Genomic DNA, 72,089 nt, shown 5'->3' on the forward strand with positions numbered 1-72,089 from the left:
TGGCTTAGGACCCATTTTCCTAATGTTAGGAGTTTTCGCGTTAATTTTATTATGAAGTGTTGACTTGGGAATGTTATATTTTTTTGAAGCCGAATTCAAAGATTCAATGCCGTCTTTTACATCTTGGATGGCTTTAGCAAGTACATCCTCTCCATACCGGAATCGACAGTATTTTTTGGCAGATTTCTGAGGTAGTTTTTGAACAGACTTCTCTTCACTCATCTGAAATAAGATGCAAATAAGTACTTTCATTAATATCAATTAATTTTATTAAAAACTATTAGGTCCAAATATAAAATTCCAGTTAATGAACACATCTTGTTCAGTGACTGAACTAGATTTAAGCGGCGTTCATTAACTGGCTGACTACAATTGACGTTGAAAATAATTTTATTAAAAGATAACCCTATAAGCAGAAATTCATAAGGCAAATTTTCGCTTGATTTCATAAAAAACGCAAAAACCCAGTGAATGAACAGGGCGTTCATTTACTAGATATCACCCATTCTTTGGAACCAGTTATTGAACGTGGCTTAATATTGCAAATTTACATGAAAAATCAACCTGTTTCTGCACAAATTGTTAATTTGTTCAATTTACTTTACTCACTCTAGGTTTCATTATTTCCGTCTAATTTGGTTTTAAAATATGGTTTTCTAGATAAGTATATCTAACTTACCTTAAACAAAATGGCTCCCAGCCTTTCGCCTGCTTACCCACACCACTTCTGACGAATATCCACAGAGCACAGTTGGATGTTAAAATTAATCTAATGAATGAACAAAATACCGCGCACGTGTAACTTTTGCCAAAAGCATGCGCGAACTATTTAAAAGCTACTGATTTCTTATTTTCAACGAAAAACCAGACTTTCGTTCATTTACTGGTCAGTGTTCATTCTCTAGGCTATTCACCCTATAAGATATTGCTGCTGCGCGCTGCGGATTGTGGGAATAACAGCTCCACTCTCCACCAATCAGTTGCTCCAGAAAACGAGCCTGCGCATAAGTGCACTGCGTTTTGTATCTCGAGATCTTTGCTTCAGTCTCGTATCCACGTTACCTATATAGTAGTTAATAGATATATGCCTTCCACCGATCACCCAACAAGGAATGCCCGGTGGCGCCTCCCGGTACCGACCACGCAAGTGCCGCAGGTACTTGTCACAACGTCATCCCATTGATCTTATGGAAACGGATGGCCCGAACGTCCACTGACATACTCAAAAATGAGCGATGAGGTTTCACAACCGTATCAACACACTTATTAAGCGCAGTAACATGGAACTTTGTTTATTTAAAATTATAATTGATAGTACTATGGCGGACAATAAATTTAGGCCGGCAAATTTCTGACATTTCAAAAAAGTCAATGCAAGCTACCATTTATTGTCATTATGACTGATGTGTCAGTTTCTCAAACTGAAGGTTTTCAAGCTGTTTGGCATTTCCTTCGCCCTTTTCGTAACTTACAGATCATGACGCATTACCATAACTGATTTGTAGTAGCACTTCTCTCTGGTGCACGCTTCTTTTCCCAATTTTAATTTTGATTATCGCTGTCACGATGACAAGAATGACAAAAATCGAAAATGGGGTTAGTTGAACATAATGCCAGCTTCACATTTTGATGTCAAGCTAATGACAGGCCGGCCTAAATTTATTGTCCGTCATAGTACAACTGTTATATGTTACACCCAAAATATTATCGTTCATACCTCTGGGTCCAGCTTCACTAGTAGTTGCCGGAAACGATGTATTTCCCCTCAGTTTCGATATAATTTGTTCGTGATGGTTCTTATCTAGCTGTAAATACCGTTTTAATGAATTTGTACTGGAATGGCCACTGATTTTAATCAGTTGTGTTTCACCAATGCCATGTTTCGCAAGGTGTGAAATGGCAGTTGCTCTTATTGAATGATTTGGGATCTTTGTAGTGTCTGTGCTTAAACCGATTGCTTGTGCCGCAGATCTGGTCCATTTTGAAATTAGATTTTGCCCAACAGGACTATTTTTATACCAAGTTGATGCACATTCACGCTTCCACTTCGGATTTGGCGTAAGAAAAAGTCTATTTTATTTGTCAGAAACTGGTCGATAGCTTGTCATTTTCTTGAACAACCTGGAATATTATTATTATATGTAGAAGTATGGATCAATTTTTAAATATAATGCACTTACCTAACAGGACAGATGTTTGTATTTGTTGCATTGGTGATTAAAAACTTGCTTTGACTTAATCGTTTTGAGCCTCCCTGATCCGTTTTACTGAATAAAAGATTGTACTCCAAGCGTCCCGTAAATCTACCAGAATTATCCGTTTCTTCTGTAAAGTAGTGAAGAAGACAGTAGGTAGCCTCACCTCCACGCCAACATGGTTCGTATGATGCGATATAAAAAAAAAAAATGTTATAAGCCAGAGGGTGTGTCTTCATTTCAACAATTAATATTTTTTTTATATTCAACTTCGGTGAATGCGGAACAACTTTCTTTACGTTTCTTTAAATCCGATTGCAGTTCACGACGTTTTGCGTCTCTTGCTTTTCTGGCTTTCTCAAATCTGATATCTGTAAACATGTCTATTTTTATTCCATACCTTGTAAAATATTTTTCTTGCAACTGTTTTGCAGTGCTGTTCCATAAAACTTTAACTACAGTTTCTTTATAATCTTTTCCCACATTTTTTCATATTAAATGCCCAATCAGCCATTGCGGAGGCAATTTGCTCAATAGTCGCTGAATCATTCAAAACATATCCCTTTTCTTTGCAGAAAGTGTCGAACTGGGTCCACACATAGTTTTGGAACGAACGGTGTTGCGCGGTGTTTCTGATGGATTCTTCAATTTCCTCGAGTGATTTATTTGAAAAACGTACTTCACTTGTAGGATTCATATTTTAACCACAAACGCGAGGATACCTTCTCTTGTCAAAATTGTTTGTTGATTATTAATTTTGTTCGTCTCCATCGTTACATGTTCACGAAAACTCGATAATTTGATTCACAATGTCAATTTATTTTTTTGAAGTTACTTTTTGGTTAATAATTTTATTTATGCGATTTTCTAGCTGAATCTATTTCGAGCCGTTTTGATTTCCAGAAATTATTATTTCTCCCTGTCTCGTTCTTTTAGCGTAATCACCACTCACTGGCGTTCGTGGTGATTAATACGCTAAAAGAACTCGACAGGTCGAAATAATTTCCGGAAATCAAAACGGCTCTTAATAGATTAAATCGCGCGTTCAAAAGAAATCCGGGGCTGAGTAGGCGTTGGAAAAAATAAACCGTTTAGAACAGTGTAAAGTTTGAATTTCCCGCCGTTTGACACGAATCACAATTGTTTGTGTTTAATCGGGACATTATCGAATATGTTTGTTTTCAGCAAACGGTGCTCTTAGATATTTGCTTCCAGAATGGGAATCGTTATGTTATTCTATTTTTAATGTAAAACATTGCAAAAAAAGAAAGGAGAAAGATTTTTTGCTCTAAATTTTCGGTTAGCTGTCAACATGCTTCAATTAATTTACCCTGTAAAAAAGCACAACAATCGACGGTTTCCAATGCCTTCCCAGCCCAGGATTTCATTTGAACGCGCGATATATGAAAACACAGTTGGTCTTTTTATTCTCTAAGATTTTAATATTGTCACATATAATTTCTATTAAATTTTCTTTTTCTCTTTCTATAAAATTTTTACATCGTTCCTCTTTTTATTCTCATTCTCCATCGTTTCAATTTCAAATGCCGACATGATAGATTTCACGCATTTTCAAGGCGATCTTCATTTACCAGGCCATGACACTGACCAAAGACAGTGTGCTATGGAATGGCCTACCACAGTCTGGCAACATTGCTTCACCAACATTTGGTGAAAAAATTCGAAATCCACTAAACCTGTCATTGAATTTGCATTTGTCAAATATGAGTGATCTAATTTTGCGACAGTTCAAAAATGCATTATCGCATTTTAATATACAGTTTAAATCCACATTGGGGACAGGAAAATAACGGTGCTCCTTACTGATAATATTTCAGATGTTCTGCTGTGTTCCGGGCTATTGAAACTGGTTGGGTATAAACTAACGCGAGGTGGGCATTTCCAACTTAAATATGTATAACAATTTTGTTCTCCCCATTGCCTAAATCCCACCCCATTTCTTACAACTTGCTTCCCAGTCTCATTTCAATATTACTTTTTAAAGCCAAAAGATTTTCCCCAGTGATTGTGTGGTCATTACTAATTTTGATTATTTCTTCCCAAAATGTAATTTCTTCGTAATTAGAAGTTATTGGCACCGAGTTTGGTAGAAGTCGTTTACTTTTGTCCCCATTTATATCTGTTCCCCTAAAATATTTAGCACAAGCATGGCTGCAACCGGATACGTCTTTTGACTGATATTTGACGTGAAATCAACAGCGACAAAATTGTAGGTTATGTATACAGAACAACAAATAACAAACATAATAACAAAACGAAAAATTAACTAAAGGTAATGCTCAAAGTGCCCCCCATTTTGTTCTAAACATAAATTAACTCTTCTTTTCAGGCTCTCAAACACATTCACTAGCATGCTGGGTGTAATGATTTGATTCTTGAATAATTGCTGCTTGCAGCTCTTCCGCAGTATGTAATACATTTCTAAAAACATTGTCTTTCAAGAACCCAAATAAAGAAAAGTCTAGGGGGGTGAGATCTGGTGACCTGCTTGGCCAAACACCTTCACTAATAACTCTGTCACCAAAGTTTTGATGCAAATATCTCATTGTAGCACGAGCTGTATGCGCTCTTGGCGAGTCTTGCTGGAAATATCCAATTTGCCGCTCTTGGTCTGTGAGTTGGTTCAGAAACGGCTGTACCATGTACTGGATATACAACGTGTAACAGAAATAAGTACATTAATTTTAACCGGTAACAGAACTCGTCATGATGAACAATTTTTCTATGTACCACTTTTTCGAAATCGGCATTTTTTTTAACATTTTCCCCCCATAAATTAACGAGCCGTTCAGCCGTTTACGTAAACCTTCTAAGCACAGCGACCAGGTAGCGTGGTCTCCAGTGGCGGGTAGCGAAATTCGTGAAAAATTTTAAACAATTTTAACTCATTAACAAGAACGTTTACAAAAAAAAATTATTTAGAAAAGTTGTTGTTCTTGATGAGTTTTATTACCAGTTAAAATTAATGTACTTATTTCTTGTATATACAACGTGTAACACGTTGTATATACCATTCACGATGTTTTGGCATAAGGGGAGGCTATGATTTCATTTTTTAACGTTGGATACATGTTTGATTTCTGTCATCTCTGCTGTCACTAAAATGCCTGACATGCGGACCCATCAAAATGAACGTAACATGTTGCCGAATTTACCGTAATCATAATTAAACGACTTTAAAACGTATAGATGGTGTTTGTATTAGACTGCAGAATATATTTTCAGTAAGTTACAATGAAATCAAATTCTTTTTGTGTATAAATTGAATCGTAGTGAGTACAAGATAAATATGTAGCACGGATAGTGAAGGAAGAAACAACGATCCAATTGAAATGGCACAGGGGTTTTGTAACTTATAACTTCGCGATAGAGTTGTAAATTTGAGTCTATTTTGAAATGTACTCCTGAAATTTGCCAACATTTTTGTAGATATTGTGAAGAACTTATTTCGCAAGATTGGGCAAAATTAATGGGAAATATTTTACATATTTGAAAACGTTATTCCTTTAATAATTTCATTAGGAGAATCTGACTCGGAATTTGGTTGGGATTTTGATGCAGGTAATGATGATTCAGAATTTTCTAATGAAATTATCGAAGTTAAATAGTTTATTTGCTCTTTTTTGTCATGGACGATGGGTGTGTAAATATTTTGCAGAAAGATTCGAATAAAGTAAGGCTTAATAAGTAGGTACAAGATTTTATACGATCTAGTTACAGGAATGTTTTGGTTAACGTGAAAAATTCATTGAGAAGTTACTAACTGGTTGGTTAAAACACTGGTGGGTTATCTAAGTGATGCATAAATTGACAGGAGCCACTTCGTCTTTCAGTCCCGGTCCCTACTATTCTGTAGTCTGTTCAAGTCAGTTTCCTGTTTTGTTAAATTGGATTAAAAATGTGTGAATATTGTTCTATTGCAAACTAGTAAAACTGACAACAATGCACTAGACAATGACGCAGTTTATAACCTCAAAGTTAGAAAAACATAACCTAATTCAACAGACAGCTTTACTGCCAACTTAAATGTACTTTTTCCATGGCCTCCCCTTATGCCAAAACATCGTGAATGGTATATATCTTTCCGAATTGACGGTGAAGTTAAAAAACACTGGCCCATACACCCGCTGCACAGTGTAAGATTTTGCCAATCTAGTGGGACAAAATTATAAGATCAATGGAAAACCAATAAGTGTGATCAAAATTTAATAAAAATGCTTAGAAAAACCCGATAATACTTAACAAACATTTTATTTGAGATATTACATACTGTTACCACTACTGGAATCGTCAGAGTCATCACAAAATGAATCACTGTCACTTTCGTGTAACTGTTCTTCACTTATTTGAATATTCGGTGCCTTTATGAGTTTTAAAACAGATTTCAATGACATTATCAGTGGGTCCGAACTTATTAAAAGATTATGTAAGATATCTTCATTTCTTTTGACCCTTGATATCTTTCTGGCGTGTTCCAATCGAAATTTCTTAAATTCTTTGTGTCGAGATTCCTGCGCCTCTTCAGACATCTGCCCAATTGGGAGCAAAAAATGTTCTATAACTTCTGGACCATGCATCAGTATCTTATGTAGAGTGACGGGCATTAGATACCAACTGTATAGAGCAACAAATAAATAAGCTGTTTCGTCGTAATAATCTTTAAAAGTAGGAATATTTATTTCGTATCCACATGTTAGAGTTCGCAGAATTATATAAAAACGCTCAATCAGATTTTGATCGACACCTGTTATGCTGGAAGCTACAGCAGCATCCTTAAAAAATCTTCTAGCACTATTTCCATCATTCGTGTTGCCTCCTCCTTGTTTTGGGGTGTCTAATAGCAATCCTGTTTCCGATCGAAATTTGTCAATTATACATTTCTTTCTATTTGCGACACTCTGTTTATCTTCCGGTTTTCGACATTGCCATTTCTTTACATCTAACCTGTACGCGATATGCAATATACATTCCATCAATCGTATTTGGGCATGTAGAGTAGATAAACCCCAAGAAAATGTAGCGGCATTACTTTTACGTTGACGTATTAGTTCCAAGTTGTTCATTTCCTTGGATTCGCGTTACGTTTTTCAGATAACCGTGTACGCTAACGCCGGGGTTGCTAGGCGATAGCGTAACCGATTCATTACCGCCAGTTGTTTGAAATAGGGGTTACGGTAATTGCTCCCGAATAGCGTACCGGTTATTTTAACCGAACGTAACGCGAAAACTCTATTATTCACGAGAGAGAACGAAGGGTAAAACTTAAATTTAATTTTCTGGAATGTTATCTCCAGCAATTTGTCAAATACTGACCAAAACATTCGTTAATTGGTACTTTAATTTTATAATGGGCGTTCAAATGAAATCCTGGGCTGAGTAGGCGTTGGAAAAATTAAACCGTTTAGAACAGTGCAAAGTTTGAATTTCCCGCCGTTTGACACGAATGACATTTGTTTATGTTTAATCGGGACATATAGTAAATTCAAAAAACTCCTGGACTGTCAAAATTAAATTTTAAATAAAATGCTTGTTTTGACTGTACTTGGGTATATAATTTTTTCGCTAGAGTGTACCCACGTCAAAATCTAGTTACAAAACACATTTAGGTTATGTTTTCCTTTTTAATCATTGAACTAAAAATGTTTTGAACACTTGAAACAAAATGCAGCAACTAAAAGAACCGGTGCAATTTAATCAAGTTTATAAAAAACACAAAGAAAAACAGACAAACTGAAAACAGGTAAAAACTAAACAATAACCAAAATTGAAAATCGTCTCCCATACCTGTCTGAGTCAGATTCCGCTAAGGATATATTGGGTGGAACATTTCTAATACCCATATAGTTAACCAATCAGCTTAATTAGGTTTTCATTTTCACAATGCAGATGCTGTTCCTCCACAGTTGGATTAAAATCAGAAACGTTTTTTTGTTGAAGGTATGACTTCATAATACATATAATAAAATAATTTGTTTGGCCCTCTTCTCTCGCGCCACCATAGTTCGTTTTGAATTTTCCATTTTGACCTTTTTACTTAAATACTTAAATAATTTTGCAATTTATTTGACAATGTCAATTTAAACAAATGAATAGTTTGAAAAATCAAAAAATCATAGATACCGGCCGGGCAATATCAAAATAACTAGTGATTTAACCAACCTAACAACTCCAATTTTCATTTTGACAGTCCAGATGTTTTTTGAATAGACTTTAATTGAACATGTTTATTTTCAGCAAAGGGTGCACTTAGATATTTGCTTCGAGAATAGGAATCGTTAAGTTATTCTATTTTAATGTAAAACATTGCAGAGAAAGAAAAAAAAAGAAGATTTTTTTGGTTCTAAATTTTAGGTTAGCTGTCAACATGCTCCAATTAATCTACGCTTTAAAAAAGCACAACACTTGACGGTTTCCAACGCCTTCTCAGCCCAGGATTTCATTTGAACGCGCGTTATAATAAAAACATAGCTTTCACTATATCCTATATCCTCTGAAATACATTCTAAGTTTTAAAAGCTCCTCTTCTCTCGTGGATTGGATATTTAGATGCAGCATAACATTAAATATAACGTACGATCAATTAAAAAAAAATCGAGTTACCTGGATTGTGCTATTCTGATGCTTTGATTGGTTCAAACCACCATTTTCGCCTACTCTGATTTTTTTTTTATTTGATCGCACGGTACATATTCTAGCATGCAGATTTATTTTATAGAACATAAATCTACAACAATAGATTTTAAAGCATCTGCCGAGCAGCTATTGCCTACAAAGTAAAAAGATGTGGGTTGCTTCCAACCACCATAAATGCTTATCATCAAAGTCAATCGATGCTTAGCCGCAAATTTTTTTTTGTCGTTTCCTAAATCTTCAATGCCAATGATTCTATCTCTTTTCTTATCGAAATGTAAGGAAGTTTTCAAAGACATTTCGTCAACACAAAGCGTAGTCTTTGCTTTTCTTTTACATTTTTGAATTTATATTGCAACAAATTCTAATGTTACTGTTATCAACATTATAGGTATTATTCTTTATTTTCAAGGTTTATTGTTGGTTCTTTCAAGTCTGGCATAATCAAAATTCGTTTGTAAATTCTTACCTGATTACTTAATACGGGTAAGTAAACATGGAAGGTAACCCTGCAGATACGATATCTCAGATATAAACACAGCGATCGGGAACTTCCGACCCCGTCAAATGAATGCAATGTTGCCACTTGTATTTTTAGAGCGCGTTTATTTGAAAAAAAAAACGCAATTTCGTTTCGAATATAGCGGTTAATTATTACACAGGTCTACAGTAGTTATTTTCGATATAAGTACGCTGTCAGAATATGCCTGTGGAGTAAAGTAAATTCCCAGAATCACTGTTGAAGTTTATACAGTGCATTTTTTTTAACTGTTGCCATAGGGAATTGCATGGTAAAACTTATACCCCCTGTTAACTTTTGTTCTGATGAAAATATTCAAACCATTTTTGCAAAAAAGTTGGAAGATTTTTTAGACTATCATGGTTTCACCATGCAATTCCCTATGGCAACAGTTAAAAAAAATGCACTGTATATGTTTGTTTCTCGATGTATATAAATTCATTGTTCGGTTAACTCTGTTTGTGCTATTTTGTTGTACATTTTGACTAGTGTTGTAGTTTGATGCCTTCTGCCTTTTTATCACCTATAAAACATTTTTCTGAACTTCATGTTTTTTTATCTGAAAATCAATGCAATTAATTGAAAGGTTTGATTACTTTTAGTAATCCCCAGGTATTTTTCGCATTTCTCTTACTGCCAAATAACCATTTTCTTCATTCTTCATTTATATTGAGAATTGCATGAGGTGATTTTGATGTTTTGACATTAAATTATCTGTAATCTGAATCTGTACCAGTGTACCTTGACATAACCCCACATTTTAACAGACGTGATCACAGCATCAGACAGACGTTTTTAGTTTCTCCTACCACGAATATTAATTTCCGTTATTAATATTGATAAATACATTGAGATCATTGCTTTACCACCATTATCAAGTTTTGACAATTGTGACATTTTCACATCACGTCACACCACACAAAAATTTAGTGGAAAACGTACGCAGCACACAGCTAAACAGCGCCTACTATTTTTTTCGTTGCGGTCACAATCAAATTGAATAGATAATAAAATTTATGGTTCCCCCTCCATATAAAAAATGATGAATAAGTGAATACATAGGAGTTAAATTGGTTGTAAAACAACTAAACATTTTGCTTTTGCTGGCCCACTTAGCAGGAGCACATCTTGCACGGAAAACCCATGAGATGACGTCTTATCTATTTATTAATTTTATCTTCAATGGCTGCAATTTCCCGACGAATCGCATTTTTGGGGGCGTCTAGGTTGTGAGGACGATAAATGTAGACCTGTGATTTCAGGAAACCACAAAACAAAACACGCTTTCCAGGGAATAAACTGATCGAAAAAAGTTAGGGATATTGCTAAATAATATTTAAGTTAACTTTATCAAAATGCATCAGTAAGTTTTTTTAAGAACAACTATTGAAATGTTTTTTTAATAAACGTCAAACTTTTTCTCTTCTTGGGATGCGTTATAAATTATAATATCAATAATCCTAATTTTTTTCGATCAGTTTGTTTCTCGCAAATTCCCCATGCTTGTGCAAGATGTATGGATCGTTGCTCTATTCTGCTGAAACCACAGGTCCTCCAACCCCATTGCTTCGATTTGGGGTCGCAAAAAGGGTTCTAACATTTTACAATGACGATGTGAAGCTACTGTGACTGTTACTGCTCTTTCCTCAAAAAAGTAAGGCCCCACAGTGCCTAATTATGAAATCCCACACCACACTGTTACACGTTTACAGTGTAGAGGCTTGGAGTTTTTAAGGGTTTGTCTTCGACCAATAACGTTGAGGTGGAAGTGTGCCTCGTCGCTGCTCATGACAACCGCGTGTTGAGGTATGATTTGAGGTTCGTGCACAATTGCATAAGATAATCCTTTGGCCTTAGTTCTTGCATCAACGTTATTTTTTATGGGTGAAAACTGAGATCGTGATGCAGAATTCTCTTCATGATATGATATGAAAATACCCAGCTCCTGGTTGCGGCGCTCCGTGGGGTTCTCCCGGGGCGTATATGGGGTTGTCGTCCAGGTTCGTATTTGCCAGTATCGACAGCCCGTCGTCCAGTGCCCAGACGTGAATTGGGAGCCGTTGTCTCTGATGATGACTCTAGGGTAACCCCGCCTGGTGAACACCTCTTCTTCGAGGAGGCGCACAATCTCGGACGTCATGCCCTTGGGAGATGGCGAACCCTTCCACCCACCTGCAGAATAAATCGGTAACTACAAGAATAAACCTATTCCCAGTGGGGTTTCGCGGGTATGGCCCCCTCAAGTCGCACGCTATCGCTTCGAATGGTCTCTTCGACTGTGGCGGCTTCTGGGGCGCAACTGGTTGGGAGGACCCACGCTTGTACTGTGCGTAGAGGAGACGGTGCCCTCCCACGGGAACAGACTTATGGTAGTCAGGTTGGGCAAGGGCCCAAGGTATTCATTCCTGCCCCCATCTTCTTGGTATAAGATGGCGGCCATGCCGGTGGCGGCTGGCGTCGGTTTGTAAAACATACGGGAGTTTGAGATTCGGCCGGTGGAGCATCAGCGGTTGAACGAGGACCTCCTTCACACGTATAAAGGCTTCCTCTTCCGTTGGTCCCCATCTCCATGGCTTCTTCGCGGACAGCAGGTCGGTCAATGGGTGCGCGATGTTGGTGAACCGGGGAACGTAGTCGCGCAACCAGTTGCACAGACCCAGGAAAAACCGTAAGGAACGGCGGTCTTTTGGTGTTGGGGCTCCCTGGATCTGTCTCAGATAGATGATTTCTCGCTTACCGCAGGCGGTGGATTTGGAGCCGTGCAAACACGAGCGAGAGGTGTTTAACGTGCTCCTCGTGGTTGGTAGAGTACACAATGATGTCATCCAGGTACACCATGGTGAAGTTTCGAAGGTGACCAGTGAGTACTTTCTGGCTCACGAAATGTTGGAACGTTGGCGGGGTCCCCGGTTCAGACCGAATGGCATCACCCGAAACTGGTAAAGACCCTCTTCGGGTGTTGTAAAAGCGGTCCCTTGCTCACATCGGAGAGCAGAACCTGCCAATAACCTGATTTTAGGTTTAGCGACGAGAATACCTTAGCCTGTCCCAAGTCCCTAAGCATTTCCTGGATAATCGGAAGTGGAGCGGCCTCATCCCTAGTAGCAGCGTTTAATCTGCGGTAATCAACGCAGAACCAGGGCTGGTCGCGTCTTTTAAGCGGATGTGGTGCTAGGTTGTTGTCGTTGTCGAGGTGTCTTCCATATCGAATAGGGATTCGAATTCGTCGAAGAGCTGAAGGACCTTCGGGCGTAGTTCTATAGGAAAGTTCTTCTCGAACCGTTCTCCAACGGTGATGCGGGCACAGTGATGGAGGCCAATTCCTTCCGTAGGGACTGGGATCGTTTGCTCGTAGTATTCGCCGAGCCGGTTTTGAAGTAAACCGTAGACCGATTGTCTGTACCATGCAGACCTGGGCTGCTGCATGAACTCGTAGCCCAGGACGACGGTCTCAACGAGGCGGTCCACCACGAGGAACTTAAATTGGAAGTGAACCTTACCTAAGGTACATCTTAGTTCCTGGGTACTGTTACGATATTTAACGCACGGCCGACGCTAGCATATCGTACCACGGAGGGGGGACGTGACGAGCCTGAGAGAGAGAGAGGACATTAAAACACCGCACTTTAAACCATTAACATCTCCGGAAAGGTCGCGGATCTCTAGTGCCCCAGAATACCGTGCACGACTCGTGAAACGTGAAAGCGGCACCGCCGTCGAGCGGATCAATCCTGGGGCACATAGAAAGGTAATGGCCGTCGCGCGGATCAAAACGACCACCGGAAGTGGAAAGGTAAGAAAACGCCCTTATCTCGTCGAACCAATCAACTACGCCATTTGCGGCGTACAGGACCTCACCTCATTCCGGAGGCCACATCACCTGGCGACGGTGTTGGTAATTTCGCCACCAAGCATCATTACGAGATTAAGATACAGGTAAATTCGCCACCACCGTTTAATGGCATGCTAAGCCTACCAGTAATTTCGCCACTGTACTTCCCGGAATTAATCTACATTGCACACCTACCTACCCATGAGGACGGCGCCGGCGGACGGCCGACATAAATATTTCTGTATCTGAGAGTCTGAGACAGGAAAACAAGTAAATGCATGTATATGGAAAAACAGTTTATTATTTAAGATTACAATGGAAAGATTAATTCTTTATTATTATGTCGTTTTATCATATTATTTATAAAAATTTTTCTGTTTCTGACATGCTTATTATGAATTTTTGCTACCAAATGTAGACTTTGTATTTTCACATAAGTGTCTATTTGAAATTTTTTCAGTTTTTCTAAAAACACAAATACAGTTGGGTCAGGTGTCAGGTGTCAAGTAGTTAAATCCACCCTTATTGGGTATGACCCTCAATAAAAATGTATTGAAAAATATTGGTGGTGAAATTACCGATGGAATTTTACTCAACGGGGATGCGCAAAAGATTAAGGTAATTACTGGTGGCGAGATTACCTGTCCCCCCTGGCGACAAGAAGGGAAGTCGCCCTCCTCACGAACTCATCAACACCCCTCAAGGCCACTGGCCCACAGAACCAGGCCACCAGCTCCGGCACCTACCCTCGTTCGGAACAGTTCCGGGCGAGCACAGAGCTGCTCTACCGTCCAGGTCCACCACCCAAAGGTCGTACTCGAACCGCGTTACCCTAATAAGTAGCATTCACATTAACCATTTATTTCTCTTTTGTATCAAACTGAGCATTGCTGAAAATTATATTGTTTTAATATAACGAATGTGTAATTTACATCCCATCCCCCTCGAAGTTACACAGTTATCACGTGCAAATCCGGGGCTACAACAAAAGGGTTTGTAACAGTGCCTTTGATGCGAACTTGGCCATGAGCGGTGGTGGTCTGAAGTTGGGCCGGCTGGTCCAAAAGTTTTACCTGTCCTGCCGCGGCTCCTTGACGGATCACGTTGTGCGTGGCTCCGGTATCGATCAGGGCGATGAACTCCTTTTCCTCAATGTTGGTGGAGGCGCGTGGAAGATTCGCGTCTCCATGGTTTACGGCGTTTATTGTTGTTGCGGGTTCTCCACGGGGCCCACGGTGCGACGGCTGCGTCCCGCTGCGGTCGCGGCCCCCTGGTCGTTTCCCGGATTCCTCTGGAGTTCTGGGCAGTCCGCGTGGAAATGAATCCCGGGACAGTAGTGGCACCTGGATAGCCACCTCGTGGAAGTTGTCGCAGGTGGTACCGCCTTCTTTTGTGCCAGGAGGCTCTCGATGGTGCCGGCCCCAGTGGACAGTTCCTCCAGCGTGTGGGGTGATGCAAAGGCCGAGTACATCACCAACTCGTTCCTCAGCAGAGTTCGGCAAGTATCGACGAGCTCTTTCTCCGTCATCGCTGGAAGGATTCTTGCAGCCATGAGTTTCTTTTTCTGGAGGAATGTCTCGATCGGCTCGTCCTTCGCTTGGCATGTGTCATAGAACTCGGAATGGAGGCGTATCACTTTGTCGAGGCCCCCGTACTTCTCCACCAGGCTCCGCTCCAGGTCTGGGAATGTGGGAAGGATGGCACCACCAGGGTTTGGCGGTACCGCGCAACCGGGTGGCCACTCGGACTCGCCATGTCTCTGGATCCATCGCGGCGAGGCGTTCTCGGCATTTCTCTAGGAAACGCTTCGGGTCCTCGTGTTCAAGGCTAGAGAATTTTGACAAAATTGGAAGTTCTGACGATTTTGGGGCGACCAGGCGAGACAGCACCTGGACAAGGACATCCATGTCGATGAGCGGACCTGTAGGTAACTGCGTTGGTGGTTCACCTTGGGGTTGAGCCGATATCCAGCTTAGCAAGCGTACCTGGTGACAACCATCTCTGGGTATGGCAGAGAATGGACGCTTTCTGTGCTTGAGGAGGTTTGCCGCGCACTTAGGGTAGCAGTATGGACTTTTTTTCGTCCCATTGCTCCTAATTCACCGGAACAAACGCACGATATGAAACTATTATACAGGATTATTCACGTAAGATGACGAGCCTGACCAGGTAAAAATGTGACCCAAAATAATTGTTTAGTATACTGTCCTGGTAGTAGTGTCTACTGCCTTGACGACGAGTCCGGTAGACACATGTTTATGGTCTAGTCCGTTTTACTTTACACGACGGCCAGTAGGAAATGTCAAATAATTTGTCAGATTTATTGGTTTTTATTTATATAAAAATTAAATGTACAATTACTTATATCATTGAAATGGTTTCTTAAAGGCAAGTATTACCCTTTGATCAATCCAAACAACTTTATTTCGTATTCTCCAATTGTAGAACAACCTGTACTCTGTCAAATAACTTCCCGATGATTTTTGGGGCAATAAGTTTGATCGCGCACTGGCACTATCTACCTTCTCCAAAAGGTGGTCTGGGAAGAAAACTTGACTTCTGCTTCGGTTCGGTTGTGAGAATTCATTTTATTAAAGGAAGTTAGCGCAAATGAAAGAAATCACATGAAAAACTTCGACAGACTAAATTTTGATGAATCGTTTGTTATCATAGTAACAAGGCATAGCAATCTTTTTCAAAGCCAAATTTTTTTATTTAAATTTATTTTCTTTTAAATAATTGTCTCATGCCTAGTTGCACCACACTATTTAATATTACTTAAAAGGTTATTAAGTTTTAACATTGATTAAAATTTCATTTTACGTTGCACCGCACCTTAAAAACAATTTAATTAATATTAAATTTAAATAGCCAAATTTGACTATTTAAATTAGTATTAAAATATAAGTTGACGTATATAATAAATTACGTAAATCAAATTTATTCACAATTATCGATATCGAATTTCCTCCTTAAATCTGATCATTTTCACGATATGGATAAATTTACATTCTATAGAAGATTTCGATAAACGAAACAAACATGTTTAAATTTATTTAGTTCCTCCTCTTGTTTTATAATGTTCTCGTCTTTCGACAGCCGCAATTTTTCTTGTATTTAGTTTGGACTACGTTAAGGAAAAGTCGTCGAAGAGTTTCTTGAGTCCGTAAAATACCATGGTCATTGTTCACTTTAACTACTTCTGGATTTTCGCGTTTTTTCTGGCTAGACAGCCTCAGGGCGTCCTTCTAGATCGTTTCCCACCATTCAAACCTTGTGCAAATGAATTTTCCTTACCCTTTAGTTTTTTTTTTTTGCCTTTCCCTTTTCACCGTACTGGTCTATCAGGTACCTTGCGGTCGGCTTTTTCCTCTTTTTCCTTTGTGCGGCGGGGCTCCGAGGTACTTTCCCCGGCCACCCACACCCACCCTCTCTTCTCCTTTTTTCTTTCTGGACAACACAACATGAAATACAACACAAACATCCATGGGAGGCCCATCCGGCCTGGGATTTGAACCCTGCTGACCTCGCGGTGGTGTCGGGAGAGTGTCGTTCTTCCTTCCACCACCCTACCGTCAGCCCCTACTAGACATACACACACATCCATGGCCCGGCGGAGTTTCCTTCCTTCGAAAAAATCCTCCCCCTTCGGTGGGATTCGAACCCACTAGCGCCGGGACCGCGACCTCGGAGCACTGTCTCCGACAGCCATGCGGCCACCGAGCTACCTCCTTACCCTTTAGTTATACTAAGACATTGGCGCGACCTTGACGCGACCATGGAACACAACAAGAGAAAAAAAAGGCATTTGCACAAGGTTTGAATGGTGGGAAACGATCTAGGAGGACGCCCTGAGGGTGTCTAGCCAGAAAAACACGCGAAAATTCCAGAAGTAGAAGGGAACAATTACCAATACCATTAGGGGATTCAAAACTGAATTCTTCTGTAATTCTCTTCCAACATACAATTTTGGTAATGTTCGGAAATGTTCCCTAATTTTGTGCCCACTATTCAAAAGGACTGCATTCTTGTCAATGGTTGTAAATGCAATATATGTGTAAATTTCTTGATTAATTTGACTTTTTGTTGTTGACACTGCAGGTGCTTTACTATACGATGTCCAAAACAAGTCATACGCTCATCTTCATGTTTTTTTTGTTGGAAGGGGCGATGCCAGTCTTGATAGGGGGAGATCTTCATCATCGCTGCCTAAAGCAGTAATTGTTTCAACGATTGATGATGTGCTTCGTCCAGGAATTTCTCTCTATCCTGCAAAACAGTTGCTGCGGATTTTTGTTTTAAATGCAAAATTACTCTTGTCGTTTCCATATCATCAAAAAGTGCAACTTTAAAACGGGGATACTGGTTGAACCTCAAGTCTGTTAATTTTCCATTTTCCACAATATACAAATTGATGGCTTTCTTCTGTTCTAGCAATCTTTCAAGCATGTAATATTGCGAATTCCACTGTGTGGCCACATTTTAAATCAGCTTTTTTGGAACCATTTAGAGTTCCTCCTAGATTTTCAAGAGTCTGTCAGATGCAGTTTTAGAATGGTTGAAATGCGTCACTATTCTTTTTGATTTAGAAATTACATCTATAACTGCACGTTGACTTTCGATGGCATCTTCAATCACGAGCTGTAAAGAGTATGAATACAGCTAGGCTGATAATAGATTTTAGCGCCTTCTACTCCTTTCTTCATATTAGCAGCATTGTCGGCAACTAATAGATGAGCCGGATCAAGTTTTAAGTTCCAATTTTCAAGCAAATTTTTAAGTGCTTTGGCAATATTTTCACCGCTGTGACTATCAAGGAGATGTTCACAACCCAAAACATATGAACATCTCTAACTGTCGTTCTGCAGCCAGTGGCCGGTGAATGATATGAAAGCACGGTTGTTATGTATACAAGTTCAAACGTCGGATGTAATTGATAATTTGCCCCTGTTTCCATTTCATTGAGCTTTTTTTTTCACACGCCTTTTACATTTTACATTTGCTATACAGGGTGTCTCAGCTAAGACTCTCGAGCCTAATATTTCGGTTATTTGCCAACGGATTTTTATGAAATTTAAAATACAGATATTTTAGACGGTGAAGATTCAATTAGTAATAATAATACTTATAACCTCAATTTAAAAAATGTAATTTCAACACATGTTTCCTTTATTGAAAATTAAGCGCACTTATTACTAGATTGTTGAACATTAAAAAATACGTGTCTTCACAAGCAATTAACAAAATCCCTCGTCTAGTTTATCGAAAAAAAGATTAGATTTTGTTGTTAAAAATTTGATCTAAATTTTGAGGGTATTTGAGCAGTCATTTTTTGAAATAATTGATGAAAAGTTGCCAAGCAACATTTTGTACACCCTTAAAATCTGTCAAAAGTGGGCGTGCTTTATTATAAAAGTCAAGTTTATTGCAAATACTACTACAATTTCAAGATTGTTGAAAAAGAAACAATTTTTGCCTATGGAGAGTGTCGCAAATACTTCAGTTACATAGTTTTCTCGTGGAACACTATCCAAATGTAGGCTTTACAAAATTTAAGGTTCAGAGAGTCGTCAACTTATTTGAAGACACAAGAAGCGTACGTGAACTAAATCGGGTAAGCACAAAACACGTCACTGGGAACGAACCCTGTTTTGTATCTAACACGTTTTTGAAACAATTATCATGGGATGTGAAACATTACAAGTGGGTCACTCATTTCGCCGATCAGCAGCAACGATGGTTGTGGATGCAGGCGGAGATATTTTGACACTAGAACGTGCGGGAGGATGGAAAAGTAGTGGAATTGCGGAAGGTTATGTGGATGATTCTATCAAAAAAAAAAAAATTAAAATGGCGAAAAAAATGTTTCCTGGACGAAACTCAACAGATGTGGCTTCCACTTCGACAAATGTGGCGTCTACTTCGGGAGGTTCTACAATTAATTGTCCAATGACGAGCGAATTCACTTCCGCTTCAGGAATGTTCGCCATTAGCGGAAATTCTAATTGTACATTTAATTTTAATTTGTATGAAACAAATTTCTCTACTTGTTAAATTCATAACTGGTCTGCTGTCAATTTAACACTACTAGCCAGTTAAAATGACTTTTCAACGTCAAGTGACAGTTCGAATAAATGACATTTACAATTTAATAACAAATAATACACTGACCACCAAAATTAACGCATCACTTGTATTTTTACGGTTTTTTTGAAAAGTTTTACTTTAAAGCAGAAAATTGTTATACACACTGAAAATAGAGGAAAAACACGGATCATTCTACAAGAGTAATTAAAATTTCCAGACACTGTGTACAAAAATGAGCAAAAATATCGTTTTTGCTCAATTTTTAAATTTACTCGAAAATAATTTTTTAGTAACAGTTGAAAAATTGAATCAGGATTGACATCAATCTTCATTTACTTTTAACATGGGTGATGTTAGGAACAACTTCGCATTTAAAAAGTCCGTGCAAGTGGTTTTGTTAGCTCAGAATTAAGAGAGTCGGAGGACTATAGCATATCACTTTGGTATGAACCAATCTACCGTATCTAAAGTTCCAAGAAGACATCGGGAGACTGGACGGCACACAAGGAGGCGGGGACAAGGCCGAAAACGGATCACAACACCTAACCAGGACCAATACTTAAGGTTAATAAGCATTAGAGAAGGGTTTCTCACTGCTCTCCGACTTCAAGATTGCATGTTAGAAAATATGCACTCCGCCTGGGTGAAAATACTGTTAGAAAATTACTAAAGGAGGATCAGATACATCCGAGAAGACCAGCCACTGGATCCAAGTTAACTGCAGCTCTTCGGAGGGCCCGTTTAAGCTTTGCATTAGAACATGTCAATTGGGTCGAACAAGATTGGCGCAAAGTTTTGGCCTTCGATTAATCCAGGTTCTGTCTATACAAGTCTGACGGACAGGTAATAGTGTATAGACGACCTGGTGAGTGATGTGCGCAGTGTAATTTCGTTACTAAAGAGAGTTTTGGGGGAGGGTCAATAATGGTATGGATAGGAATATCTTTAGACGTTGCTACAGAGCTTGTGGTTTTACATAGACGCAATTTAAATGCACATCGATATACCACGAACATCTTGGAACTTGTTGTTGTACTTTATGCCCCATTCGTAGGGCAAGACTTCATTTATATGCACAATAATAGACGGCCACATATTGCAAGGGTAATTTCCGACTAATTTAGGACTATTGAAATATCAGTTATGAAGTGGCCAGCACGTAACCCTGGCCTCAACTCAATCGAACACTTATGGGATAATATGGAAAAACTCTTACAGTCAGCTAACAAGAGCACTTCCGGATATTTGGTAAAATATGGGCTAAAATCATAACAGAAACCTCATTTTTAACATGCCACTACGTTATTGAGCTACAATTAATGCTAGAGGGGACAATACAAGATTTCAGGAAAATAATCTTTAAATTTCGATGGTTTTTTCGATTTTTCATTTTTACTCGTGATGTTACCTTTTCGAATTTTTGTATTTTTTTTACATTTATGTGCTCTTTTGTAAGAAAATGTGTTGAAAATATTTCCCATGGTTCAGCTGTTATTGTTGTTAACATATTTTTTTAAATATTTTAAAACTTACTTTTTAATTAAAAAAATCAATGTGAAGCGTTAATTTTGGAGTTCGGTGTAGTTATTTATGATGTAAGTGTTAAAAGTGAGATTTTATTTTGTAAATGGGGTAGATTGGGAAACGAGCGCAGCGAGTTGACGAACCCTACGAACAAAATAAAATCACTTTTAACACGTCCATCATACATCTAATTTTTATACAATTGGTTTGCATTGCATTTAAAAACGCAGTCGTATTTTTGATGTTTATTTTAATTTCTGCGGCAAAAATCAGGTAGCTAGTTTTCTATTGACATTTGTTTATTAGAAACGTCAAAAAAGTTTTCATTACGTTTTGTAAAACACTTTCAATTCCACATTATTGCATTCGTAAACATGAAATGCAAAGAAAACGACGTTAACGATGCCTATATCGACGACAGATTTCCCGCAGATATTGAAAAAGCGGCAAATAGAGCCACTTTAACATTTATAAATAAATAAAAAATAACTAGTGTTAAAAGTTTTTTTTTACTAGTGTTAAAAATACTTTTAACACGGTAAGTTATAAAGAGCAATTTTTAATCACATTAGCTTCCACTAAAAACGTCACTTTTAATGTCAGTTGTATAAAAAAGCATTAGTTACACATCATTTGGATTTTGACATGACAAAAAAGTGATGGCTAGTTTTTATCGCCGGCCATTGTACAATGTTTCTATCGAATTATGTTTTGTTTGAAATGTTGCCATTTTATATGCAATAAATCAAGGCGGTCTCTATTTTAACAGGCCAGGACACTGGATGTGTTGCCAAATTTCTTAGTTGGCCATTCCATAGCATCCTGAGTTTCAAAAATATTGGCACTTCTATAGAAAGGCGGTTCATTGAAAAATCATTTTGACAAGACAATTAATTGTGCAATTAATTTCAGTAATTGAAAAAATAAACATGCCACACAAATTTTGGGTACTCAATTGCAAGTCAAATTATGCTTCAAGCAAGTCTTCCTAAGTGAGCGTTTTCAAATTCCCATCGAAGAAGATTAGAATGCAAGAATGAATGCGGATTTTGGAACTAGAAAACTGGCGCGTGAGGTCTTTGTTGCACGTTCCATTACGTCTAAAATCCATTTTAAATTATAAACCTGTATTGGTGGTAGCGTCCATACACCCGAGTGGGTAGCTTTTGCAGTTCTTATTTATTTTTAACAATTCATACTGCACCTTTATTAGTAGGGCCCGGATTTTAGGCAATTAAAAAGTCGGAAATAGGTGCCTAAAATAGTCCCTTAAACTACTGCAAATAGTCCCTTAAAAACTGAAAATAAGCCATACTAGGTCCTTAAAGTTGTGGTTAATTAAATTAAAAAATGTGTTTTTAAAGTTTTAAGTAGGTACACACAACAAGATATTTACTAATTATTTTTTATTAATTAATATACAATACTACAAGTTTGTTAGTTATTTACATTGTTACGTATTTACATTGCATACAAGATATTGCTCTAAATTTTCTACTTTAAAACATTGTCGGTTATCCACCAAAATGGACTTATATTTTGAAAAACTTCTTTCTACCTCGCAAGAGGTAATGGGCGCAAATTTGTAATAAATTTCTTCCATTTTGGTGTCATGTTCCGGCACATCTTCACCTCTAAAAATTCTTGCCAATTCTAGAAGAAATTTGTATCCAGGATTTTTTTCAGTAACATCTTCAAGTTTTTTTAATGCTACTGCTGCTACAGGGCCTGGAGATTTTTTTAGGGAGGTAAATACGTTTTCAACAATTTTGATTGAATCGGTTAAAGGTAACCCATTTTTTTCCAATTGAGTAATACTTTCGCAGATTATTTTAAAATTACTGCGAACATAAATTAATTGGTTTTTTATTCCGGGTTTCTTCATTATAGACTGTGCTTTTTGAATAGCAACAGCAGAACTTCCATCAAAGGACATGACAACCTGTGAGTAGTTAAAAACAGTTTAACAATCAATTAATTTGCTTATCTTTTATATACTTACTTCTTTAATGGAATCAAAGTGTTCGCTGTAAAACATAGCAGCCTGAAGCCATGTTCCCCATCGTGTTAAAATTGGCTGTGGAGGCAGTGGCATTTCTTTTAGTTTTTCTTTGTACATTTCAACTCTCAAAGGTGCCTTAACGAAAATTTTTTTCACGTTCGAAATTAAATTATCCACATCTTCATATTGATAGCGAATTTTTTCAGCCACTAGATTTAAAGCATGCGCTAAGCATGTGACATGCACAATTTTTGGATAAAACACCTTAAGGTGTCTACCAGATTTTATCATATATGGTGCTCCATCCGTTACAAACAAAAGAAACTTTTCAGCAACAACTCTGGTACTCCACAAGATTTCTACGCATAGAAATTTTAAATCAAAATAAATTTAAAAAAGTGAAAAACCCTTACCTAAAGATTGATTTACGAATCTAGCTATTGTCTCATGATTTGTTCTTTCTAATTGTTTAGACGCCAAAAGATAAGATTTTCCAGGTTCATCTTCTGAAAGTTTCCCAACCAGACAATTCGCCACATATCGCCCAAGTGCATCTGTTGTTTCGTCAACTGAAACCCATATGTTAAAAGGATCCAGCTCATTCCGAATGCGGTCAATAGTCTAAAAGTGAAAATAATTTTAAATTAAATATTAAAAGATAGTATGTTCATACATCTTTGTAGCATTTTGGTAAATAATTTTTCCGTAAAGTAGACTCATCCGGAATTTTTCTACCACAATATTTTGTCAGAAAATTCTGAAACGCAGTCTCTTTAGAGGCACGCACGATTAATATACCAAAATTAAATTTTGAAGCACTAATAAATTGTTGAAAATACATAATTTGTTAGGAACGGTCACCGTCGTCAAGGAATTGATTCCACAGCATTCGATTCTTTATTGACGATGTCAAATTCTACAATAAAATTAGTCTTGATTTTTAAAAAATTTAATATTTTGGTCAACCGAAAAGTCTAATACAAATGTCGTACGGGAGGTATTTTCCGGCACTCCAACTAATTATGTCAAAATGTCCTAAAAAATTTTAGTGATGCTCGTACTATTCCGGACACGGAATCTTGGCCAACATTTTTTAGACATTTCTAAAAAAAATGATGTAAACCAGTCATTAGTGTCATTAATAAATGACAATTATTAAAAATCACTTTGAAGTTTTCCTTGTGACATCAAAAAAGCAGGGAAATGGCATTATCGAGTCAAAAGTTGGGTTATATTCAATAAAGTCCAGTTCACACATATTTGTCAGTTAAATGTCAGTCGTGGCCAAGATTCCGTGTCCGGAATAGTACATGTCGGACGTGTTTTCACAGCGCTCCCAGTATTTTGCGTTATAATCTTGAATAGTTTTATACTTTTCCCTTGAAGTTTAATATCGATCTCTTGGTGATACAACGAGGAATCCAGTGCAATTGCTGTTTTTCAGACTTTAGTATTTGTGAGTTTTCTCATTGAACTATCTATTTAGCGGTTTCCGTTCTGCGACAAACCTTATCGCTAGCGAGATAACTTTTTGTTGCGTTTCGGTATCGGTTGGCGACTAAATATTTGATTGATTTTACAACAATGATTAAAAAGTGCTGTCACTGCTTTGAAAATATCCTGGATTCAGATCAGTTTACTGGTTGTCATGGCTGTAAATTACAATTACATGTTGACTGTTTAACTTTAATTTTAACCGTTGTTTTAACGTTTAACTTTTAACCAAGTGTCTTACAGAATAGGCCTGATAGAGAAAAAAGTTTTACCATCATTGCGTTCCAATAATATTAAAAATTTTTGTAATCGCTGCAATGTGACGATCTCTGCTGTTTCTGAGGTAAAAACCATGATTAACGAATTGAAACAATCATTTGATACCCGTTTAGAAAATTTAGAGTCTCTGATAAAATCTAATGCTCTTCAGACTTTAGATCAAAAAGAAGATACAATCAATGAATCGGTTGAAAGATCGATACGCTGTTGCAATGTGGTTCTTTACAACGTCCCAGAATCTACCTCTGATGACGATTTCAATCTGGCAAACGATATTTTGGAAGTTCTGGATCCATCTCTGGCTGCTATGCCAGATGATATGTCCAGAATTGGAAACTCAAAAAGTAATAAACCGCGATTATTAAAGATTAGATTCAAGAATGCTGACATGGGCAGATTATGTTTGAGAAAAAAATCAGTGCTCTTGGGTAACAAAGTTTTTCTAAGATATATATTAGCGATGATAAAACAAAGCAGCAACAATCTTACTTGAAGCAATTACGTGATGAGTTGGCCGACCGCGTTGGAAAGGGTGAAAATAATTTAACCATAAAATACGTGAACAAGACACCAAAAATAGTAGAGAAAAAAAACGAATCACTGGCAAACCTTTTACTTGTAAAATAATGTATACTAATATCGCTTCTCTCATGGCTAAGTTTAATGATTTTTCAATAGCTAACTCTAAACCTAACATAACTGCTTTGACTGAAACATGGCTTAATTCTTATATAAGTAATAATATGATTGGATTAAACAACTACAAACTTTTTCGAAAAGATAGAATAAATCGTCTCCGGCAAATTCCTCGAATGCAGTTGCTCGAAATCAAATGCTCGAAATCAATTGCTCGAAAATGAAATTGCTCGATTGTAACTTTTCTCGAAATACAAGTTCCTCGAACTGCACTTTCTCGAAAATGTTTTGCTCGAATTTATATGGTCGAAAATGTGTAATTGGAGTGTAATTAGTAATTATTAGTAATTACGGACTAGTCGTAATAAATAATGACATTAATGCCTTCAAAATATTCGTGTAAAAAAATTTCTCGATTCTGTTATAATGCACTTACTAACCTTATATCCCAATTGCATATTGCATAAACTCATTGTTTTATAAAAAAAAAAAAACTGTTGCGGCCTTGGAGAAAATAATGGAATCTCAAATCCCTGCACCCGAAGATCTGTAACGGCCTTACCGCAATTACAAATCCCACATCATAAATAAAACCAGTCTTCAGATTTTTAATATCGTTTGATTTAATCTAATTCATATTTTTCTTCGGTAATTTCGTTTATAAATTTTAGAAATGAATTCTCTTAGTGTAAAAATCAGAAGTTAAAAATTTTGTGTAAAACAGTTTTTTTTTTAAATTTATTAAATGCAATACGGATGTGGCCTTTGTAATAACAATCACCGCATTATCTATGTATGATAATTAATTACTTTCGAGCAAAACATTTTCGAGAAACTGCCGTTCGAGGAACTTGCAATTCGAGCAATTGACTTTCGAGCAATTCGTCTTCGAGCAATTGCATTCGAGAAATTTACCTAGATTCAGAATAAATGGCAGAGGAGGAGACGTATGTATATACGTAAATGAAAATCTCATTAAAAAAATAAGTTTCAGACAACTGTTCTAGATATATCAGTTGAACCGTATGATACGCTCTGGATTAAATTTTCCAGTAATTTATTTTCTTTTGTAACAGCATGCGTTTACAGACCTCCACTTAACGCCTCTTCAAATTCAATCGAAAATGATCGTAAATTAATCAATGTTATAGAAGATCAATTTAAAAACCTCTCAAATTTAATAATTGTTGGAGATTTTAATTATCCCAATATCAAATGGAAAGCAGACTGTTACTCCTCTAGCTCTTTTTCTGATTCACTTTTTACTGATATGTTAAATGATAACAATATTTCTCAAGCTGTTTCAGACTTTACACGATTTAGACATAACCAAAAATCCCCTCTATTAGATCTTGCCTTAATATCAGATTGTAATCTTATTTCTAATCTTAGCATCTCTGATCCCATCGGTTTGTCTGATCATTGCACAATTGAAATAGATTTGCAGGTTATTCTTTACTCTAAATGTAATATTGAGTCTTTTGTTTATAAATTTACTGACTATGCATCGCTTTCTAAATGTCTGGATCGAACAGATTGGAGCATCTTATACAATTCTGCTGACGTCGAGGAACAATGAAATTTTTTTCTAAATACGGTTAACAGTTTAACCACCAAAAACACAAAAACAGTAGTAAGTAAACGTTTATTTATGAAACCTTGGATTACAAACGAGCTGCTTAACAAAGTAAATTTAAAGAAAAAACTCTGGAATAAATTTAAACAAAGTAAGAATAACAATGATTATAATATTCACCGAAAATTTTCAAACAATTTGAGCTTTGAAATAAGAAATGCAAGAAGTAAATACCAAGCTAAACTACTTAAAAAACCTCAATCATTCTACTCGTATGTTCGAAAACATACCTCCTCAAAAGTAGCTATACCTATCATTCGAAACAAAGACAACGTGTTGTGCTCTAATTTTACAGAAACAGCAAATGCATTTGCAGATTTTTTCGCATCTGTTTACTCATCAGACTCAACTGTATCGCTGCCTAATATCAGTAGTTTCAAATATAAGAATTTATTAACTGACTTAAGTATAACTAAAGAGACGGTTAGACAACAAATTAACAACTTGTCTGAAAATGTAGCTCCTGATCCGGATAAATTAATTTCTAAAGTTTTAAAAACAAACTGCGAGCAAATTTTGGAACCATTAACAAAAATACTGCAAACGTCATTTCTCACTGGTAGACTTCCCAAACTGTGGCGACAAGCTATAGTTACTCCAATTTTTAAAAAAGGTGACAAACTCGATGTCAGCAACTATCGACCATTAGCTTGACTTGCCTTGTTTGTAAGTTACTAGAAAGAATAATAACTCATTATTTGCTTCAGCATTTTCATGATAACAATCATATTCCAACTTACTAGCACGGATTCCTGCCTAATCGATCCGTTATCACTAATCTTGTATCTTCACTTAATAGTTGGACTAAGATCTTGGATCAAAAAGGCTCTCTTGATGTCGTATATTTAGACTTTAGCAAGGCGTTTGACAAAGTTTTCCACATCCTGTTGCTGCACAAATTGCAAGCTCTTGGTGTGAGGGGTAGATGCATTGAATGGATAAAAGCGTTTTTGTCGGCGAGAACATTTGTGGTTCGTGTTGGTAGTCATTTTTCTTTTGAAAAGAGTGTTGCCAGCGGCGTTCCCCAAGGCTCAGTTTTAGGTTCAATATTATTCCTTGCTTATACGACTGACAAGGGGAATCATGACTAAAATTTGAATATACCAGCCTCCGCTTTAGTTCATCCGACAATACTGATTAATTAAATTTTACGTCTTAACTGCTTAATCAAAAATTGCGTAAAAGGTTTGCCTCCGCAATTTAACTTAATTTAATAATAATAATAATAATAATAATTAGCCACTCGGCTGCGCCATCGCCATCGCCGAAACCAGTTGTCGCGCCGGAAAATTCACCTCCCGTACTCTAATGTAAATAACTATTACAGTGGCCACAACCGATTTCACTGTATGAAATTTCAGTCGATTGTGTTACGAAATGATTATTGTACATATGAGCATGCCACATCCAGGACGACGACATGACGCTTTTGTTTTAAAAGATACTCCTAGAACAATTACGTTTATATTGTTCTCCATATTGCATTTATGGGGATGAAGGATACCCTTTAAAAAAGCACAACAGAATTTTATTATTATCAAATGTCCCAAATTCGTCAATGTGTGGAGCGGAGTTTCGGCAAAATTGTGCAACAGTTCTTGGATTTCAATTATTTTCACTGCTGCATCCCTTAGTTGTTTCGGTAATATTAAATCTTCTCTTCGTGGTCTACCCACTGAATTTTTCTGTTTATTTGATTTATTAGACTCGGCGATTTTCTATAATTATTCCACACAAGCATTAGTTCTCTCATATGGTCGCCCCATTGGGTTAGAAGCGTGGAGGTAGATACTATTAACAGGAGGGAGCACTATTTGAAAAAAGTGGAAATGCCGCGTAAATCGGCACTGCTATAAAGTGGTACTAAATACAGAGCGCAACATGTTCCTTTCCAGTGGCGTTTTCCACCCACTTTGCAATTCTGCTGATTACAAAAAGTTGAACAATAACAAACAAATAATAGCAACAAAGATAATAAAACAACACCCAACCAAAAACGGAGAAAATTCACGCCGGAACCACTCACATGTAAAGCCGAGACTAAAATGGCTGAAATGCCCAAATTCCCCAATTACCCCCTGTTGACACGCCACTGGAAAGATCCCAACAGAGGGCCAACTGTGTCACTAACGCTGGCGAGTAGTTTGAAAAGAGTCATAAAGTTGTACTAGAGAGTGGCCAACTGATACCGCATCTAAAGCATTGACTGTATAGGGAATGCTGCGTCCTGACTAATACTACGTCCATGGTTAGAAGTCTCTCCTTACCAGATTCAGTTGCTTCTTCTGAGTCATATTTACGGTATTTGGCCATTTGTTCTTTCAGAAATGGTAAACTGCTGTCTGTAAACCTATCAAGGTAGTCATAATAATATATTATATCATTAAGTGTGGAAGTGTCTCTTTTTGTGCTAAGCCGAGAGATTGAAGACCGAAACGCAGCTGAGGTTGACAACTGGGCGAAGCACAAAAAGAGCTTCTATTCTGAATGATATATACTATTTTATCTTCAAACGGATCACAAAAAAAAAATTGGACATGAACTCATTTATTTTTCGCACAATCGTGTGGTTATAGCTAGTTACCATTCTTGTTGACACATTCCGTAAGTTGAACTTACAGCCCTAATGCGGTAAGTAAATTAATGACACAACTAAGCAATCAATATACTATATTATTAACTCTATATGACAAATACACTATTGTTTGAAATTAAATGTACAAGGCACACCATAATAAATCGATGTAACGTCATTCCCCCTGTCTCTGTTTGTAGAAATACTGTCCGAAATATTTGAAGGCACTGAGGTAGGCGCAGAAGACGTAGATGCAACGTTTGTAGCGCTGTTTGTGTGCAAAATCTTCGCAGCAAACTCCATTTTTGTTGATAATAATGAATCTGCTACATATCCCTCCGCGACCCCAGAGGACCTGTAAATACACTTTCTCTTAGAAAATAAATGTATATTATTTTTATTAAGAAAACCTCCAGCCTCCGTGACGTTTGAGTGCCATCACATCCACTCCAGTGCCTGCCAACAAAGTAGCCGATGTTCTGCGAAAGGCATGTCCTGTGTATGATTTAGGATCTTCGAGTTTTAAATATTCCGCAATTTTTTGAGGAATTTGACCCATGGTATTTATCCCCACAACTTGATTCACACACTTTCCTTGTCGAACTGCGTAGAAAAATGTGTTAGTGTCTGTTTTTTTGGGCCTTAACAGAGAATATTTTCTGATACTCGTAATATTAGAAAAATTAACAGCTTCATCAGGGTTGTCGATAATAGTACAAGATCGACGGATATTTGTTTTTGTGACAATTATCATGGTACCTTTATCGGTAATGTTATCCACTGTCATTTTATGTAGTTCGTCTCGTCGAAGGGCCCCAGCAATGCCCATTATCATAACCGCTTTCATTAAAATGTAGTCGTTGGGGGCTTCCAACAAGAACTTGTTCATTTCTTGTCTGCTAAAAACGTTAGATTTTTTTGAATAATGTCCAGGAATGTTCAGAAATGCGACCAACTTGTTAAATTTGGATATATCCGTGCCATCGTGTAGATTTATCGTACTCCTGAGCATGGAATTTTCTGCCCATAAACTACCGGGAGATTTCAATTTTGAAGTTCTTTGAACAAAATACGCCAACAGAGATTTTTCCGTTATTGCTGCTCCTTTTTCATCTAACCAGTCTTTAAAAATCTCATATGTTTTATCGTACCTTTCTTTTGATTTTGAGGGAATCAAAAAATGATAACCCGTTTGATACGCTTCCTCAATTTCGCTCTTTATATCGAAATTCTCTTCTTCAGCCATTGTATAAGTTGACAATTGTCGGACTTCGTCTCGATTTTTCAAACTCTTCCTCGATTTTGTTATAATGCACTTACTAACCTAATATTCCAATATATTATTTTTTTCCTGCAGTTACCTACATTAATATTGCAAATTTCAGATTTTAAGAGCCCGATTTCAAGTCAGGGTGACAAATAGGTGATGTAGCGCAAATGTGTAGCTATCTTTGTCCTACACATTAATTACCAATATGCGTCATCTTTCTCAAACTTGCAATTTTGTGCCGTTACCATGACAATACAAGTTGCAAGTCAACTTGAAATCGGCCTCTAAGGGAACAGTAATTCCCACTTCCCTTGTAATATTATTTGTACTTAAAGTTTTCATAATATAAGTAAAGTCTACAATGCTACCTAAATTATCCGATGTACTTTCACCATATCTTTAGGTAAAATTTTCCCAAAATGGTGAACGATCGTGATTTGTAATTTTTAGATCCTGAACTTTTACTAAGTTAACAGAGCCCAAATCTTCGATATCTCCCATTGTTAAATTCGTGATTTCATTGCAATGGAAGCGGTCACACCTAGTCACATACGGTCATATGTAACCTACAATAATACACTGACCGGCAAAAAAAGTGAGACACCAAGAAAAATAATATACTAAAATCATGATTACAAAATTAAGTAAAAATAATAATAATAATAATAATAATAATTAATAATTAATAAATATTTAGAGCTCTCCGTTGCTATGAGAAGTCTTTGGTGTTTAGAAAAAATTTCGATTTTACCACTTGTAATTTCAGCAACGGGAATAGTACCGCAATCTCTTTTTAAAAATTTAAAAATTCTGGATTTAGATAACACATTGGTAGTTGAATTTCAAAAAGGTATATTATTATACTCATGTCACATCGTGAGGAAGTTCCTTAACATTGACACAGAACATAATACACAACAAAGTCAAAATGCGGAGGCGAGACGCCGGTAATTATGTTGATAAGCACTGCACTATTACTTGATAGTAATATTCGTAATAGTGTATGTACTCCGGCAAAATTGCCGTGCCGCCGGGTGGAGGTGGGATAGTCTGCATAATAATATTGTCTTTATTCGATAATTGTAGTTAAAATTCAATTAATACAATAACAGTTATTTCCAGAAAATAAATCAGTTACAACAGTGACAATTCTAAGAATACTAATAATAACTGGGGTGGCGCCTTTCAACAACGTTGCTCTTCCAAGTAACCACCCCCCCCCCTCCCCCCCTCAAACTTAACCTAAATTCTAAAAAAAGAAAAAAAGGAAAAAAAGAAAAATAAAAACCAAAATATGCATTATAAATCAAGATTGCGTACCATTTGAGTACCATGAAAATGAGTACATTCACAATGTAATTGGTGTAGCAAAAAGATATTTTTTAAATTTGGATTTAAAAACAGAAATGCTAGGTGACTGTTTTATTTCACTGGGAATCAAGTTATAGATTCTCGCGGCGCTATAGGAGAAACTTCTTTGATATAATGCCGAACTATGCGCAGGAACAATAAAATGATCGTTGTATCTAGTAGGACGGTTGTGGATATCAGAATGCTTAATCAGCTTTTTGTAGAGGTAATGAGGCAGCTGCCGTTTACTTAGCTGAAACAAAAAGACTCCAAAATGTAGCAGAAATCGCTCCGGAAGCCTCATCCAGCCTGCTTCCTTATATTTATATTAAATATGATCGAACTTACGTATGTTAAAGCAAAATCTCAGACAACAATTCTGCACTCTCTGAAGACTCTCTTTATCTTTATTTAAAATCGCAGGCCAGTATACAATACCACAATATTCAATGGCTGAAAGAATGAGGGTATCACATAATTTTAATTTGATAAATGAATTTTGAATTATTTTGTTGACCTGTTCGTGGAACCTTAAATTGCTGTCTATTGAAAGTCCTAAATTTTTTCCGTATTCTTGTGGTTTTAAAATATGTTTATTTAAGATAATATTAAAATTTATATCACTTAAAAGTGTATCCCGTCCCCTACCAATAACAAGGAGAGTTGTTTTCTGCTCGTTTAATTTCAGACCATGATTATTTGAGTTTGCAGATATTTGTTTAAGATCATAATTGATATTATTAGCAGCCTCTAGACGAGCGCTCAAATAGAAAGAGTAATACAACTGGGTGTCATCTGCATATTGATGTGTCTTACAGTACCTAATACCAGCTGTTATATCCGCGGTGTAAAGACTAAACAATAAAGGTCCCAAAATGCTACCTTGTGGTACTCCTCGGGTTACTGGTCTGAAATCTGACCTTTGGTTACCAGCAATAGTGCATTGCCGACGGTGACCAAGATACATCTGAAAGAACCGCACAACGGACTTTGATAAACCAAGGTAACTCATTTTTAATAATAAGATTTTATGATCTATAGTGTCAAATGCTTTCGAGTAGTCCAATAAAACTAAACATGTTAATTTATGCTGATCTACTGCATTAAAAATGTCATCTGTTATATGAAGAAGAGCCGTACTAGTACTGTACGAGGACCTAAATCCTGACTGTGTGGCTGGTAGTATATTGTTATCATTGACATACTGACTAAGCTGCTCATGCACTACTCTTTCCAATATCTTAGACATCGTCGGCAAAACACTGATGGGTCGATAATCACCGTGTGACTTTGGTTCAACACACTTTGGTAGGGGAATTACTAAAGAATCCTTCCAAGATTCAGGAAACTCACCAGCTTCAAGACATTTATTAATAATAAAAGTAACATGGGTTGAGACGAAAGGAAATACATTTATTAACATTTTTAAACTAATATGGGCTGCTCCGATAGCATTGCTTTTGATGGAATAAAAAAACAGAGTGTGTCGTAAAGACGCACGATAGAAGTGAAACTTTTGTATTACAGGGAAACATTGTAATTATTCATCAATCACTTTTAAATATTTTAAAAGTGATTCAATAGACAGCAATTTAAGGTTCCACGAACAGGTCAACAAAATAATTCAAAATTCATTTATCAAATTAAAATTATGTGATACCCTCATTCTTTCAGCCATTGAATATTGTGGTATTGTATACTGGCCTGCGATTTTAAAATATTTTTAAATAGCATAGATTGTGTTTATTATTCATTTATGTATTAACATAAAATTATATACATATGTCACTGTGCATCATCTTCTTCGTTCTTTAAGAATGAAATTATCGGTTTATGATAACTAGGGCCCGGATTTTAGGCAAAATGGACTATTTTTATTTTTTAAGGCACATGTATGAAACTTGTCTATAAATGATTTCTGGCTTAATTAGAGTAATTAGAGCCATATTTGATTCTGCCTATTCGGCCTAAAATGCCCTTTAAATACCTATTTTACCTTTTAACTGCCTGAACATGCCTAAAATGACCAAAAATCAATTTCATTTTTGCGGTTTTTTCCCAATTTTCGAATTCTGGGAAGTTTACGGTATTGAAAATGTAAAAGTGGTACCTCAATAAAATTTACAATGCTTTATGATTTTAAAATTTAAGGAGATGTAATTACTGAAATGTACAAAGTGCAGTACAATACAGGAATTACTTTTTCGCTTTTACGGTTGGGACCATGATGTCAGCGGTAAATACTCCGACAATACCTAAGTACCACAAACCATTAGACTGGACTGGCATAAATTACAGAGTTTATCTGTTTGCCTCTGTTCGAAGGGGTGCAGGTATACGCGGTCTAATGTTTTCTGATACTTAGGTATTGTTAGAAGCTTTAACGTTTATAAAATGGTCCTTGCCATAAAAACGAAAATTAAAATCCCGAAGTGAAACAATAAGAGAAACCTTAAGGGTGTCATTTTCTAAAAATTTAAGAAATATAAAATTAACCATCTCCTCTGAAATTTGGTGGGAGACGTAAATATAAGCATTACAAATTTGTCATTTCTCGTTTACTTTATCTCCGTGCAGTGGTCGTGTTTCTTGTGAACCTGTTTAAAGTGAACATAATGCCGAAACAAAAAATTAGTTTACGCGAAAAAATATTACAGTGGACAAGCAAGAAAGATTTATATGAAATAAAATCAACCCGAGAAATGTTTTGTAAAGCTTGTGGTAAACTGGTAAGTTAAGCATAATTAAAAATATGTCATTTTATATTTTTTACTTATTTGGAAAATTTTATTTTTTGTAGTTTATATGCGAAAAAAAATGTCACTTGCAACAGCATGAGCAAACGGCCATCCATAAAGAGAACATTATGACACCGCTTCGGCAAACGTTGCTGACACAGAACTTGGAGGAATCCGCAAATAGTACATTCAATATGGAACTTTGTAACGTCTTTTTAGCTGCCAATATACCATGGCACAAACTACAAAATCCTGCGTTTCAGAATTTTCTGACAAAATATTGTGGTAGAAAAATTCCGGATGAGTCTACTTTACGGAAAAATTATTTACCAAAATGCTACAAAGATGTATGAACATACTATCTTTTAATATTTAATTTAAAATTATTTTCACTTTTAGACTATTGACCGCATTCGGAATGAGCTGGATCCTTTTAACATATGGGTTTCAGTTGACGAAACAACAGATGCACTTGGGCGATATGTGGCGAATTGTCTGGTTGGGAAACTTTCAGAAGATGAACCTGGAAAATCTTATCTTTTGGCGTCTAAACAATTAGAAAGAACAAATCATGAGACAATAGCTAGATTCGTAAATCAATCTTTAGGTAAGGGTTTTTCACTTTTTTAAATTTATTTTGATTTAAAATTTCTATGCGTAGAAATCTTGTGGAGTACCAGAGTTGTTGCTGAAAAGTTTCTTTTGTTTGTAACGGATGGAGCACCATATATGATAAAATCTGGTAGACACCTTAAGGTGTTTTATCCAAAAATTGTGCATGTCACATGCTTAGCGCATGCTTTAAATCTAGTGGCTGAAAAAATTCGCTATCAATATGAAGATGTGGATAATTTAATTTCGAAGGTGAAAAAAATTTTCGTTAAGGCACCTTTGAGAGTTGAAATGTACAAAGAAAAACTAAAAGAAATGCCACTGCCTCCACAGCCAATTTTAACACGATGGGGAACATGGCTTCAGGCTGCTATGTTTTACAGCGAACACTTTGATTCCATTAAAGAAGTAAGTATATAAAAGATAAGCAAATTAATTGATTGTTAAACTGTTTTTAACTACTCACAGGTTGTCATGTCCTTTGATGGAAGTTCTGCTGTTGCTATTCAAAAAGCACAGTCTATAATGAAGAAACCCGGAATAAAAAACCAATTAATTTATGTTCGCAGTAATTTTAAAATAATCTGCGAAAGTATTACTCAATTGGAAAAAAATGGGTTACCTTTAACCGATTCAATCAAAATTGTTGAAAACGTATTTACCTCCCTAAAAAAATCTCCAGGCCCTGTAGCAGCAGTAGCATTAAAAAAACTTGAAGATGTTACTGAAAAAAATCCTGGATACAAATTTCTTCTAGAATTGGCAAGAATTTTTAGAGGTGAAGATGTGCCGGAACATGACACCAAAATGGAAGAAATTTATTACAAATTTGCGCCCATTACCTCTTGCGAGGTAGAAAGAAGTTTTTCAAAATATAAGTCCATTTTGGTGGATAACCGACAATGTTTTAAAGTAGAAAATTTAGAGCAATATCTTGTATGCAATGTAAATACGTAACAATGTAAATAACTAACAAACTTGTAGTATTGTATATTAATTAATAAAAAATAATTAGTAAATATCTTGTTGTGTGTACTGTTACGAGGTCTAATGTACCACCACATTAGGACCATCGTACGACGGTTGGTGAGGGCAAATGACGGGTCAGCGTGGGGGAGAGAGAGATTTGGTCACTTGAATACTGTCGGCGAAAAGAACAGCAACGGTAGACCCGCCGCGAATTAGTGTCCCAGGCTATTAGTGACAAAACCCGGGGAAAAAGGTTTGCGTCATCGCCGTCGTGCGGATCAACCCTGGGACACTCGTAATATATCGCCGTTGAGCGGATCAAGGGGGGTCACCCGACCGAAGAGTAAGTTGAAACTCCTTATCTCTCCGAAAGTAACAACCACGCCATTTTGTGGCGAGCAGGCTTCACCGTCAACAGTATCACCACCGGGGACGAGAGACGCCGTTTCCTCCCCAGGTCCACCTGGACCCATCACGCAGCAGCAATCAAGGTCACCCGCCCACACCATCCAGCCCCGACATCAACCCTAGCCGGAGACTGCTCCGGGCGAGCACGGAGCTGTCCACCTGCGACCCAGCACCGGAAACCCAGAGATCCACAGTGTGAATCAGATCAACATTAGCCGAACAATATACCATTAAATCCAGCACAAGTGTAAAACTATTCCCCCCCCCCCCCCTGCGGAGTTACACAGCGTTACGTACAACCCTGGGCTTCTCAATAAGAAGGGTTGTAACAGTACCTACTTAAAACTTTAAAAACACATTTTTTAATTTAATTAACCACAACTTTAAGGACCTAGTATGGCTTATTTTCAGTTTTTAAGGGACTATTTGCAGTAGTTTAAGGGACTATTTTAGGCACCTATTTCCGACTTTTTAATTGCCTAAAATCCGGGCCCTAATGATAACTAAATAAGTAATGAAAACTCTCGATTCTAAATTTTCTAGGAACCGTGAGAAAACTGCATCAATTGTTGTTCCATGACGTGTGGTTGATTCTGTTGGTGAATTGTTCATTCTCAATGATAGTTTTTCTTCCAAAAACTGAATCAATGGTTTTGCATCATCTGAAGCAAAATTGATATTGAAGTTTCCTCCCAGAATAATAGGAATTTCATCGAGCTTTACTCCAAGTTCTGCGGCCCCCACTGCTGTATATGGTAATAAGTATAGGTGGATGAACTTGATAATTTTTGCAATACTCTGATTCGGTGAAATATATAGTGCAATGATCATAATTCGTTGACCACTGTCTGTGCGACATTCTGCTGCACAGATTCCTCCAACAGATGATAAACCAACGGAAAGAGATTCCATTTGTTGTAAGTTCAGATCCATATTAGGTGTCACAATATTAGTTCCATGAGCAGTACTGTGGAGTATTGCTACTCCACCTGCTCTTACATTCTGTCGTTTGAACTGAACAGCACAATTGAAGTTTGGAATATTAATATGGTTATTATTTTCTATCCATGTCTCTGAAAGTATTAGTATATTACACCGTTGTATGACTGGATCATTTAGATCTGCACTATGAGCACGTAAGCTTTGGCAGTTGAGGGTAGTTATTGATAAGCCTGGTCTGCTAATGAAGTTTTTCAAAACATCAGTCAAAGTTATTAATGGATTCGTAGACAATCGTCGAAATTCCTCTTGAAGAGGGACCATCGATTGAGCATTTCTTCGTCCATGGTAGAATATATTTTTATTATCCTTTGCAACGATGTACAATCCTTGTAAACTTGTGACACGTGATAATGCTACGTACAGAAGTTGTTGTGTATGCGTTTTTTCGTATTCATAGACGATTTCATTGAATGTGCCACCTTGAGACTTGTGAATAGTAATGGCACATGCTGATACCAATGGCAAATTATTTCTTTTGGCAGAAATGGTTTTATTTTTATTTAAATATATAGTCGAAGTTCTTCGTGCAATGGGAACTGCTGTGTGACTGATATTATTGACTTGGACGAATGCAGCAGCTTTTGTTCTGATCTTCTGTCCTGTTCTTGGTGAGTCTGGGAACTCCAGCCAGACACGAGTCACTATCCCTGTCTCATCAGTTTCTGTATGGACTAGTTTACCAACTGCGCCGTTTGCTAAACCATCAGAAACATCCAAATTAGTTGTTATTATATACCATTTGTTTAGTACCAGTATTAACTCATAGGGTAAGCCCCCGGTATCTATCACCGATTGTTTATATAATTTTTGTCGTACAAATGCTTCTTGTTCCGCATTATGGCATCCACTAAACACATCAATAGCTGTTGTGACAATTTTGTTTTCTGCAGAATTCAAAATTTTCAAATTGTATTCGTTAACAGCATTGTTAGTCAAATACAACCGGATTCCATGTGGACAAAGATGATCTGCTTCTTCCTTCGTGTAGAATCGAGATTCAATTAGTTGAATCTCTTCTCGTTCTAACACTTTGCCATTTCCAATCTTAGTCAATACAGTGGAGAAAGTTGCATTTGCTTGTCTCATAACTTCATTCAATTCATAAAACTTCAAGTCTCGCCATAATTGTGGTCCTGCTATGCGTCGTTTAATTGCTTTGTAGATGGGCGTTGCCCGAACTGGAGGTAACTGACGCAAATCTCCGATAAAAATGATGTCCATTCCTCCAAAATTATCTTGGAAATTGCCAGTAATTTGTTTTAAACGTGAGTCAATTTGATTTAACAGTTCAGCTCCCACCATACTGATCTCATCAATAAGTATAACTTGAACATACTTGAAAAGTGTTCTGTACTGTTGTGCTACTTCAATTGATAATGGTAAGAGTTTCGAAAGTGATATTTTCAATGCAGTGTGAATTGTTGTACCATTGATTGCTACGGCAGCCTTCCCCGTTGATGCACATGTGATATAGGCATTGCAAAAACCATCATTATCCGTAAAACGGTTGTAAATTTCCATTATGAGTTTGATGAGAAATGTTTTTCCGCATCCTGCTGGCCCAGTAAAGAAAATTTGGAATGGTGAGCGATTGAATGAAAGGAGATTAGCAATCACATGCATCAGCAATGCTTTCTGTTTTTCATTGGCCATCCTCATTAGTTCATAAAATTGTTCATTGGGCATTAAATTTTCCCTTTTTTTTTGCAATAGCACCAAGTTTATGGAGCGTTGCTAATCGAAGATCATCATTCATGGTGTGGGTTGCATTGTACAATTCTTGAAAAGGATTCGCTTCTGGGAATCGGCGTGCTAAGTTGATTCGCTCTGCATTATCATCATCATTGAACTCATCTTCGCGACACAACTCTCGATATATCTCGATCATTTTCTGAATATCTAAATTTGATGAAAATTCTTTGTGTCGCTCCAACAATAACATTTCATTGTCGTCATACATTTCGATAAATTTTGTTTCTGCAAGGATTTCATTTTCTTCATCACGGAATGGAATATACAAAGTTACCATTTCTCGTTTATATTCGTTTATATCATCAGCCATGTCGTAGTTCCTATACCGTATTATGCGAGGTTCTTTTCTTCGTGTCCAATTACCGTTAGTATTGTGTGTGTAATGTGCGACAAACTGAGCCAAATTGACTTCTTCTAATTCTTCTGGCCTTTTTTCGTATTTGTCAAACCAATTTTCGTTCCATATGTTTGTTGCATCACCATCAATATTCATTTTATCCTGTTCTTTCTGGGTTTTTCGTATTCTTTGCCTCTCAACCGGCCATATTGTTGGAATATAAACCACAATTGAAGATGACTTTGACATCGGTTCACGTAACAAGTACCACGCAGCTTCCTGACTTGTAATCTCAACAGTGTTCAGCATGTCAATGCTCATTTTCCTAGTAATCTCAACTATATCGAACTCTGGATGTTCATTCATTATCTCAGTGATGTTACGTTGGAGATTGCTAATTCCACGATTGGTCTTATTGACATATTCTACTACGTACGCAGCACAGGAGTATTCTTCGGTGATAAATTGTATGTCCATGTTTGATTTTAAAATATTAAAAATGAATGGATTAAATGGGTTATGCCATTTTTCCATGGCTTGACGTTTAATAAATACTCTTGGACGAGTGATGCCCGCACGAAGCACATTCATGTAGTAGTCATCAGAAATTATTTGATTTTCTTGATAGAAACTGTCAATATCAACGTAGTCATTGTTCTCCAAGTTGGTCCTAATGGTGTTGTAATGGTTTTTGTACGTATAAAATCCTGGCTCTTCCTTCTTCATGGGTGTAAGTATGGTAGTATATCTGCATGGCATGAATGGTGCTTCAAATCTGCACTTCTGATGAGTATTAGCAGAAACCTTGTTGAAGCACGTAAAAGTGTGCTTGTGCGTCTGCAATTTAATATTTCCTGATGCTTCTGAGGTATTCACTGATATCAACGTATCGATCAACTCAATGGCTTTTTGTTTGTCAGCACCAAGTGGATCTGCTGGAGCATTTTCAAGCCAAAGAAGAATGTGTGCGTGAGGACTGCCACGATGTTGAAATTCAATTCTTTTGAAGAAATGTTTGACACGATATTTACCAAAGGGCGATGATTTTTTGGATTGAAGAATGGACATTATCACGCCGATGAGTTTATTGAAATAAATAGCACAGGTGACAGCATCTTCGTTGATGAGTGTGCTCTTTTCAATAAAATGTAGTTGTTCTGTGGCTTCTTTTGAAATATCTATCCCATTATTTTTCAATTTGTACAATATTTGTAGTAATAATGGCCAACCAATTTCATTAGCACTCTTTGTTAGAAATACCGTGGGTTTTCCGAGCTGTCTGATCATTGCAAACAAGTCTCTCTTCCTTTCAGCCCAATACCATGTTGAGTTAGGAATACAACGTAAAAAAGCTAAGTTGCTTTCAATACAATGATTTATATACTCCTCAGGCTGAATTTGTTCCCGTGTAATGTTTGTATCTTTACCTACATGTTTGAAAGCAATGGTAAGACTGTCACGAACTCGAAACCGCATAACTTTCATGGCCATATAAAGTAAATGATAAGGAGTAACCCCGCGTCGATCAGATCTCCTCAGCTCACTGGTAGCCATCATGAATGGAGTTACATGAAGGTCTTCACTAAAAGTCCGAAATTGTCCAAGATAAATTGTGGGAAACGATAATTCTTCAGCATGTTCATCAAACAATAGACTGTGAGGGACGTTCATTTCACCAGGAGCAATGCTTAAATATTTATCATCATTCCAGAGTAATGTATGTTGCTGAGCAATGAGGCTCTCTTCAATGGGGACATTTTCACTCATTGCATCTATAGAAACCTGATCACCAACGGAATTTTCATTGAAGAAAGATTCATCAACTTTAATGTCATACATTTGATACAAAGGAGTTGGTAGTAGGCATCTCAGCCATAATTTTATATTTCTCTTGTTAATCAAACCTGTTAAGTAGCTTGATCGATGAATTTGCTTCCTTTTGATGTGAACGTTGATACAATGGTCATCGTCAATACTCCTAGGTAATTGGTTAACTATTGTATTTACACTGACTGGAACATTGATCACCTGCCCTAAAATTCCAAATTGTCCTTGCACATGACGCAATCGGCGAATTTGCATAAATGGAATTCGAGGAGAGATAAGTCTTTCAGAAACCAAATCTAATTTTGGTAAATGAGCGGGGATTGGTGGATATTTAAAGCCATTGAATGCTGCTAATTGTGGAATGGTGTTTCTCCCGAGAGCCTGGCGGCAAGTTGTACATGCCAGGCCATTACGGCCTTCGAATTCTGGAAATTTCTGTTGTATGAGTTCTTCTTCCTCAATGGATAAAGGTTTCAAATCATTTTTAAACCACAATCTGTCACACACACAACACTTAAAACCGAATGGATTATTTACAAAATCTCGATTGAAAATATTATGTGCAGTCTTGAATTTGTTAAAATCAGAATACTGTAAATTATCACTGATAGGTGCAAGAGGAGGTGGCTGAGCCGAGGTGCTGGCTGCTGGTTCATTGTCTTTATTATTAACACCGTCCAAACTAGCACGAATTCTACTCCTTTCTCTACTATCTCGTTCAATTTCAGATCTATTTTTTCTTTTTTTCAAATTTTGAACAGTCACTTCACTCGTCAGTTTTCTCTCACGCCACGCTCTTGTTCTTTCTGCGCCTGACTTAGGCATATTCACAACAAAATTGTATATTTTAATTAAGAAAATAAATTATAAACAACGATAACACTAAAGAATATCCATATGCGTAACTCATTGTTAATTTTTAAGCCCCCAAGTTAGAGAAAAGACATTATCGATAAATGCCGTGAGTGTGACAAAGACAGAAGTATACACAATTTGTATCGTTTCAAACAGATTAACTTACATTTAAGTGAGATGGAAATATTGGCGCAACCGTTGTGCGAGACAGTGTTTACCCCCACTTTTCGTCACACAAAAAGGTTGCCGATCAGAATTTCAAGACCCTCGCATAAAAAGTTTCACTTCAAAAACTGTTTCTATTTTATTAACGGTTACTGCTTCAAAAGTAAATTTATTGTCCCTATGAGGGAAATTATGACTTTCACATTGGTTTTTTATAAGGTTATAGTCACCCGGTTGTAAACTGGATGTCATTACTTGTATTCTGTTCTTAAAAATATACTACCTAACAAAGATGTCATTTGAAAGGCTTCAATTAACACATTAACAACAGAAAAGAAAAATACAATTATAAAAAATAAATAAACAAGGAACGTGAACGCCTCTACTTAATTCAATATTTGGTATTCCCGCCTCTTGCCCTTATGACAGCTTCTAGCCTTCGTGGCATTGACTCGATTAAGTGCTGAATTTCTTCTTGAGACGTATCATCCCATTCTTCTTGCACGACTGTTCGAAGCTCTTGAAGAGACACCAGCTCACCACGCCGCGCTCTAACCTGTTTACCGACAACGTCCCATAGATGCTCAATGGGGTTTAAGTCGGGACTACGTGCTGGCCAGTTCATTGTATCAATTCCTACATCATGAAGATAATCTGTTACAATTCGAGCAGTATGTGGGCGAGCAGGGCGAGCATTGTCGTGTATGAAAATGAAACCATCGCCTGCAAACTGGGCAAAACCCACGACATGGTTTTGTAGGACCTCCTCTATATACCTATGGGCTGTTAATGTGCCTCTTTCAATAAAAACCAACTCTGTACGGGCTTCCCAAGAAATACCTCCCCATACCATAATTGATCCTCCATTAAAACTGAGCCTTTCAGAAAAATTGCAAGGTGCATAGCGTTCTCCTGGTCTTCTCCAAACTCTCGCCCGTCCATCTGGAGATCGGAAAACAAATCTCGACTCATCGCTAAAGAGTACCGACTTCCATTGCTCTAAATTCCAATTTAAGTGTTCCTGTGGAAAAAGTAATCTGAGAACCCGATGACCTCTGAGAAGTTCAGGTCCAGTTGCTGGTCGATAGGCCCCTAAATTTGCTTCGCCAAGTCTTCTTCTTACAGTCCGTTCACTCACGTTGACCTCTCGTACCCTTTCCAGTTGATTTCTTATCTCAACTGCCGTCATATGCCAATTTCTCAAACTAAGCATCGTAATGTATCGATTATCACGAGCGCTTGTACTTCTTCTACGTCCTGATCCAGGTCTTCTGGTGTACCGTCCAGTCTGACGAAAAAGAAGTACGGCTTATGGACACTGGATCGTGCAAAACCAAGAGATCTCGCAGCTTCGCGAATGCTGAAGCCCACGTGGACTAGAGCTATAGCTCTTGCAGAATCTTTTTGCGATAACGACTTTTTCTTAAAAGCAATTTTGTATTAACTTCGATAACGTTGGTGGACGATTTATCGTTAAAATTGTATCGTTATCAAACGATAGCCTATCCGGCAATCGTTGACTTCTGACAATCTCGTTAAGATTAATAATTTGTGGATATTTGACATAAATTAACATGGAAAGAGAAGTTTTGGCTCTACTTTTGGATGAATTAGAACGTAGGTAAGTGGGTTTGCAACTACATAGGTAGAACAAAATATTCATTGGGCATTTCGGGTATTCTCGATCAAAGAGTTTCTTTGCTGGTTCTGATAACAATATTGTTTTACAGGCGGCGTAGTAGAGAAATGAATAGGTATTTGCGCGATGTAAATGACTCGTTTTTTCTACCTGAAGCATTATTTCGACAACACTATAGGTTAAGCAGAGAAGCTGCACGAGATGTCTTTTTCCAAATCCAGGAACACCTAGAAAATGGACAGAGAGTTACCAAAATTCCAGCTATTAGAAAATTTACTACAGCTCTCCACTTCTTCACTCATGGCAGTTATCAAAAAGCAGTTGTAACAAACCAACATTCAGGCCTGTCACAAACTTCAGTCAGTAATTCTTTTCATGAAGTGATACACGTAATGGTTAGATACCTTGGAAATGCTTATATAAAATTTCCGCAAACGTTTGAAGAAGTTGTTGAAGTGAAAAGAAGATTTTTTGAAAAGTTTAATTTTCCCGGTGTCATAGGTTGTATCGATGGATCGTTTGTGGCGATTGTTGTACCTCCTAGAGAACATTCCGTTTATCCAGGAAACGTTTTTATAAATCGTAAAAATGTTCATTCGCTGAATGTCTTGTTGGTTTGTGACTCTGATTTGAAGATTTTAAGTATTAATGCTCGTTATCCCGGATCAGTACACGACTCAGCAGTTTATATGATGAGTGCTGTTAAGAGAATATTGCACCAGAGATATGCCAATGGTGATAGATCCACTTGGCTACTAGGAGATTCTGGTTATCCATTAGAGCCATACCTTTTGACCCCAATCGAAGGTGCTAATCCTGAAATGCCCGAGGGAAGATATACACAAGCTCATAAAACAACTAGGAATTGCGTAGAACGGTGTATAGGTATGTTAAAATCCTACTTCAGATGTGTTCTGAAAGACAGAGTATTACATTATGCTCCTCCATTTGCCGCCAAGATTGTGTACTCATGTGTCATTTTACACAATATTTTAATTTAGTAATGATTATGAAGGCTTGGAAGATGTGAATCTCTTTCATTAAGGACAACATACTAGAAACAACTTGATATTCAGACAGTTTATGTAATATGTATATGTATTAATAGTACTCATCCATTAATTAAACACCATGAATTTTATTTAAGTAAATACAGGAGTGAAAACATATTTGAAAACAGAATTAATCAAAAACAATTGTGAATAACCTCAATCTAATGACATGCTGGTTTAACGGAATGAAGATAGCAATAAACGTACACTCAATGTAAAAATTACCGCTTCGTCGATACAATTCGATAAGTCGTTGTTTTACGATTACTCATAATGACATGTGTTACAAAATCCCAATTTTCCTTTCAATCGTTATGCTCTCGCTATTATTTCCTAACGATTACCGTTCAATAACGATGTCGTAATTTTTTCGACATTTTACAAAATAAGCCTGTAATTGTGTTTTTAATAACTGTAAGTATTATAAATAAATAATTAACGTTAAAGTTTGTATTCTGGAATTAACCACTGCAGACTGCAAACGCCGTCCAGGCCCCACCTACGCTCCAGGCGATCGAGTTTACGTGGTTACTCACCTCGTGAACAACGCCTCGAAGCAACGTTTATCAAAATTCAATCCCAGACGAGATGGACCCTATCTCATCCTATCCGCTAAAGGACCGTGCAGTTACGAAGTATCTTCTCTTGAGGCTCCGGAGATTCCACTCAGTGTATATCATACTTCCGGCCTAAACCCCGCCCAAGAAGAAGACCAATCAATCCCTGTGATTCTAATCCGACGCCCAGGACGACCCCGGAAGGTACCACCCACTACGACTACTCTCAGAACCTCTGTCGAGACGCCTAAAAGTTCTGAAGGGGGAGATTGTAACATTAATAAGATGACAGTAATTAATAACTGGAGGTCCCTGATTATGACTGTGAAAACTAATAAGTAATTGATCGAAAAATGAGAGGAGGAAGCTCATTTTGTTTTCTCATTCAGTTCGTGGTTGACTTCGCTGCTATGTATATTTCATATAGCAATAAACACCACAAGTCTTTTTTAATTATAGATACTTACAAAAATAGAAGGACAAGGAGCAGCATCTTTACATAAGCGTCGTCTTTTGGGGGTTGTAATTATAAAATCTTGTTGAAAATGCCGCTCACAAATTTCTGAGTAATCCGTCATTTTTGTAGTCTTTTATATAACAAATACAAATTAAAAGGTTATCCTTATCATTGTCTCCATAAATTTGCTTACCGCAAAACGTTTCAAAAGCTTCGAACCAATTTTGTTTTGTTTCATATTGCTGGGAATTTCTAATAAGCGAACATCTTTTGCCCCACAAATGAAATACGCGTTTACCATTTTATGTAAAATAGAAGGGTAACATTTTAAATTGCCGGCAATATTATAGCTTTGATTCGTTAATCGGCCACCGAGGGCGCGCAATAAGGTTCTGTTTTCTTTTGTTTCATGGCCACTCTGCAGAAACAATGATCATGGACAATGAAACAGCCTTATAAGCGTATCTTTTTGATTCAGATGGCCTTGGGATAAGTGATGAAGTGGTGCCATCTGTTTGTTAGACATCAAGGTAAAATTGCCATCAAATTTAAAATTTTGTCAATCAAAAAACTCTGAAAATGCTCATTAATTGCATTATGTGTGCCAATTCTGAAAAACCTTTATTTCAATTTCCCAGCGACAGTGGAGTTAGAGCTAAATGGTTTGAGGTTCTTCGGGAAAGTTGTGGTACTAGAAATTCGTTTATTACTAGGTATTGTCATTTACAAATTATAATATCGCATTACAGACACGGCTAACATAAGCGATCGATCCGCAGTTTGCAGTAAACATTTTGAACAAAAAGATATAAATTTAGTTTCGAATGGTAAGCACCGATTAATAAAAGGAGCTATTCCCCGAGTCCTTGTAAGTGCAATGATTACAAATCCTAGGTAGCACATAGTGGTAATTCTTGACTTATAGCACTGTCCAACCCAAATTACGACCCATCCTTCCGAGTCCTCTTCATTTCAAAATTCAGAATTTGTTCAAGTAAATTCGATTTCGTCCCAAGAGTACACAAATCTGCAATATCATGTTAAAATTATAACAGCTAAATTAAAACAAGTAAATGCTAAATATAACAGATGTTTGGAAAAGTTGAATCGTTTGGAAGAAAAGAACAAAGAAGATAAAGAAAAATTAAATTTTATTAATAAGGTAGCTGACGGGGTCAAACAATCAGATGAAAAAGCCATTTTCTTGATGGATTTAATTAAAAATTATTCTAAAAAGGTTCCTCGCTGGTCTGAAACATCTACCCAACTATGCACGATTTGGAAATTTTGTTCTCCTAAAGGATATGAACATTTCCGAAACCATATAGCAAAATTACCATCCAAGACAACCATTTCGCGATACGTGGGTGATTTCCATGGGTCAAATGAATTGATTGAAAGACGTTTAAAGGCAGAAATTTCTAAATTGACTGTTCCTGTTGAACGTTCCATAATTATTGATGACATGTCCATAAAGGAAAAAATGTCGTACAGCCGATCTGAAGATGTGATTCATGGCCTTGAAAACACACAAGCTCAGCTTATAGGAGAAAAACCTAAATTAGCAAATAAAATGCTTTGCTACGTTCTCCATGGGCTATCAACAAAATATACAATACCTGTAGGCTATTTTTTCCACGAAACAATGAACACTGAAAAATTTCATTCCTTGACCATGAAAGTCCTTAATTTGGTTACAAATAAGAGCTTTATCGTATTGCGAATGGTAACAGATAATCATGCTTCCAATGTTGCCCTTTTTAAAAAATTATCAAATGGAACTATGCAAAATTACATTCCTCATCCAGTCTTGGATAATGTCCCCTTATTTTTGAACTTTGACTTCTGCCACGCAATAAAAAATTCTCGTAATTTGTTCTTGGATCATGACATGTGTTCTTCTGCAGGCGTTATCTCTTCGGAATATCTAACAAATTGTATAACATTCAAAAAGGAATGGCTGTAAAACCTGTTCGCTACCTGACAAAAAACACTTATACCCCAGCAATTTTGACAAGATGAATGTCTTGAGAGCTGTGCAGATATTTTCACCAACGGTTCATGGAAACTATGTACAAATTCTTCCAAATTCATAACGTGTCAAATAGAACCCAATACATCCGCTCCTTTGATAGTAATATAACCCCGTATGTTGACATTTCTGATGAACGTTTATCTTGGTTAAATGCCACCGTTACAAATTACATATATGATATCCAAAGCAGCTCCAGTAACGTAGATATGCATGGTTTATCTAATGAAACTGCATATGCTTTAACATTTACTGCGAATAGTACCTACCTCTGTATTAAATATCTTCTTACGCAAGCTGGGTTCTACTATACACTTACCAGATCGTTTAGTTCTGATGCAGTGGAGGCAACATTTTCTCATGTAAGATTGAGGGGTAGACCTAACAATATGACGGACGCTCGAACAGCTGAGTATGCTTTACGACAAATCTGCCAACATTGCACAAAATAGCGATTTCATGAGTTCTGGGATCCCTCTTCCAAAGGCTAGCAGCAGCAGTACAAGTATCAATCCAGAGGAGTTAATTTTACCATTCAACCTTTATCATGAAATTCGAAATTTAACTAACCCATGTGCGGCTCCAGATGCAAGTATATATTCAGCATCTGTAGCATTTTTGGCAGGGTATATTATAAAAAAATTGAATGATAAATGTTCTTGTAACGAATGTCTTACGCCGTTAGTAAATACCACTCTTCTCGGGTCCTTGTTGAGGCTTGTTGCTTTGCAGGATCGTGGAGGATTAACGTATCCCAATGGCAACTTTGTGGCACTGGTAAAGCAAATATCAGACATTACCCTTAAGATTCTGCCACATCTAAAATGTGAAAAGACTTGTGAACAGTTAATGGCACTTGTGTATCCTTCCCTAATACAAAATCCGATTTTTGAATGTTCCAATCACAAAAGCGAAGTGTGTCGACAACTGTGAAACCAGTTTTAGATAATATTTGCCTAAAGAGAACAGATTTAAGGTACCTGATCCAAATAAGGCCCACCTAATTTTTGTTTTCAAATATCGGTTAGTAAAAACAAGTAAGAACTTTGGATGCGGCTTGTAAATGAAAGTTTATTCCTTTAAAAAAACGTTGTTTATGGGCCTTATTGCGTATGATCTGCTTAATAAGGCCCACTAAAGGCCCACTAAAGGCCCATTAAATTCTCGATAAAAGTTAATAAAACACCATTTTTTTCTAGAATACTTAAATAAAAACAACTTTCACTTGCATGAACTACACAAATAATCCAAATCATTGTCTTTTATTAGGCCTACACAAGCTTCGTGGTACCAAACGGAACAATTCTTGCACATACGCATACTTATCACTTCACAGGTGTCACATCAGGAACAATACCAACTTCCCTTATTTGATTTTCTGTCAAAATAATAATTCAAGATTAAAGCCCACTACGGTTTTAATAAGGCCCACTCCTTTGCCGGGCCTTATTATAACCAGCTCACATCAAAGGTATGATAGGAAAAGAAGCTAAAAGCAGAATGAAATAAATGCATGCAATGAAAAAGAACTTTCCAAGGAATACTGCAATGCTATTTTCAAACAGAAATTTGTGGTAAAAACCTTAAAATCTTACACTTACTTTTCCCGCTTTTTAACAACACAGGTGGGTGAACTTGCAATGTTATTTTACCGCGAAATTTGAACATATCTGGTACGGTCATTTGTACGAATTTTATGCACTCATGCTAAACGAACCCCTTATGTTGTCTTATATTTGGAGATTTCTGTAACTAATAGTGCTAATCTCTAAAATTTCACTGCATAATGTAAAAAGTTAGAGTATGCAGCTAACAGAGCAATATAAGAAACGTCCTTACAGAGATACATAAAATTCGTATTCGCTAAATACCTCTGTATGCATTTGCCTTACAGAGCTATTTAATACATTTGAAAATTAGTGGAGTAAGCTTTGCCTGAGTGAACAATGCAAATTTCGTAGCTTTCAAAAATAGAAAGGGTTAAAATGAACATTAAAAAGCGGAAAAGCTGCAAAATACAACTTCCGAGCAATACGGAGAATATTTAAAATTAATGGAAACGGATGATATTTTTCATTCTGGCAAATTAACTCCAACCATTTCGATTTCCCCAAATTACATTAAATTTGGAAGTCTTGGGATAAGTTGTCCAAGAAATTAAACTCAATTGGTACTGGTCCCGTTTTATCGCCAAAAGATTGGGCAAAGATAAGAAATAGATTTTTATTACTTCACCTATTGCATATTTATAAATTGACAGTGATTCAGTGACTGGAAAAATGCCCCTAGAGCGAAGTATAGAAAAATTGCCGCAATCAGACTAAAAACTGGTGGCGGTGTCGGTGAAGAAATTAAATTGTCATCGTTAGAAGATCGAGGTCTTGGTGTCTGGGGCAAGGTGGTGGTGACGGGATATCCAGAAGTTCTCGTAGTTGCGGGTTTGCAGCAGCAGAGAAAAAATAATTCACCCCAACTTGATTGTAGCGGTGGAGATGATAGAATTAGTGCAAAATGCATTCCACTGGAGAATGAGATACAAAAAATGTTGTGTGTGTTGTTACACAGTCTAGGACTGGTTTACAAATCTATGAGGGGCGTGATGAGATGACCAACTCAATAGACCGGGACCAATGGCTTAACGTGACTTCCGAATCACGAGATTTTTTTTTCGCCCTGGGTCGGAATCGAACCCGCGACCCTCGCGTCCCTGAGCCGAAACGGACTCCCTTAGGCTATATTCTGCCTAATTATTATTAATTATTATTAATATTAAATTATGAAATATTTATTAAGAAAGATTACATGTACTGACATTTATTATGAGTTACAAAGGCTTTACAGTGACGATTTATCCCACCATAAATTTACAGCGACTGTAAGCTATAGAATGTATGTTACGGAGACAATTTCGCTTAGAGAATTTTGTGTTACAGACTGTAGCTTATAGGGTTATAGAGTTATAGTGGGCAACTTTTGCTTAGAGAATAGCACCATATGAAAATACTGCTCGTCAAATCTTACTTGGCCGCTGAGATTCGGATGCGCAATGGTAACGGTAGGAGTGGGGACGTCACTTGTTCGAGCGTCGCAGCAGTGGAAACACTGGTACACTCCAAACCATGGCTTTTAAAAGCAAAGTACGAAACAAATTTTTAACTGGCCAAAGCCGCGAAATTATTAGTTCGCTATTACAATTTATGACGCTTGAAGCGCGTGAGAACGCTCCAATCATTGCATTATCGAAAGTACTTGAACGTGTTACTGCCGCAACTGGTGTTAGCATACGCACGTTGAGGAGAATTAAACAAGAAAAAAATCAAATGGATAACGGAGAACGAAACGAATTTAATACTCCGAATAAAAAAAGACCTGGGAGAAATCGGAAGAAAACAATTATCTTGGACGATGCTGACCAAGGAATACTTCGCAGAACGATTTATAATTTTCATACAACTGAAAAACAAGTACCGACGCTGAAAAAAAAACATAAAAAATTTACCGAGGATACGGGTTATCAAGGGAGCCATGAAACCATGAACATTTTAATAGAAAAACACGAAATAAGGCATTTACGGATAGAATTTTTGAAGAAAATGCGGTCATACAGGGCAGAAGAACGCCCAATTATTTACATGGACGAAACATACATCCATGCTGGTCACACTAAATTGAAGGCTTGGAGTGGTAGCTCCCATGAAGGACTAAGGAAAAACATTTCCAAAGGGGAAATGCTGATTATTTTAAACGCCGGGGGTGACAATGGATTTGTTCCGGTAACATATGCACGATGGAAATCTACCTGCAAAACAGGAGATTATCATGACTCCATGAATTATGATAATTACGAAAAGTGGGTTACAAGACAACTTATTCCCAATTTACCGGCCAACAGTGTTGTTGTGATTGACAACGCGCCGTATCACAACAAACATCAAGACAAATGTCCTACGTCTGCGACAACAAAACGGGAAATGCAAAAGTGGTTACGGAGCAAGAATATACCCTTCGGTAATGATATGTTAAAACCGCAACTCTATGAAGTCATTAAAATGCATAAACCACGCTATAAAATATTTAAAATAGATAAATTATAATATAATATAATATAAATTGCAGATCACAAATGCGTGAAGACCCGCAATACGAGTACGTCAGTACAGATTACAAGATTAAAATCTCGTCGACAACGCGGAGTTAGAACAAGTCGATTTCTGTATCGGAGTGTACTTTTCAGAATTTTACCCCACTTTACCGCTTCACCGTGTCGCATCTGTGTTCCACATCTTGCATCGCACTCCCTCTTCTGCGCATCCTTAGCGGCCAAGTAAGATTTGACGAGCAGTATCATTAGTGGGCGTTATTTTCGAGCGGTCCTTATTTGGAACAGGTACCTTAGTTAAAAAGATCCTGGCACTAAGTCATAAACCAACAAGTACAAAGGTGTTGAAGATATAAATATTTTCTTATTTTTGTAGCCTTATTACCATTTTTGTTCTTTTATTTTTAATTGTTAAACAGTTTCTTTTAGTTTGATAATATTTATAATGTTTTTAATCATAATACATTTTTTCCCACCGTGACTATCAGTTATTATTATTATTATTCAGAAAGACGTGCTTTAACTAGGCGCGTGGACTTTCTTAACGTTAGTAGACTCGTGGGGTGTTTGAGACACCTCATGCAATGAGTCTTGTTTTTTGCGAAATATTGAATTTTCATTTTCACTCACTTGCTCACTTTCCGCATTAGTGCTTCAAGTTCAAGACGACGCTTTTCTACAATGCAGTTTTACTAGTAAAAACGGACAAAATGACACACCACGCGATCACTTAAAGATTAAAGGCGCTGATCTGAAAGTTCACCGCAATTTAGAGCGTATGGGTCGTTTGCTAATAAGTTAATTTAATAAATTAGTGATTGACTTATCTTGAAACTCTTAAGGTAAGTAATTTTTTCGGTAATTGTTCACTTTAACTACTTCTGGAATTTTCGCGTTTTTTCTAACCAGACAGCCTCAGGACGTTTTCCTACATCGTTTCCCACCAGTCAAACCTTGTGCAAATGAAAATTTTCCTTACCCTTTAGTTATACTAAGACTTGGCGCGACCTTGAAACACAACTAGGGAAAAAAAAGGCATTTGCACAAGGTTTGACACGATCTAGGAGAACGCGCTGAGACTGTCTAGCCAGAAAAAACGCGAAAATTCCAGAAGTAGTTAAAGTGAACAATTACCATTTTTTCATGTTCCTGCCATAGTGTCATAAAAGTATAAACTGAGAGTTTTTGACAATGAAATGGCATATAACATAACCTGATAATTTCACTAGATATCGCCACTTCATCTCCATCATCATAGAAAACACAGTAAACCTATAGAACGCAAACTCCCATAGTTTTTTGTGCCCCGACGCCATCTACTGGCTTGTGGTAGGTGTAAAATTAGACACAGCCAGCTGGATATCCTGGCTTTTTTATTTATTTTAATTTAAAGTATTTTATTTATAAAACTAAAAGACAACATTTATTTTGAAGTTTTTATTTTCAATCTTTTTCGATACATTTCCATTGCATTTTTATAAATTTTGGTTTGGTATTTCTTTTCCTCAATTGCGGCAAACAGAAATTTATCGCATCCTTGCCTTGCATTGCATTGCTCTTTATTTTGACATCGAATTTTGCATGAAGTTTTATACGTTTTCGGTACATTGCAACCCGAATTTTGGATCGACATTCTGCCTTTTTATAATTCTGAATATGCTCAGCTTCTCTTATTTTTTTTTAAACTTTCACAAGAATTTATATCTTCATTACTACATAAAACAGGAGTTACACAATTATAGTGTCTTCAGTAGAAATGTCGTAGATCAGTAGATCGGATGAAAATTCTATTAAAAGTTGTTTTCAATTAATAGTACTATCGCGGCCAAAATACTTTGGTCGTCAATTTTTGACACTTCAAATGTAAATCAAGTATTAATGTCAATATACATGACAATTTCAAATTATTCTTGTCAAAAATATGGCACTTTCAGTTTTTGATAAATATAGAATCGTCTTACTTGCTTCTGAAGGTTGTCTAAACCGCGACCATGTTGATCTTTTGCTTTTGAACCCTGCCTCCGCCGGTGTACACGAATTCCCGTCAGCAAAATATTTTATACCTGGGCTTGGACGTAAGCCCTTTGATCTGCACACGAATTCCCGTCAAGATAAAAATATACCCCAAATTCTAGCCTCGAATTCCCGTCAGAATAAAATCTGTTATTGAAAGCACTATTACGAAAGTAAGATTCAATGATGAATCTTTTATGTTCTGTTGTTGTTCTTAAAATTTGATTCATAGTGATAGGAGAGTTGTTTGACGTTTATTAGCTAAGTTTGCAAAGAGACGAAAAATCTGACACTGTCAAAGTCATAGCCGCCCCTTATCTAAATAATTGCTGATCATATATGTATGTTTTATAACTTTCTAAAACGTTCAACATTTCTTTTGGTCCACGTAATAGTAAACAACAATGGTACCTGGCGACGGCTAGAGGCATAGGTGGGGAGTAAGGGATTAAGCGCCCTTTTCCTTTGACGGGAACTGGAGTTATGGATTATATCAGTTGATAATTACCTGACGGGAATTCTTGTATTACCTTATGACAACTAATAAGTCAGACGGGAATTCGAGTGCGCCCGCCTCCGCAGCTGGGATTTACCCCACCCGTATGACACTGATAGATTAAAATAATTTTGACAGTAGTAAAAAATAAGGTTAAACATCCTAAAGTTTGCTTTACAATTGAATGTCATTTATGTCACATTGACGACCAAAGTATTTTGGCTGCGATAGTATGTTATGATACAAGTTTATAAGGAAGCCTTTAAAGCACGCGCGACGAGTTTAACATCGCAAGTGCTTTAAAGGCCCTTATAAACGTGTATCATACGCTATTTTTTATTATACCTGCACTACAATCTGAAAATTACAACAAAAAAAGTAAATTGAAATACCTTTTCCTAAGTAATCTGTGTCATTAATCGTTGACATAGAAATGGTCAATTGTTGTTGTTTCGTTGCTATTATAAATAGTGTATAAATGTCTATTTATAATTGTTCAAAATGTAGGTGAATTTGTTGTTACCTAAGCAACCCTTAAAGCTTTAGTGTTTTAAAGGCCCTTTTTCGCACGCATTTTAGTGTCAAAAACAGGGATTATGATTCAGGTATAATTAAAAATATAATTATCAATATTTTTTTACTATTACTGGAAGTCTGGACTGGAAAAGGAGGGAAGTTGTATCGAGGGTACGGCCATATTCGTTCGTGCCGAAGTCTTTGCTGGTAAAATGAAGTCCACACACACTGTAGCTGTTATGCCTACACTTTCATAGGCTCCAAAGTTGATAACTGCCTATCTATGGCGAGTTCCACATGGTTTATAATTCCTTTGCAGGGTGCAAAGTCGCACAGTAGTAAATTTATTACTTATGACTTGATATGTCAAAATATAATTTTTTAAATTTTGGCATAAGTTTCCGCGATTTTTATTTTTATAAAACGGCAACGTCCCCTGACGGCTTGTGGTGGGTGCGTTTCCAAAAAAATGGGGAAAATGCATAGGAGTTTGCGTTCTATAGGTTTACTGTGTTGTCTATCTCCATCATAGACTTGTCATTTGGTTTACTTTTTTTCGACATTTGGGATGGCCATAACATAGTTTAATGAAGTTGGCCATGGTAATGACAATTGTAAGGTGGTAAACGAAGTACTTCATAGCCATGTGAGTTGAGTAAGTTGTCAATAACACAGGCATTTTCATTTTCGTCATTGAGTAATGGTTTTATCAAACCCCACAATTTCTTTCTTGTGAAATTGTCGTCAAAATTTAGATTTAGTTTCTTAAGCGATTCTTGGTGTATACACTTTTTTGAATTGGAGTTTCACCTTTTCTCTAACTTAACCGAATGGTATGGAGCATTGTCTATTATAACAGATTTCCGTGTTTTTCCCAATTTGTTTAATTAAAGCCGGGATGAATTCCTGCTCCACCCATTTTTGAAACAAATCTCTATTCAACGTTTGATGGTAGTCACCACAGGTAATCACGATGTTCTATTTTTGAATCTAAAATGAATAGGCAACCTTCAAGAAACCCATCTACGCATCCTGCATGTAAGACTTCTTTTCTAGCTTTCTTTGGATTGGCCTCAGGGATGGGCGTCGATGAGTCGACTTTATTTGTCGACATCGACACGTCGACAATACGTCATCAATGTCATCAATGTCATCAAATGTCATCAATGTCGACAATGTCGATAAAACGTCAAAACTCCATCAATAATATCGACAATGTCGGAAATTGTAATAATGTGAGGTTATGTATGACTTGAATCTCACATGCGTTGTCGTACACATGCCAACAGTTTATTACCTATTCAATATTCACGATTGTTTCAAATTCGGACTCTCTATAAAAATCTGACATTTTACTTGGCAATATTGTGATTTGGCATAATAAATGCATTCTAGGTTATAATTGAATTGCACTATGGCCCGGTTGTACACAGCGATGTCAATTCGTTGTTAAAGCTAACATACCGTCAAGCGATCTGATTGGGGATATTTAAATTTGGATTTGAATCAGCCAATCAAATGGGCGGATTTCCGACTTGACGCGTTGTTCGCTGACACGATGTTAACTAAGCTTTATATGCAACCGGACGTAAATCAATTACGGAATTGACAACAAGACCAATATTTAATAAGAAAACGTCATATGACGAGACCTGACGCCAATCTAACAAAAAAATATCTTGGCCTGCTGCGTGTCTAATACAATCGTGAATAGCTAATACAATTGCCCCTACTCGTACTTCATATTAGCTGTGTTAATCAATGGCCGTTTGCACCAGTAGCGGTTAAATTTTAAATGACAGATAACGACTACTTTAAACACCACTGTCATTGCACCACTTACTAACCAGTGGTTAGTGCCCATCCTAACCGGCGAAAATTAACCAGTGCTCTGAGTAGCGGTTAAAGTGTCGGTTACATGATTGTGTCATCCTTGTATCATCGATTGGAATTATGGATCTCGCAGAAATGATAAATCTCGATATTCTTGAAGAAGACGATGATCTCAACGTACAAAATTTTTTCGAAAATAGAATTCCTCGACAAATTTACGAAAGAAATAATTATTTTGATACTTTAGATGAAGTGGCGTTCCGACGTTGAAGGAGTTGAAGGAGTAGAAGCTTCAGTTCAATATGGAGCCAGAGAAATGCTAATAGAACAACATTTTGCAGATTTGTAAACAAAATAGTGATTTTTTAATTTCTAATTTTTTAATTTTCTAATCCAAATTTGGCAAATTTGCACCGTTTAATTCAGGCTTGGTAGAGGTCTTTCAATCTCTCATGGGTTGTGAGTCATATCTGCGCAAACGACGAACATCGGTTTCAAGTACGCGCTACAAACCGACCGGAAAACATCGTCATTCGAAGAACCTTTATTATGTATCGTAAGTGGCAAATCTACAACATTTTCATTTTTCACAGCTGATCATTGGCTTCATCATTAACGAACCATTGTCTTGTGTCATTATGAAATTGTAATTTTGAAATTTTACGCGTGGCTAAAATAGTCGACGTTTTCAGTTTTCATTTGCCAATTCTTCACTGGTTTATCGCTCCGCTTTCCCGCAGATATTTCCATGGTCAAAACCCATGAGAGATTGAAAAACCTCTAACAAATAGGTTAACTGTGGTAGGGCTGGTGCCAAATCTCATGACACGCGAGATGAATCTGCGCGCAAGACCAAGCGTTAGAGCGGGGGTTGTTCGTCTCAGGCTACTATATACCTGTACTGATAAACTTGTTACTTCTCGTTAACCGTACATTAAAATTAATGAATGTTTTTATTTGTTTTTAGTTTTTTATAATAATAATTCCAATTGGGCTTCCCTTCTCGCCACATCTAGCTATTGTTTTCTAATTTCAAATTAATGTAGTTCTTCTTCTCGTCTTCTTTGAATTGTCAATTTTCGTTGAGTTTCTTAAATCATTTTTATTTGTAACTGTGTACCCCGCTTGTGGAATTAAAAGTCTTTGTAATTTCACCCCATGCCTTACCCTTGTCTTGCCACGTCACCGCGTCTGTTTTCTTGTTCTCAATAATGTGAGAATATTTTTTTATTAGGTTCAGCAGTGCGACTTTTCATCGGGTGAAAAGTTAGGACCCCGTGCCCTCTTCTTTTCATCTTTTTGTTGGCTAAATTTGAATCTATTTCGCACCATTTATTTGCACAACACGAGCACTATGAATGTGACATAATAAAATGACAAATTCAAAAATCATAATTTTCTTTAATTTTGAGACGCTGTCAAACGTATCTCTCGATTACGTAACAGTTTGCTGTAAGTTGAACGGTGCAATGCAAGTTCTGGTTAACACGATGATTAAATTTAACGGTGGTTATCTAACCTAGACATTTAACCGAAACTGGTGCAAACCAGGGTTGGCAAAAAACATGTTTTTTTTTATTTAAAACACAACATACAGTTTTTTTTTATTTTAAACAGTTTTTTTTTGTTTAAAACATGTTTTAAACCTATTTTAAACACGAATGAAACAACATTAAACCGGTGAAATATTTATTATGTTGCTGTACTTTTACGCTCGACTACTGGGCATGCGTACTGCGCAGTTGTATTGCAATATTGCAATGCGAAATTACTGAAATTTAGATTTCTTATTATTTTCTCGTGTTATCCTCTAGTGGTATAATCGTAGTTTATTTAACGAGTTCGTGTGTAAATTGGGTTTTTTTTGGCACTCGTGGGCCTTTAAAACGCTCGTTTCACTCACTGGACCACTCATATCAAAAAAAGCCCAATTTGTATTTGAAATGTGAATAATCTGAATAAATGAACGTGACTAAAAAAAAAGTTGAATTCTTTTTTTTTTTAAACACATGGATTAAAAAACATGTTTAAAACGTGTTTTAAACAGTTTTAAACAAACGTGTGTTTTTTATACAACATGTTTAAAACACTGTTTTAAACTGTAGATTAAAACATAATGTTTTAAACATGCCAACCCTGGTGCAAACGGCTATAAATGTTAGCGATAAATGTCATAGGTAGACAGGCAACTACTTATGTATAATACATTCATTTTTGTTTTAGACCAGATTAGGCTATTATAATTATTTAAGTGTTGGTATCGGGGCTATGTCAAACTAACAAAATCAAAATTGTTCGAACTGCCAGTGTCAAATTTGACATTATTATTAAGTATTAAGGTAAATTAGTTTTAAATTTGTGCAATATTTACATTTATCACTAAATACACACATTATTGAGTCCTCGAAACTATGTAGTTAATTGGAAAATGATAATGCTTGGCTACATGGTCATAAATTTTGACAAGAAAGTGTAACCTCAAATCTTATACATGATGTATATTGTCATTCAGCCACAGTCTTACCATACAACTCGCCAAATTTCCATAGCCTACTCTGGTCTAAAACAAAAGTGAATGCACTGTAAATACGGAAGCGTTATAAGGTTGGCATCAGAGAACTGATTGAAAGACGTCAAAGGGTCTGCAAATTGTTTTCTTGGCGTTGCATCAAAATTCAAAACGTAAATTTGCGAACATCTTTTAGGATGTTTATGTGACTCTGAAGGCCAGACTACTAAACCGATAATGTTCAATTGTTCACCGATGGGACACCAGATGAAGATGGTGGTACCGACCGTTTCATTGTAATTTTACTTTAAACATGTTTTACCATAAAGGCCGACTTACCTATAGTTCCGTAACTTGTACGTATAGCATAACATATCAAAATTGAACCCTACTGAATCAAATGTATTCATTTATAGATCCTTTATCATAACATAAGTCCGTATCCGTTTACATATGAATTGGCCAATTTCAATTATTATGTTATGTAGCACGAAAGTTACGGAATTTTAATATTTTTCTATAGAAACGGTTACGTGTAGGAATTCTGTCAATAAAAACATTATTTAAAAAGTGGCAAATATGAAGGAAATTCTAATCGTACAGTGTGTTGAAAGGTTCAAGGCACTGTACGATAAGTCTTCCAAAGACTTTAAGGACGGTGTCAAGAAGGAAATGATTTGGAGACAAATCGCAGACAAAGTAAAAATAAGTGGTAAGTAATATAATTTATCTTTTGCATCATTGTACAATCATGCAGTTGATGATTGCATGCGCGTTTGGAAAAATTTAAGGGAACGATATACCAGAGAATTGAGGAGCCTCCGAAATACTCCAAGCGGTTCCTCACCTAGAGAAATACATTGGTATTTGTTTAAATACCTGGCAATTTTGGAGCCTTACGTAAAAACAAGAAAGTAAAAATATTAACAATACATTGTTTAGAACCTTTTAAGTAAATACAAATATTTTGCAGAACTTTTTCTAATCTTAAAAAAAAAATCTGTTGTTAATTCGACGAAGAACGACATCAGCAACACAGGAGATATTGAAGAATCCCAGGAAAGTATTGCTGGAGAGATCACTGCAAATTCTCAGTTGTCGATTGCCACTGAAATTAACGACACCATTGACACTTCTTTTCAATATTCAAGAAATGAAGAATTCAATGCATTTAATGACAGTGATATAGCGAATAATGAGAATGATGAATTTATCTCTTCTATTGATAATATTAATAGTGTTACAGATAATTGTACTCGTTTCACTCGCGTTTTAAAATGGCCTACTCGTGCCAAAAAAGGCCCAGTTTACACACAAACTCGTCAAATAAACTACTATTTCAGAACATATTCTAATTTAAAAGAACGAAAGAAAACTGTCCCACTTTCCTTTAATGACACTGATGATAATATAATTCCAATTGAAGACAATACTCCGAAGGGACTTAAACTTTTAGATTATCCGATGGATATAGAGAATGAGGGCTACAGTGATTTTTATTTACAAGATAACGAAGAAGATAGAAGCAACACTAACGAAAAAGAGGTAACACTAACCACCACGGCAATACTGCAAGAAACTAATACATAATTCAAAATAGAAAAAGAATGTTAGAAAAAAATCAGAGAATCCACTACAGGCAAGTCTTCATCATTTTGGAAATTGTATTGGACAATATTTAGCAGAAGTAACTGACAAAAAGAAAAAAGATAGAATTAAAATTTAGTTACTGCAAGTAGGTATTACATGACGATAATTCTGTATAATAATAAATAAATATTTTTTTATTATACCTGAATCATAATCCCTGTTTTTGACACTAAAATGCGTGCGAAAAAGGGTACTATTATAATAGCAACGAAACAACAACAATTGACCATTTCTATATCAACGATTGATGGACACGGATTACTTCGGAAAAGGTATTTCAATTTACTTTTTTTGTTATAATTTTCAGATTGTAGTGCAGGTATAATAAAAAATAGCGTATGATACACGTTTATAAGGGCCTTTAAAGCACTTGCGACGTTAAAAGCACTCCGCTACGCGTCGTGCTCTTAAACTCGTCGCGTGTGCTTTAAAGGCTTCATTATAATCTTGTATCATAATATACTATTCTATAATTGATTCAAAAAATTGAAATTCACGCATAGTTATCTGTGCCTGAAGTGGGTCATTTTCTGATGTGTATTTTTTTTGCATTGTTAGTAAGATCGAAACCATAGAAGCCATACAAAACAGTGTGTGAAATGCCGCTTTCACGAACTTAACCTTTTCTGTTTTATACCGTATGTTTCAAAAAATTTCTGGTCAAGTAGGTCCTGCAAAACAAAAGCATTAAAAACGTATGGCGCAGCTTGTCAAATAATAACTGAACTGTCAAAAACGTCATTAATTGCCGTAATAATTTTATTCGCAAAATGTTATCTATGAGAATGATTTTCACTCCTGAACAACAGATATTCATGATTGAACCTTATTTTTCCAATGGTCACACATTTCGAGAAAGTGACAGTGTTCAGCAGAAGTGCTCGACCCAAAGTTCGTACTGAGGAAAATATTCAGACTGTCAAACGTGGAAGACGAACCCCAATTATCTCTGAGGCAACTGTCGCAGCAGACTGAGTTATCAGTGTCAATTTGTCAAAGGATTGTTCGAAAGGATCTTGAAGATTCAGTAACAGCTGAAAGGTACCGGAACAACATTCTTGATGTTTTCACAATCAACTCCAACTGGCTCAAGGGTATTTTCAATAAGACGGGGCTACAGCACGCGAGACTCTTCGTTATTTGTGGCAATTTTTTGCACCTATGCTGCTTGATGAAAAGGAGTCTTCCAATGTGCATCGAAGCTCAAGGCTATCATTTTTAACACTTGCTCTAGAGTAATTTAAAACACATTATTGTTAATTGTTGTTTGTTTATTTATTGTTGTTACATTACTTGTTTACACATATTGCCCGGGTTTATTTGCTTTTGTCCTTTTGTTGTTGTTGTTGATGTTGTCGCGCGGCCGCGCCGGGTACGTAACCTAACTTTAATCCGAAGCAAATAAGCGATCGTCTGCGCCTCCACAACGCCAACGGCCAACCCCAATTCTCGTAGAATCGTAGGGGAAAAGAACCGTTCTCAAGCTTTTTTGAAATTGCCATTTTATGACAGTTCATTCAAAACAATTATTGTGATAAACACGTTTCCACCTGAATATTCAAGTTACGCCATACGTTTTTAATGCTTTTGTTTTTCAGAACCTACTTGACCAGAAATTTTTTGAAACATACGGTACTTCACACACTGTTTTTTATTAGTTACTTAGCAACATGGTCACTGCATTAATACTTTGTTACAAATTAAAATTTTGAAATTTTATTATTCTTTAACACTAAAATAAAAATTAATAGTACAGTTTGTACAATTGTTACCCACGATACACTTACAACGGTATGCCAGCGCGCATCCGAACGTCCTGTCTGACGTCATATGCGAGGCAAGAGCCCATGAGTTCTTTTAACTGGTTATTGCATTGATGGAAAACACCTACTTCTAATTGATTTAAAAATCTCAAAAAATTCAGGAATGATTATGTATCGCTGTAGAACATTTTGTAAAAATTTCAAATTTTTTACTGAAACAGGTAAATATTTCGGTTTAATTCAATAACAGCTAGGTAAATACATTAATTTACACAATTTTTCACTGAGAGTCCTTTCAAACATGTAGGAAAAATTTAGTGTCATTGAGATCATGAAAACATTACCGGTTTTTGAAATAAATGGAATTTGATGTTAAAGTGCAGAATTCTGCCATGATTTATTATTAAATTGGGCGATCCACAAAAGAGGTTGATATGGACTGTTTATGGTACCCTTTATGTAGTAATATATATATGCCCTTTATGGACTTAAGAATTACTAGAAAAGTTCCTAACTGTATTCGTAGTAAATCTCGGTAATTTTTCGCTGTTAAAATTGGAATAATTCAAAAAGTAATAATTTACTTTTAATAAAATTTAGGTAATTATATTTGTGCTTATTTTTTTTTTATAATACATAGTTAAATTGGGATATTTTCAATGATGGGGAGTGCTATGGTCACCATGGCAACCGAATTGTTTTGTTTAAATAAATTATTGAAAAGTTTGCGCTACTTCCATGTTGTGTTTTTGTCGGTTGTTTTACCTGTTAAAATTTTTAATTTGACAATACGAGATACTAATTCAAAATACTGTTAAAATTTTGACAATTTTTTATAACGTACATTTTTTTTTCTAAAAAATAACATCATTTTTCATTAAAATCTTATTTCCTATGTTTAATGTTTTGTTTGTCGGATATTCTTTGGCAAAGAATAATTTAAATAGCACCTACCAATACAACATGATACCAAAAAAAAATTCAAAGACAAATAACAACAATAACAAATTCAAAGTGAGTCGCGAGGTGAGTCGTTTTTTGTGCCGGTCAGTGTATTTATAATAGTACATACATAATTAATAATTTTTTTATAGTGATATAATAATATATGTAATATAACAATATATTTAATATGTATAAAAGTCTATTAATCTTATTTTTACTACCAATTTTCATGAAATACAATGATACCAGCCATAAGCTCCTTTATAAGTGCCTCGCACATGACGTCATGCGCAGTGCTGGCCAGTTCTCGCACAGCTACTTGTCATACCGTTGTAAGTGTATCGTGATTGTTACCTACATTTATACCAGGAGAAGTGGATGATGTATTAGTGTACAACATGGATGATGGTTCAACTTTAAGTTCAATATTTTTCTCTGCATAATTAGACGCCGTTGGTTGACAAATCAAGTTTTTGCCAGATTCATCATTAAATTCGTTGTGGACATTTTCGTTAGAAGAAGAAGGTTCACAGTCAGAAATTTTGTTGGAAGTCAGAATTTTGTTGGTTAAGCTGTCTTCAATATAACCCTCCGCAACCGAGGTGGATTTCCATCCTCCATGCCGCTTAATACATGTGATATTACCACCACTATCGGCCAGAAGCGTGGCAGAAGTTCTTCGAAAGCTATGACCCGTGTACCGTTTTGGATCATTTTTTCCAAGAAACTGCGCAATTTTGCTAGGTATTTGTCCTATTATATTGATACCGATGTTTTGGTTAAAACATCTGCCTTTAGCGTATCTCAAAAAAAGGCGATCACTCAGAGCGTTGGATGGTCGTAGAGTTCTGTACTTTCGGTATAGAACGTAGCTTTCGTTAGTTACGACAAATGTTCGATCTGTATGAGTTTTTGTATCAGTTATATTTGTTATCACTGAGTTCAATAAGAAAACACTTTTTGATCTTATTGCCGCTTCGGCTTTATTAGTTTTTTAAACACAGAGGTTGGACCTTGTCTCTCTATGATTCAAGATGGACTTAGTCGGACTGCCGGGACTGTCCCCTCTCGTCCCATTCGCGCCTTCATCACTCCTCTTCCTCTTTTCCAGTCTCTTCTGCGCCTGCGCCCTTGAGGTGCCCCATTCGCGGGAAATACGAAATACGGCGGACTTGCTAACATATTTATAATTCATATTTTGCCGGTATCTTCTATATTGTGAATTCTCATTTTTGTCAGTTCCTCTCTTCGACAAGCGCCGGATATTCCCAGTATTAATACAGTCTAAGAAATACAATTATGATACAGTGTTATTTAAAAATTGCAACTTTACCTTCATTAGCAGATAATCGTGATCATCAGCTTTTGCTATAAAGTTATTGATGTCATCTCGGGTAAAAATTGCTGATTTTTTTTTATTTATATCCAACGGCTTTGTTTTTTAAATAAGGGACCAACCTTGGAAACTGTTTCAAATCAACGTTTTCTTTTACATTCAATGTAGATTTCAGCATTGAAAACGTAGACCACAACGTAGATGATCTGACACTTTTTGATTTTTCTTCTAAATACGCCAACATAACATTTTCTGTGATCTTCTTTATGTTTTTTTCACTGCACCACTTCCGGAATAATGCATACGTTTTTTCATAAATTTCTTTCGATTTTACAGGTAATAAACTGTTTCGCAGCATTTGCAACTTCCGAAATTTCCGGATTTTCATCATAGTGGTTATTTTTCACTTTCTCACTGCGTTTAACAAATAAAATTTGCTTGTTTATTTCTCTTGTCAAAACATTGCTATTAGTTACCTTACAACATGGTCACTGCGGCACGTTGTTGTTTATATTTCGTGCGTGAAGACGTTTTTTGTGCATTCAAAGGCTTTTACTGTCTCGACCTGCGTCTCGACTTAAAAGACCTTTATTTCATCCTGTGTCAAATTTCAATACTTTACGTCATCAGTTTGAATCCGGGAAAACGCAAAAAACGGCCAGACGCCGGTTAAGTGTTACTATTGGAAACACAAAAGTAACAATCGCAATAACAATTATTAAGGTTTAAGAAATGTTTTATTCAAAACTACATCTAAATGCAAATTAACAATTTAACTATTTCGGCCACAAAGAAGATGCACTTACTTTCTCAGACTAAAAACGTTAGTTTACAAATAAAATAATACAACCATTTAAACCAAATCTAAAAAATAGGCCAGCCAGCATAACCTCTTCCGTATTTTTCTTCACATTATTTTCTGATTTACATTTACAAACATGGCTGAATTGTTTTTGATACCTTTCACCAGACTTGCTAGGTATTAATTCAACACAGGCTTCTGCAGATTTTCTTACAATTTCTGGAGGATTTGCTTTAGAAGTCATTTTGACGCACAAAATTATTTCAACAACATAAACAATTGCCAAACAGCTAATCATGTTCCAAAAATGTGACTAGATTTGGAGCTTTTGTTGAATTATTTTGAAATTAATTTCAATGTTTCTTTCAAACAAAATTTGAGGCAGGATGAAATAAAATACATAACGACATTCGTCCGTGAACTCTTTTTACAGTACTCGTTTCGAGTTTCAAGACTCGGCTCCTTCGTCGCCTCGTCCTTAAACGTCTAACTCGTACTGTAAACTATGAGTTCCCGGACTTATAACGTTAATTACTATTTCATGCACAAAAAAACACTCTCTTCACGCACTTAATATAAAAATAACTATTACGTTATAATACTCGAATTTTATTGGTCGCTAACTAATTCAAATTTATTCCATAAATTCGTTCATTTTGCCATGGTACTCCACCGTATGGCGAACAAAAATAATTTGCTAAGGTTTCCCGTACCTGGACCGACCTCATGGTGGAATGGTTTGAAGACAATCGCCCCACTGACTTTAACATTTCGATTTCTCGTCTCCAGTCTCCATTATCGCAATCATCCTGGTCTGTAAAGCCAGGAGGATTATAATAATTTAATTTTTGTTTCATGTTTTCCTTATTTATAAAGTTGTGAAGGCAAATTACAGCTTTAACGATTTTATCAATATTGTTTAAATGGGCAAGTATTGTCGTCTTTAAAATGCGCCACCTAGCCACTAATATTCCGAAGGAATTTTCTATTATTCTCCGTGCTCTTGAGAGTCTATAATTGAAAACCCTCTGCTTGTGAATTAAGCCTCGTCTTGGATATGGTCTCATAATATAACTTCGAAGTGGAAAGGCTTCGTCGGCCACAAAGCAATGAGGAACTTTTAAGTTACAATTTGGAAGGCACATATCCCCAGGAACATTCAATTCATTCTCATCCAATGCTTTTCCAAAAATTGATTCCCTGAAAACACCACCATCACTTTGTGATCCGTACGCACCGATATCAACCAATGTAAAATTGTAATTAGCATCACAGGCCGCTAAGAGAATGATGCTAAAAGTTTTTTTTGTAATTGTAGAACATAGATCCTGAATTTGCGGGAGCCTGTATGTTAATGTGTTTTCCATCCAAGCTACCCAAACAATTTGGAAAGTTCCTTTTTTCATTAAATTCTTGTGCAACATGATACCATTCTTCTTCGCTATTCGGAGGTTTTAAGTACAATGGAGATAACGCTTTCCAAATTGCTTCACATACTTCTTTTATTATAAAATGAACTGTTGTTAATCCAACTTGGTACTTCCAAGCCGTTGTTTGCAGAGACGAACCTTGAGATAAAAAGCTAAAATTGAAAATACATACTTTAGAGTAAATTGTAAAGTTAATTTGTTCCAATATTACTGCAAAGTAATTGCTATGCGTTCTTCAATATATACAGGGTGGTCCCGATATAACCTGCCAGAAGAAATCCAGTAATAGGTGACGATGGGCAGAACTCATACACAAAAAATGTTTCTAATAAAAGTCTTTTCGTTTTCGAGATAAAAATAATTGAAAATTTGGTCAAAATTTGCTGTACGCTAATGAGTTAATCGGTTTTAAAAAGGTAATTCTGGTTACTTGGCTGCAATTTCTTTAGCAACGGTACCTGTAACACCTATGACATTTGTCAAGTTTAATTTTAAATTTGCGAATCCTTCAAAAAGTTATGAAATTCACGAAACAAGAATACGCCGATTTGCATTTACTCTATAGCGAAACACGTGGTAATTCAAGACCGGCAAGACGACCATACGGCGAGCGTTTTCCTGGAGGAGTCCTTCCGTCCCGTTGTACTTTTGTGGAGCTACATCTGCATTTATGTGAGGTTGGTTCTGACTGATTCCAATACGATGGCGTCCCCGATTCTCCATTTAACCCCTCTGGATTTTAATTTTTGGAACCACACGAAAGATTTGGTATACGAAGTTGAAATAAATACAAAAGGCCAACTCCAGAAACCCGTAACAGATGCTGCGAACCAGATTCGTAAAAACCCAGAAATGCTGAATTCTGTTTATGAAAATTGGTACCGGCGTACTCAAATGTGCTTAAATGCCAATGGAAGGCACACAGAACATTTATTATAAAATAATTTTTCTAGTCTAGTTTACCTTTCATTAGTTAGTAGATATTCTTAATTAAGAGTTGAAAGTACGAATATGTAAAGTGTACATAAATTTATTCAATACATTGTTTTGGCTATTTAACCACAATTAAGACGATACTCTTATTACACAGTTCTTCCACAATTTTGCACACACTACCTCTACATTTATTTACACATTTTTATTTATTACTCATTCATCTCAGTCTACAAAATCAGCTTTTGTACCTAAATAAGCTGGTGAATTAACGCACACGGTGTACAGCGTTTTCAATAAATGTCATTAATCTGATTTAGTTTGTCAGATTTGAGATTTGTCATAAACGATTCAGGCACCTATGTTGCTTAGATACTGTCATCCTTACAAACACCAACAATTAATTCCTGAGTAGGTACGTATTTTTGTAGTCAGCAGCGTCGAATGGGTGTGGATAGGGGTTAATTTATCCCCATTATTTTGGACCTAATGAAAAGGGGTTTTTTGGACTTGTTAGATCCTTCTAATGACCCAGAATTTTTTTGGCAGGTTATATCGGGACCACCCTGTATACTATCCGGAAGATGTCTTTTATGAACCATGATATGGGGTTTTAAAAGATCTACAAATTTATTAAAGAGTGGTATCGACATACGGATACATGGATTTATTAGTACTGGATACGCCAATACCCTATAAACGTATTTCGACTCTGAAAAAACATATCACAGACTTCGGTACCTTCCCCCATCTTATTCTAATCTATATTAAAATATGTTTCTCTCTGTTATTATATACGTATGTCGTTTTGATGTCAATTTTGAAATTTTAAATAAATTCAAGAGTCTGAAGTGTCGTAAAACTTGGAAGTTTTAATTTCCAACATTATTCCTGCATTCGTGAAATAGAATAATTGCATGTACTCCATAACACAAGACATGGCAAATTTACCACCGTTTAGATTAAAATCGCGTAAACCACTTTGGAAAGAAGAATTTCTCATGCAACCATTTTCCAAATCTGATTATTGGAAAGCAGCCTGGCAAGAAGTAGATATTTTCAATAAAAATCTAATTGAGGATCCTACAAAACAAATTCCGGGATTTCACCTACCCAGAAAAATCTGGTGTAAATTAAATCGTTTTAGAACCGGCCATGGCAAATGCAATAATATGCTGTTTCACTGGAATATTCGTGAAAACCCTTCTTGTGAATGCGGTACAGAAAAAGAAACCATCCAACACATTGTGGAAGAATGTCCCCTTACTAAATTCCAGCAAGGTTTCTCCAAACTACATCTACTTACCGAAGACGCCCTAAATTGGCTACAACAAATTAAAAACATATAATTTACCATAATTATTTTGTGAATTTCGAATTTTAATTGTATTTTTCTTCATACGAATATACAGGGTGTCCCAGAACTCGCGGATCAAACTTACAGGGCGTTTTCCTTGGTGATAACTGAAAGCAATAGCGTTTAAAAAAAAGGGCAGGGTATAAGCGATTTTTTGCAATGAATAATTAAAGTTGACCAATCAGAAGGACGCTGTTAATTTGAATTTCACGTAAATTTAACCAAAGGTTTGAATTGCCTAGCAACACAATTCTAGTAAGAATGGTATGGAATTTCAAGTAAATGTTTGGGCAACTGTAAAGATTTTGACAACGTCAAGTTATAGTTTGATTCGAAATTGTCAAACTTCGTATTGAAATCATGTATACAGCTACAGAGTATGCCGAAATGCTCATAATTTATGGAGAGTGCCGGCGCAATGCACGTGAGGATGCAAGGGAATATGCAATACGTTTTCCACGACGTTTGCCACATCCAAATTATAACTACGGTTGGTGTACCGTGCTCGAGAGTTCTGGGACACCTGTATATACAGGGTGTCCCAGAACTCGCGGATCAAATTGAAACTGTATATTCCTTGATGGTAATGAAGGTAAAAAACGTTTAGAAAAATATTCAGGGTGCAACAGCTTTTTAGTTATGAATTAATCAAATTGACCAATAGAGCTCGATCTAATTTTCCCTTTATGAGAAAATTGAGTACCTTCCCTCAATTGCCAAGCAACGTATAATTCGATGAATAATAAAATTATTTTCAATATTTATCTGGTCAACTTGTCGAAACAGACGTCAAAAGTGACAGCTACTTTTGAAATAACCAAAAATGGGATAATTGCGCCAAAGGCAGGTGAATAATTGTACAGAATCTAAATCAGGGAACGCAAGAAGTTTCTTCTTCCGAAAATGAATGAAATATGGTTTGTTATGAGCGAAAATTTCCAAAGCAATTGTAACCTTGAGGGGTATGGGAAATTGACGGGAGGGATATGATGAATTGAACCTTTGTTGATGGAAGGTAAAATGGCGACGTAGCGTCAAGTGAGTAATACATATTACTACCTTAAAAATCTTAGTAAAAAGTGAAATGTGCAGGGCCTGTGAAGTGAATCGGAATCACAAGAAATTTATCCTGACTCCTGTGCATACACTCTGCATCTGCAACGTATTAGCGCAGCTACACGAGCGGGACGAGTCATCGTCGAAATGAAAGGAAAGACTTTTAGGAACATTCTTGACATTGCTAAAAAAGCTGGAGTTACACGTAGGTTTTGAGCAACAAATCAAGCATAGTGGCAGTTCTGAAAGAAAGAAGACAAAACTGGATTGAACTAACCTATTTATTTTAGCATCATTATTAGTAAAAATTTAAGATCAAATTTTATAACTAAACGATGTAGAATGCAACAAATGAAATAAGAAACATGCAAAATAAAAAGAATAATTTATAACATGTGTTCAAATTGACCACCTTTCATCTGAAGGAATAGGCGAGCTCGTTTTATTAAATTTTCCCTTGCCAGTCTAAGCACATTAGGAATAACAGTAGCCAGTGTTTCGTGAATTTGGTTATTTAGTTCTTCTAAAATATTGATAGGTTCGCGGTAAATATGGTTTTTCAAATATACTTCTTCTGCCGTCGTCATCAAAGGACTGAAGAACAGCATCTTCAGTCTCTGGCGTTCTAACTTCTCGCGGGGGACCACCAATTTCTTGTCAGGTAGGCACCAAGGACCCAGTGTCTCGAGCACGGTACACCAACCATAGAAATACGTTATAATTTGGATATGGCAAACGTCGTGGAAAACGTATTGCATATTCCCTTGCTTCCTCACGTGCATTGCGCGGGCACTTTCCATAAATTATGAGCATTTCGGCATACTCTGCAGCTGTATATATGATTTCAATACGAAGTTTGACAATTTCGAATCAAATTATAACTTGACGTTGTCAAAAT

General features: G+C 36.5%; 1 protein-coding gene and 5 long non-coding RNA genes across 6 annotated transcripts in view; 3 read left to right on the plus strand and 3 right to left on the minus strand.

Moving 5' to 3' along the window:
* LOC138140769 (uncharacterized) overlaps positions 1–811 on the minus strand; it is a 5,787-nt gene extending 4,976 nt beyond the window's left edge. Inside the window, exons 1-2 of the long non-coding RNA XR_011162744.1 lie at positions 680–811; positions 1–222 (exon numbers count right to left, since the gene is read on the minus strand). The exon at positions 1–222 is cut by the window's left edge and continues 3,505 nt beyond it. This is a non-coding gene — a long non-coding RNA (uncharacterized lncRNA). The remainder of the gene's footprint in view (positions 223–679) is intronic.
* A 21,233-nt stretch (positions 812–22,044) lies between these two features.
* On the minus strand, positions 22,045–23,579 carry LOC138122403 (uncharacterized). The gene is made up of 4 exons (XR_011156483.1): positions 23,485–23,579; positions 23,225–23,432; positions 22,812–23,170; positions 22,045–22,751 (listed from the first exon to the last, which is right to left on the minus strand). It is a non-coding gene; the product is annotated as an uncharacterized lncRNA (long non-coding RNA).
* A 10,306-nt stretch (positions 23,580–33,885) lies between these two features.
* On the plus strand, positions 33,886–36,420 carry LOC138140706 (uncharacterized). The gene is made up of 5 exons (XR_011162710.1): positions 33,886–34,780; positions 34,852–35,136; positions 35,189–35,396; positions 35,451–35,809; positions 35,870–36,420. It is a non-coding gene; the product is annotated as an uncharacterized lncRNA (long non-coding RNA).
* Positions 36,421–36,433: 13 nt separating this feature from the next.
* Positions 36,434–37,017, plus strand: LOC138140713 (uncharacterized). The gene is made up of 2 exons (XR_011162715.1): positions 36,434–36,713; positions 36,773–37,017. It is a non-coding gene; the product is annotated as an uncharacterized lncRNA (long non-coding RNA).
* Positions 37,018–39,592: 2,575 nt separating this feature from the next.
* On the minus strand, positions 39,593–41,476 carry LOC138123491 (uncharacterized). Its single transcript, XM_069038276.1, has 2 exons — positions 40,455–41,476; positions 39,593–39,607 (listed from the first exon to the last, which is right to left on the minus strand). The coding sequence occupies exons 1-2, from the start codon at positions 41,424–41,426 to the stop codon at positions 39,593–39,595; spliced, it is 987 nt and encodes a 328-aa protein (XP_068894377.1). The 5' UTR covers positions 41,427–41,476.
* A 29,191-nt stretch (positions 41,477–70,667) lies between these two features.
* Positions 70,668–71,583, plus strand: LOC138138922 (uncharacterized). Its single transcript, XR_011162156.1, has 2 exons — positions 70,668–71,173; positions 71,228–71,583. It is a non-coding gene; the product is annotated as an uncharacterized lncRNA (long non-coding RNA).
* The last annotated feature ends 506 nt before the right edge of the window (positions 71,584–72,089 follow it).

The sequence above is a fragment of the Tenebrio molitor genome, chromosome 1 (genome assembly GCF_963966145.1).
Source record: "Tenebrio molitor chromosome 1, icTenMoli1.1, whole genome shotgun sequence".
Taxonomy (NCBI): Eukaryota; Metazoa; Arthropoda; class Insecta; order Coleoptera; family Tenebrionidae; genus Tenebrio; species Tenebrio molitor.

Excerpts from the sequence above, each read along its gene's own strand:
- LOC138123491 (XM_069038276.1), bottom strand. The coding sequence starts at position 41,426 with ATGATGGCTACCAGTGAGCTGAGGAGATCTGATCGACGCGGGGTTACT.